The sequence below is a fragment of the Nicotiana tabacum genome, chromosome 11, assembly GCF_000715075.1.
Source record: "Nicotiana tabacum cultivar K326 chromosome 11, ASM71507v2, whole genome shotgun sequence".
Taxonomy (NCBI): Eukaryota; Viridiplantae; Streptophyta; class Magnoliopsida; order Solanales; family Solanaceae; genus Nicotiana; species Nicotiana tabacum.
This window is the reverse complement of record NC_134090.1, coordinates 114,394,524-114,466,612: the sequence shown is the minus strand read 5'-3', so window position 1 is coordinate 114,466,612 and position 72,089 is coordinate 114,394,524. Positions and strand designations below refer to the sequence as shown.

The following is a 72,089-nucleotide window of genomic DNA, read 5'->3' as shown; positions in this document are numbered from 1 at the left end:
TAAAAAATTTTTTTTTTGTATTTTTCAAATTTATGAGAAATACATAAACTAAAATTATATATATATTTTTTGTGATTTTCTTTTTGCAACGAAATAAAGTAAAAATAGTTAAAATAGCTATACTAGACCCAATTTCACATATTCACGCTAAAAATGTGAAAATTCTCGGGGAGGGTCAAAAATCACGTGCTTACAGCTGCCCCTCTTTGACTGGAAACACGAAGAGTTTTCCGACAAAGAACGACTAGCCGTGTTTTTGACCCGACCATTACTTGGACGGACTACACTTGAGGAAAGGGAGGGAATGTGACCGAGCCCTGGTATCCGAGCTGCCTACATATCCTTGGTTATACAGGAATCAGGCCACGTGTAGTTCGGAAATGAGAGAGATAGTGAAGTTGTACCGAGGTGGAGAGCCGATCGAGGTGCCGTTCCGTTGAGGTTCCGGTCCGCGGTCCTGTCATTATAACAAAAATGAAAACTGAAAAAGACTAACTAAGCCTATCAGCTACTAGTTACAAGGATTCCTATCTCTTAAGTCTTTTGAAACTTGGTCTTGAGTCTTGAATGGCGCTTCATACAGACTTTGGATCTGAACCTTGATACTTGCTAGTTGTAGGTGCTAGTTCTTGAGCAGACCACATTTGTTCTCCACTTCCGTAATTTGGGTTCTTTTCCTTTTTTCTTTTTCTCTTTTTTTTTGTTTTTTGGCGACCAGCTTCTGTTGATCATCCCAGACTGTTGACTTGCATTCTTGGGGCGAGCTTCTTGTTGCTTCTATCTTGGATTGAGTGCTGGGGATTTTTGTTGTAACCTTCTGCTTTCCAGTGGGTCACTGCTTGATCTTGAAAAATGTTTCCCCGTTCTACAGGCGGACTCCTGACTTCTTCTATCTTCGACACGCAACAACCTCCGTTCTACAGGCGGGTCCCTGACAATCAAAACAAACAAAACAAACAAAATTTCCTAACCCAGTTTGTACTGGGAAGATTTGTGAGTCGTTAGCAAAATCGTAACTCACTTACACTACTGATGCAATGATGAGAGTAAACTAAAGACTAGGCTAGGATGTGCATCTCCTATGAGTAAAACCAAAACTCTTGTTAGCAAATGTGTCTGCTAAAATAAAAACCTCAATGACTCAAACTAGAAAGTGTGTCTTCTATGGTTGAATCGGAATGAGCTAAACTGGGAAGTGCATCTCCTAAGGGTGAAAACTTCAGTGACTAGAACTAGGAAGTGCGTCTCCTATGAACTTGAAAGACCTTGATTAGGAGGTGCGTCTCCTAACGAGTAAACTTCAAAAAACTGGACTAGGAATTGTGTCTCCTATGGTCGAACTTAAAATGAATCAAACTAGGAAGTGCATCTCCTAGGGGTGAAATCTCAATTCCGGAAGTGCGTCTCCTGAAATAAAATATAACCTGAAAAAGCCAAACTAGGAAGTGCATCTCCTAAAGTAAAAGTATAACCTGAAAAAGCCAAACTAGGAAGTGCGTCTCCTAAAGTAAACTTAATTCGGGAGGTGCGTTTCCTATGCACGAAATTAAACTTAGGAAGTGCGTCTCCTAGGGGTTAAATAGTCTTAGGAAGTGCATCTCCTATGCGTGAAATCTTCATTTAGGAAGTGCGTCTCCTATGGGATAAAAGTAAACTTAGGAAGTGCGTCTCCTATGGGCAAAACTAAACTTTAAGGAAGTGCGTCTCCTATTGGGTACAATAAACTTAGGAAGTGCGTCTCCTATGGGTACAATAAACTTAGGAAGTGTGTCTCCTATCGGTGAAATTAACTTAGGAAGTGCGTCTCCTATTGGTGAAACTAAACTTAGGATGTGCGTCTCCCCTTGGTGAATCTTATTTTAGGATGTGCGTCTCCTTAGGAAGTGCGTCTCCTGTTGGTGAAACTGACTTAGGAAGTGCGTCTCCTACTGGTGAAACTAAACTTTAGGAAGTGCGTCTCCTATTGGTGAACTATTCTTAGGAAGTGCGTCTCCCACTGGTAAAAACTTGCTTAGGAAGTGCGTCTCCTATTGGTAGAACTGAACTTAGGAAATGCGTCTCCTATGGTAAAACTGAATTTTAGGAAGTGCGTCTCCTATTGGTAGAACTGAACTTAGGAAGTGCGTCTCCTATGGTAAAATGGATCTAGGAAGTGCGTCTCCTGTGGTAAAACTGAACTTAGGAAGTGCGTCTCCTGTGGTAAAACTGAACTTAGGAAGTGCGTCTCCTATTGGTAAAACTGAACTTAGGAAGTGCGTCTCCTACTGGTACAATGGATCTAGGAAGTGCGTTTCCTATTGGTGAAAATAAACTTTAGGAGGAAATACATCTCCTATGGGTAAAGACGTGGAATGTATGCCTCTGTTATCTGGGCGGGCTCCCAACTTCAACACTTAAAATAAAAGGACTGAATGTATGCCTCTGTTATCTGGGCGGGCTCCCAACTTCAACACTTATAATAAAAGACTGAATGTATGCCTCTATTATCTGGGCGGGCTCCCAACTTCAACACTTAAAAGTAAAGACTGAATGTATGCCTCTATTATCTGGGCGGGCTCCCAACTTCAACACTTAAAATAAAAAGACTGAATGTATACCTCTACTATCTGGGCGGGCTCCCAACTTCAACACTTAAAAGTAAAGACTGAATGTATGCCTCTGTTATCTGGGCGGGCTCCCAACTTCAACACTTAAAATAAAAAGACTGAATGTAAGCCTCTGTTATCTGGGCGGGCTCCCAACTTCAACACTTAAAAATAAAAAGACTGAATGTATGCCTCTATTATCTGGGCGGGCTCCCAACATCAACACTTAAAGTAAAGACTGAAACCAACATATCCTATTTGAGGGCGGATGATCCCAACATATCCTATTTGAGGGCGGATGAACCCAACATATCCTATTTGAGGGCGGATGAACCCAACATATCCTATTTGAGGGCGGATGAACCCGACATATCCTATTTGAGGGTGGATGAACCCGACATATCCTATTTGAGGGCGGATGAACCAAACATATCCTATTTGAGGGCGGATGAACCCAACAGATCCTATTTGAGGGCGGATGAACCCGACATATCCTATTTGAGGGCGGATGAACCCGAAATATCCTATTTGAGGGCGGATGAACCCAACATATCCTATTTGAGGGCGGATGAACCCGACATATCCTATTTGAGGGCGGATGAACCCAACAGATCCTATTTGAGGGCGGATGAACCCGATATATCCTATTTGAGGGCGGATGAACCCGACATATCCTATTTGAGGGCGGATGAACCCGACATATCCTATTTGAGGGCGGATGAACCCCACAGATCCTATTTGAGGGCGGATGAACCCGACATATCCTATTTGAGGGCGGATGAACCCAACATATCCTATTTGAGGGCGGATGAACCCAACAGATCCTATTTGAAGGCTGATTAACCCGACATATGCTATTTGAGGGCGGATGAACCCGACATATCTTATTTGAGGGCGGATGAACCCAACAAATCCTATTTGAGGGCGGATGAACCCGACAGATCCTATTTGAGGGCGGATAAACCCGACATATCCTATTTGAGGGCGGATGAACCCAACATATCCTATTTGAGGGCGGATGAACCCAACATATCCTATTTGAGGGCGGATGAACCCAACAGATCCTATTTGAGGGCGGATGAACCCGACAGATCCTATTTGAAGGCGGATTAACCCGACATATCCTATTTGAGGGCGGATGAACCCAACATATCCTATTTGAGGGCGGATGAACCCAACACATCCTATTTGAGGGCGGATGAACCCAACATATCCTATTTGAGGGCGGATGAACCCAACAGATCCTATTTGAGGGCAGATGAACCCGACAGATCCTATTTGAGGGCGGATGAACCCGACATATCCTATTTGAGGGCGGATGAACCCCACATATCCTATTTGAGGGCGGATGAACCCAACATATCCTATTTGAGGGCGGATGAACCCAACATATCCTATTTGAGGGCGGATGAACCCGACATATCCTATTTGAGGGCGGATGAACCCAACAGATCCTATTTGAGGGCGGATGAACCCGATATATCCTATTTGAGGGCGGATGATCCCAACATATCCTATTTGAGGGCGGATGAACCCAACATATCCTATTTGAGGGCGGATGAACCCAACATATCCTATTTGAGGGCGGATGAACCCGATAGATCCTATTTGAGGGCGGATGAACCCGACATATCCTATTTGAGGGCGGATGAACCCAACATATCCTATTTGAGGGCGGATGAACCCAACAGATCCTATTTGAGGGCGGATGAACCCGACATATCCTATTTGAGGGCGGATGAACCCGAAATATCCTATTTGAGGGCGGATGAACCCAACATATCCTATTTGAGGGCGGATGAACCCGACATATCCTATTTGAGGGCGGATGAACCCAACAGATCCTATTTGAGGGCGGATGAACCCGATATATCCTATTTGAGGGCGGATGAACCCAACATATCCTATTTGAGGGCGGATGAACCCGACATATCCTATTTGAGGGCGGATGAACCCGACATATCCTATTTGAGGGCGGATGAACCCAACAGATCCTATTTGAGGGCGGATGAACCCGACATATCCTATTTGAGGGCGGATGAACCCAACATATCCTATTTGAGGGCGGATGAACCCAACATATCCAATTTGAAGGCTGATTAACCCGACATATGCTATTTGAGGGCGGATGAACCCGACATATCCTATTTGAGGGCGGATGAACCCAACAAATCCTATTTGAGGGCGGATAAACCCAACAGATCCTATTTGAGGGCGGATAAACCCAACATATCCTATTTGAGGGCGGATGAACCCAACATATCCTATTTGAGGGCGGATGAACCCAACATATCCTATTTGAGGGCGGATGAACCCAACAGATCCTATTTGAGGGCGGATGAACCCGACAGATCCTATTTGAGGGCGGATGAACCCGACATATCCTATTTGAGGGCGGATGAACCCAACATATCCTATTTAAGGGAGGAAGAACCCGTCAGATCCTATTTGAGGGCGGATGAACCCGACAGATCCTATTTGAGGGCGGATTAACCCAACAGATCCTATTTGAGGGCAGATGAATCCGACAGATCCTATTTGAGGGCGGATGAACCCGACATATCCTATTTGAGGGCGGATGAACCCCACATTTCCTATTTGAGGGCGGATGAACCCAACATATCCTATTTGAGGGCGGATGAACCCGACATATCCTATTTAAGGGCGGATGAACCCAACAGATCCTATTTGAGGGCGGATGAACCCGATATATCCTATTTGAGGGCGGATGAACCCAACATATCCCATTTGAGGGCGGATGAACCCGACATATCCTATTTGAGGCCGGATGAACCCGACATATCCTATTTGAGGGCGGATGAACCCGACATATCCTATTTGAGGGTGGATGAACCCGACATATCCTATTTGAGGGCGGATGAACCCGACATATCCTATTTGAGGGCGGATGAACCCGACATATCCTATTTGAGGGCGGATGAACCCGACATATCCTATTTGAGGGCGGATGAACCCGAAATATCCTATTTGAGGGCGGATGAACCCAACATATCCTATTTGAGGGCGGATGAACCCGACATATCCTATTTGAGGGCGGATGAACCCAACAGATCCTATTTGAGGGCGGATGAACCCGATATATCCTATTTGAGGGCGGATGAACCCGACATATCCTATTTGAGGGCGGATGAACCCGACATATCCTATTTGAGGGCGGATGAACCCAACAGATCCTATTTGAGGGCGGATGAACCCGACATATCCTATTTGAGGGCGGATGAACCCAACATATCCTATTTGAGGGCGGATGAACCCAACATATCCAATTTGAAGGCTGATTAACCCGACATATGCTATTTGAGGGCGGATGAACCCGACATATCCTATTTGAGGGCGGATGAACCCAACAAATCCTATTTGAGGGCGGATAAACCCAACAGATCCTATTTGAGGGCGGATAAACCCAACATATCCTATTTGAGGGCGGATGAACCCAACATATCCTATTTGAGGGCGGATGAACCCAACATATCCTATTTGAGGGCGGATGAACCCAACAGATCCTATTTGAGGGCGGATGAACCCGACATATCCTATTTGAGGGCGGATGAACCCAACATATCCTATTTGAGGGCGGATGAACCCAACATATCCTATTTGAGGGCGGATGAACCCAACATATCCTATTTGAGGGCGGATGAACCCAACATATCCTATTTGAGGGCGGATGAACCCAACAGATCCTATTTGAGGGCGGATGAAACCCAACATATCCTATTTGAGGGCGGATGAACCCAACAGATCCTATTTGAGGGCGGATGAACCCGACAGATCCTATTTGAGGGCGGATGAACCCGACAGATCCTATTTGAGGGCGGATGAACCCAACATATCCTATTTGAGGGCGGATGAACCCAACACATCCTATTTGAGGGCGGATGAACCCAACACATCCTATTTGAGGGCGGATGAACCCAACAGATCCTATTTGAGGGCAGATGAATCCGACAGATCCTATTTGAGGGCGGATGAACCCGACATATCCTATTTGAGGGCGGATGAACCCCACATATCCTATTTGAGGGCGTATGAACCCAACATATCCTATTTGAGGGCGGATGAACCCGACAGATCCTATTTGAGGGCGGATGAACCCAACAGATCCTATTTGAGGGCGGATGAACCCGACAGATCCTATTTGAGGGCGGATGAACCCGACATATCCTATTTGAGGGCGGATGAACCCAACATATCCTATTTGAGGGCGGATGAACCCGACATATCCTATTTGAGGGCGGATGAACCCAACATATCCTATTTGAGGGCGGATGAACCCAACATATCCTATTTGAGGGCGGATGAACCCAACATATCCTATTTGAGGGCGGATGAACCCGACAGATCCTATTTGAGGGCGGATGAACCCGACAGATCCTATTTGAGGGCGGATGAACCCAACATATCCTATTTGAGGGCGGATGAACCCAACATATCCTATTTGAGGGCGGATGAACCCGACAGATCCTATTTGAGGGCGGATGAACCCGACATATCCTATTTGAGGGCGGATGAACCCGACATATCCTATTTGAGGGCGGATGAACCCAACAGATCCTATTTGAGGGCGGATGAACCCGATATATCCTATTTGAGGGCGGATGAACCCGATATATCCTATTTGAGGGCGGATGAACCCAACATATCCTATTTGAGGGCGGATGAACCCGACATATCCTATTTGAGGGCGGATGAACCCGACATATCCTATTTGAGGGCGGATGAACCCAACAGATCCTATTTGAGGGCGGATGAACCCGACATATCCTATTTGAGGGCGGATGAACCCAACATATCCTATTTGAGGGCGAATGAACCCGACATATCCTATTTGAGGGCGGATGAACCCGACATATCCTATTTGAGGGCGGATGAACCCGACATATCCTATTTGAGGGCGGATGAACCCAACAAATCCTATTTGAGGGCGGATGAACCCGACAGATCCTATTTGAGGGCGGATAAACCCGACATATCCTATTTGAGGGCGGATGAACCCAACATATCCTATTTGAGGGCGGATGAACCCAACATATCCTATTTGAGGGCGGATGAACCCAACAGATCCTATTTGAGGGTGGATGAACCCGACATATCCTATTTGAGGGCGGATGAACCAAACATATCCTATTTGAGGGCGGATGAACCCAACAGATCCTATTTGAGGGCGGATGAACCCGACATATCCTATTTGAGGGCGGATGAACCCGACATATCCTATTTGAGGGTGGATGAACCCGACATATCCTATTTGAGGGCGGATGAACCAAACATATCCTATTTGAGGGCGGATGAACCCAACAGATCCTATTTGAGGGCGGATGAACCCGACATATCCTATTTGAGGGCGGATGAACCCGAAATATCCTATTTGAGGGCGGATGAACCCAACATATCCTATTTGAGGGCGGATGAACCCGACATATCCTATTTGAGGGCGGATGAACCCAACAGATCCTATTTGAGGGCGGATGAACCCGACATATCCTATTTGAGGGCGGATGAACCAAACATATCCTATTTGAGGGCGGATGAACCCAACAGATCCTATTTGAGGGCGGATGAACCCGAAATATCCTATTTGAGGGCGGATGAACCCGAAATATCCTATTTGAGGGCGGATGAACCCAACATATCCTATTTGAGGGCGGATGAACCCGACATATCCTATTTGAGGGCGGATGAACCCAACAGATCCTATTTGAGGGCGGATGAACCCGATATATCCTATTTGAGGGCGGATGAACCCAACATATCCTATTTGAGGGCGGATGAACCCGACATATCCTATTTGAGGGCGGATGAACCCGACATATCCTATTTGAGGGCGGATGAACCCAACAGATCCTATTTGAGGGCGGATGAACCCGACATATCCTATTTGAGGGCGGATGAACCCAACATATCCTATTTGAGGGCGGATGAACCCAACAGATCCTATTTGAAGGCTGATTAACCCGACATATGCTATTTGAGGGCGGATGAACCCGACATATCTTATTTGAGGGCGGATGAACCCAACAAATCCTATTTGAGGGCGGATGAACCCGACAGATCCTATTTGAGGGCGGATAAACCCGACATATCCTATTTGAGGGCGGATGAACCCAACATATCCTATTTGAGGGCGGATGAACCCAACATATCCTATTTGAGGGCGGATGAACCCAACAGATCCTATTTGAGGGCGGATGAACCCGACAGATCCTATTTGAAGGCGGATTAACCCGACATATCCTATTTGAGGGCGGATGAACCCAACATATCCTATTTGAGGGCGGATGAACCCAACACATCCTATTTGAGGGCGGATGAACCCAACACATCCTATTTGAGGGCGGATGAACCCAACAGATCCTATTTGAGGGCAGATGAACCCGACAGATCCTATTTGAGGGCGGATGAACCCGACATATCCTATTTGAGGGCGGATGAACCCCACATATCCTATTTGAGGGCGGATGAACCCAACATATCCTATTTGAGGGCGGATGAACCCAACATATCCTATTTGAGGGCGGATGAACCCGACATATCCTATTTGAGGGCGGATGAACCCGAAATATCCTATTTGAGGGCGGATGAACCCAACATATCCTATTTGAGGGCGGATGAACCCGACATATCCTATTTGAGGGCGGATGAACCCGACATATCCTATTTGAGGGCGGATGAACCCGACATATCCTATTTGAGGGCGGATGAACCCGACATATCCTATTTGAGGGCGGATGAACCCGACATATCCTATTTGAGGGCGGATGAACCCAACATATCCTATTTGAGGGCGGATGAACCCAACATATCCTATTTGAGGGCGGATGAACCCAACATATCCTATTTGAGGGCGGATGAACCCGACATATCCTATTTGAGGGCGGATGAACCCAACATATCCTATTTGAGGGCGGATGAACCCGACATATCCTATTTGAGGGCGGATGAACCCAACAGATCCTATTTGAGGGCGGATGAACCCGATATATCCTATTTGAGGGCGGATGAACCCCACATATCCCATTTGAGGGCGGATGAACCCAACAGATCCTATTTGAGGGCGGATGAACCCGACATATCCTATTTGAGGGCGGATGAACCCGAAATATCCTATTTGAGGGCGGATGAACCCAACATATCCTATTTGAGGGCGGATGAACCCGAAATATCCTATTTGAGGGCGGATGAACCCAACATATCCTATTTGAGGGCGGATGAACCCGACAGATCCTATTTGAGGGCGGATGAACCCAACAGATCCTATTTGAGGGCGGATGAACCCGACAGATCCTATTTGAGGGCGGATGAACCCGAAATATCCTATTTGAGGGCGGATGAACCCCACATATGCTATTTGAGGGCGGATGAGCCCGACATATCCTATTTGAGGGCGGATGAACCCAACATATCCTATTTGAGGGCGGATGAACCCGATATATCCTATTTGAGGGCGGATGAACCCAACATATCCCATTTGAGGGCAGATGAACCCGACATATCCTATTTGAGGGCGGATGAACCCAACAGATCCTATTTGAGGGCGGATGAACCCGACAGATCCTATTTGAAGGCGGATGAACCCGACATATCCTATTTGAGGGCGGATGAACCCAACAGATCCTATTTGAAGGCTGATTAACCCGACATATGCTATTTGAGGGCGGATGAACCCGACATATCTTATTTGAGGGCGGATGAACCCAACAAATCCTATTTGAGGGCGGATGAACCCGACAGATCCTATTTGAGGGCGGATAAACCCGACATATCCTATTTGAGGGCGGATGAACCCAACATATCCTATTTGAGGGCGGATGAACCCAACATATCCTATTTGAGGGCGGATGAACCCAACATATCCTATTTGAGGGCGGATGAACCCGACAGATCCTATTTGAGGGCGGATGAACCCGACATATCCTATTTGAGGGCGGATGAACCCAACATATCCTATTTGAGGGCGGATGAACCCGACATATCCTATTTGAGGGCGGATGAACCCGACAGATCCTATTTGAGGGCGGATGAACCCGACAGATCCTATTTGAGGGCGGATGAACCCGACATATCCTATTTGAGGGCGGATGAACCCGACATATCCTATTTGAGGGCGGATGAACCCGACAGATCCTATTTGAGGGCGGATGAACCCAAACATATCCTATTTGAGGGCGGATGAACCCAACATATCCTATTTGAGGGCGGATGAACCCGACATATCCTATTTGAGGGCGGATAAACCCAACATATCCTATTTGAGGGCGGATGAACCCAACAAATCCTATTTGAGGGCGGATGAACCCGACAGATCCTATTTGAGGGCGGATAAACCCGACATATCCTATTTGAGGGCGGATGAACCCAACATATCCTATTTGAGGGCGGATGAACCCAACATATCCTATTTGAGGGCGGATGAACCCAACAGATCCTATTTGAGGGCGGATAAACCCGACAGATCCTATTTGAGGGCGGATGAACCCGACATATCCTATTTGAGGGCGGATGAACCCAACAGATCCTATTTGAGGGCGGATGAACCTGACAGATCCTATTTGAGGGCGGATGAACCCAACATATCCTATTTGAGGGCGGATGAACCCAACATATCCTATTTGAGGGCAGATGAACCCAACATATCCTATTTGAGGGCGGATGAACCCGACATATCCTATTTGAGGGCGGATGAACCCAACAGATCCTATTTGAGGGCGGATGAACCCGACATATCCTATTTGAGGGCGGATGAACCCGAAATATCCTATTTGAGGGCGGATGAACCCAACATATCCTATTTGAGGGCGGATGAACCCGACATATCCTATTTGAGGGCGGATGAACCCAACAGATCCTATTTGAGGGCGGATGAACCCGATATATCCTATTTGAGGGCGGATGAACCCAACATATCCCATTTGAGGGCGGATGAACCCGACATATCCTATTTGAGGGCGGATTAACCCAACAGATCCTATTTGAGGGCGGATGAACCCGACAGATCCTATTTGAAGGCGGATGAACCCGACATATCCTATTTGAGGGCGGATGAACCCAACATATCCTATTTGAGGGCGGATGAACCCAACAGATCCTATTTGAAGGCTGATTAACCCGACATATGCTATTTGAGGGCGGATGAACCCGACATATCTTATTTGAGGGCGGATGAACCCAACAAATCCTATTTGAGGGCGGATGAACCCGACAGATCCTATTTGAGGGCGGATAAACCCGACATATCCTATTTGAGGGCGGATGAACCCAACGTATCCTATTTGAGGGCGGATGAACCCAACATATCCTATTTGAGGGCGGATGAACCCAACAGATCCTATTTGAGGGCGGATGAACCCGACAGATCCTATTTGAAGGCGGATTAACCCGACATATCCTATTTGAGGGCGGATGAACCCAACATATCCTATTTGAGGGCGGATGAACCCAACACATCCTATTTGAGGGCGGATGAACCCGACAGATCCTATTTGAGGGCGGATGAACCCGACAGATCCTATTTGAGGGCGGATGAACCCGACATATCCTATTTGAGGGCGGATGAACCCGACATATCCTATTTGAGGGCGGATGAACCCGACAGATCCTATTTGAGGGCGGATGAACCCGACATATCCTATTTGAGGGCGGATGAACCCGACATATCCTATTTGAGGGCGGATGAACCCGACATATCCTATTTGAGGGCGGATGAACCCGACAGATCCTATTTGAGGGCGGATGAACCTGATATATCCTATTTGAGGGCGGATGATCCCAACATATCCTATTTGAGGGCGGATGAACCCAACATATCCTATTTGAGGGCGGATGCACCCAACATATCCTATTTGAGGGCGGATGAACCCGACATATCCTATTTGAGGGTGGATGAACCCGACATATCCTATTTGAGGGCGGATGAACCAAACATATCCTATTTGAGGGCGGATGAACCCAACAGATCCTATTTGAGGGCGGATGAACCCGACATATCCTATTTGAGGGCGGATGAACCCGACATATCCTATTTGAGGGCGGATGAACCCGACATATCCTATTTGAGGGCGGATGAACCCAAAATATCCTATTTGAGGGCGGATGAACCCAACATATCCTATTTGAGGGCGGATGAACCCGACATATCCTATTTGAGGGCGGATGAACCCGACATATCCTATTTGAGGGCGGATGAACCCAACAGATCCTATTTGAGGGCGGATGAACCCGACATATCCTATTTGAGGGCGGATGAACCCAACATATCCTATTTGAGGGCGGATGAACCCAACAGATCCTATTTGAGGGCGGATGAACCCGACATATCCTATTTGAGGGCGGATGAACCCGAAATATCCTATTTGAGGGCGGATGAACCCAACATATCCTATTTGAGGGCGGATGAACCCGACATATCCTATTTGAGGGCGGATGAACCCAACAGATCCTATTTGAGGGCGGATGAACCCGATATATCCTATTTGAGGGCAGATGAACCCAACATATCCCATTTGAGGGCGGATGAACCCGACATATCCTATTTGAGGGCGGATGAACCCGACATATCCTATTTGAGGGCGGATGAACCCAACATATCCTATTTGAGGGCGGATGAACCCAACAGATCCTATTTGAGGGTGGATGAACCCGACATATCCTATTTGAGGGCGGATGAACCCAACAGATCCTATTTGAAGGCTGATTAACCCGACATATGCTATTTGAGGGCGGATGAACCCGACATATCCTATTTGAGGGCGGATGAACCCAACAAATCCTATTTGAGGGCGGATGAACCCGACAGATCCTATTTGAGGGCGGATAAACCCGACATATCCTATTTGAGGGCGGATGAACCCAACATATCCTATTTGAGGGCGGATGAACCCAACAGATCCTATTTGAGGGCGGATGAACCCGACATATCCTATTTGAGGGCGGATGAACCAAACATATCCTATTTGAGGGCGGATGAACCCAACAGATCCTATTTGAGGACGGATGAACCCGACATATCCTATTTGAGGGCGGATGAACCCGACATATCCTATTTGAGGGTAGATGAACCCGACATATCCTATTTGAGGGCGGATGAACCAAACATATCCTATTTGAGGGCGGATGAACCCAACAGATCCTATTTGAGGGCGGATGAACCCGACATATCCTATTTGAGGGCGGATGAACCCGAAATATCCTATTTGAGGGCGGATGAACCCAACATATCCTATTTGAGGGCGGATGAACCCGACATATCCTATTTGAGGGCGGATGAACCCAACATATCCTATTTGAGGGCGGATGAACCCAACATATCCTATTTGAGGGCGGATGAACCCAACAGATCCTATTTGAGGGCGGATGAACCCAACATATCCTATTTGAGGGCGGATGAACCCGACATATCCTATTTGAGGGCGGATGAACCCGACATATCCTATTTGAGGGCGGATGAACCCGACAGATCCTATTTGAGGGCGGATGAACCCAACATATCCTATTTGAGGGCGGATGAACCCAACAGATCCTATTTGAGGGCGGATGAACCCGACAGATCCTATTTGAGGGCGGATGAACCCGACAGATCCTATTTGAGGGCGGATGAACCCGACATATCCTATTTGAGGGCGGATGAACCCAACATATCCTATTTAAGGGAGGAAGAACCCGTCAGATCCTATTTGAGGGCGGATGAACCCGACAGATCCTATTTGAGGGCGGATTAACCCGACATATCCTTAAGACTTGAAAATGTCTTACCTCGAATACTTGCTGGGGATTGGGATGAATTTTCATTTTCTACCTTCCCCATTTTTTATTATTATTCTTTTTTTTATTTTATTTATTTATTTATTTATTATTATTATTATTATTAGCTTCCTCCTTTGAAGTCTAACCGCTGAGGATACCGACTTTCCAACCTTGTGTTGGACCCCTCGCAACTGCTAGGGATAACACTGTTGAGGATTTATTTACTTACCTGTTGGGGGTAAAATGTTATCAGCTGGGGGTACCTGACTTCCAGAAAATTTTCTAAATGGAAGGAAAATTTTCTGCCCCAGTTTGATAATATCCCTTGTGGCATGCGTTTCTGCCTCAATGCCATTTCCCTTACCTGTTTCAAATCAAACAAAATTGTTAGTTTAAAACATGGTGGTTGGTTGTGATACTCCTGCTGGGATGGTTTTCCCTTTCTCCCTCCTTGCTCTGTGTTCCACAACTTGTTGGGGATGATATTATGTGCTGGGGATAATCCCTTCCTGCTGGGGATATCCATCTTCTTTTGTGGCATAGCTCGGAAACTGGCATTTTCCCGACCTTTTAGTCTAGTATGGATTTCGCCAAATCATGCTCACTGCTCTCCTTGCTCTGTTCATGGGCCTTGGCCTTTGAGGTTTATAACCTTGTTTTGGCAAGGATATCTCTCTTGACGCTCGTCAATCCTTTTGTCAATTCCCTTTGCTGGGGATATCTTTTTGACACTGGCCTCGCGCTTGTTCCTCGCTGACTATACCATTTGGATATACTAGTCAGATCTCATTTTTGGAAAGCTGATGGCCTATTTGAAGTCATTTCATACTTGTTCTGACCAGACAGACTCTATTGGGGATTTTTCTATGAAAGGAGAAAGATAAAAGGGAACAGAATAAAAAGACAAAGGGAAAAAAACATGACTCTTTAACAAAAGAAACTATAAATAAAAACCTTATCAAATGCAGACTCCGACTCTAATGGCCATGACATGCGCATGTGGCCTATCCTTTACCGTCAATCATCTTTCAAGATCTTCAATTGGCGATTCCCCTCTGATTCTCAATCTTATTCGACTTGTAGTGCCCGAAGGGTTTTCACTATCAAGTCCCTCTCATTTTGGGTTCTTCTCTCAGCTTTCATCGCCTTATGGTGCCTGTGAAGGTTTTCACCAATAAGACTCTCTCGTTTTATATCTCTCTCCAGCTGGGGGGATTTGGAGTGTTGCCGGTATGACTCTTTCTGTTGGAGATTAGAGCCCTTTCTGCTGTGGAACAGAATGTTATGTTCGCCGATAAGACTCTTCATTTGTCTGACTTGGCATCTTTTGAAGACTGATCGGAAGGTCTTTCTTTGGACCGTAATGTGGGTTTTGGATAGGGCTAGAAAGAAAGGGTATTAAAGGCTCAAAAATGCATTAATTTTTGGGTTATTAATTACAACCTTCGGAATTAGATTTATTTACAACAAACGCAACTTTTGCCCCAGTTTCTTGCTTGGGGATATTTTAATTAATTTTTTTTATTTTTCAAAACTATGACCGAGCCGTGAAGCGCCTACGTATCCTCCTTGAGGAATCAGGTCAAACGTAGTTCCCAATTCCTCTTTTTCATTTGACTTTTTTCTTTGTTATCATTTTCTTTTCTTTTCTTTTTCGTTTTTTTTTCTCTCTTTTTTCGTTTTGTTGTTTTCTTTCTTTCTCTTTTTTTTTCTTCTTTTTCGTTGCTATTGATTCCGAACGAGGGGTATGAAAGAGAATAAATAAGGCTCAAAAGGGGTTAACGAAGGATAAAGTGTTTGGGTAGCAGAACAAAATGCCTTCGTCATTCCAATCTTCAAAACATGCCAAGTGCAAACAACACAATCAAACAATAGATTTATAGTCTCTTCCGATGGTGCTGGACTTGACAATTATATTCAATCATATGTTTGTTCATTTGTCACTTCTAAAGCACCGTTGGGCGACACTCTCATTCTCATTATTATGAACGACCCTCATGCCAATTTAGGCGAATCTTTATTTAACGGTTTTCTTTGTGTTCAACTTGCCCCAGTTCCACATGACTCGAGCTCTGAATAATCTCAACCGTCCTTATTTCCTTTAAATGGTCTGAATCGCCTTTCCAGGGTTTTATGATTAACTTTTAAGACTAGGCCCAAACTGGGTGCGCATGTCATGTCCCTAGAATCGGCATTGAACAAAATGGTAAAAAGGACTAAACAAAAGATGACTGGAAATAATAAAAGACCGGACTTTGTATTAGACTACCGGCGAAATGGTTTAAATAACAAAGCAAACAAAACAATCCAGAACAAAATCCTAAAAACAAACTGGATAAGACAACATCCGACTCATAACCCTAATAATCCGAACAACAGAAATGACAACAAAATGAGCCACCACAAGCTTCTCTCTTGCTGACCAAGGAACAAAACGTCCTCCCACTTTATCAAAATTGGCAATTTAGCCACTGAGCTTTGCATCAATATTACCAGCTTCCACCTCATCAACCTCCGTAGGCAAGTTCTCGCGGAGGTTCGAGTGCTCCATGTCACTGTTATTAATCGCAACCCGCCCTTCTCGGATCATTTTCTCTAATTCCTTTCTCCAGCTATGACAGCTCTCAATGTTGTGCCCTACGACATTGGAGTGGTAGGCGCATCGTGCTGCCGGATCAAAGCTCCTTGCAAGCGGATTTATAGTACATGCGGGGAGTGGCTCAATCGAACCAGCATGCCTTAGCCTTTCAAACAGACTGGCATAAGATACCCCGATGGGGGTGAGAGCCTTTCCTCGTTTCAGCAACCTCTTCATTCTTGCATGTTGACAGGGCCGGAAACCTGATCCAGGTGGCTTTTGGTAGGCTTGTGTAGGTGGGTAGGCGTTTTGTGGAGCCGGGTGCCTGGAAAGTGAAGTATGGCGGGGAAAGAAGTGGTGTTGGGGAGCGGAGAAGCATTGAGGAGTGATGGAGCTACTCGGGTAGCTGGGAAAGCTGCCATAAGTGGGTTGGGATGGAGAGTATGGGGGATCTTCCATTATGGTGTTGGGTGCTTGGGAAATGACCGAGCTCAAGAGACTTGGCGGTGGAGGGGGTGGTGCTTTTCCCGTTATCCATGCCTGATACATGTCTGCCACATGCTGTCTCAGCATTCTCACTTCTTCTACCAACCCGCTGTTCCGTTCGATCAATTGTTGTCGGTCATCAGTACCGACCCACTCGGTTCTGCGGTTCTGAGCCATTGTCCTTTGATTTTGCTTTGCAGGGAGGAGTTACCACAACCAACCACTTTCTTTATATGGACACATCAAAGGGAAGCCATCACGTTAGTGTTAGGGCATGGGACAGACAATCATATATCAGAGATACAATGTACCTAAGCAGTTAGACAATTGTGCCCCCTGAAAATCTTCCACACTCTCTTTTATTTATTTATTATTATATTTTTTTTATTTTATTTGTGGTCGAATCTTATGGAGATTGCCTACGTATCACGACCCTGCATGAATCAGACCTTGCGTAGTTCGTGCCAATAAAAGCTAAACAATACTAAACACATTTTTTTTTTTAAATTTAAAACAATCTGGGTTTCAAGGATTTAAAGATTACCCACCAACTTGAAAATCAAACAACCCGCATATTCTAGTCAAAAGGTTTATAAACATCAAAACAAATGGCCAACTTCCTTCCTACGTTTGCTAAATTTAACCAAATGGTTATTCTTGCAACTATGGCTCCTTCCAATTTTCACATGAATTTTGAGGCCGGGGAGGATTATTTTGACACTTTACAAACTTGTCCATTCTTTTACAAAAATAACCTTTCGACAACTGAAAGGCACCCTAAGGCTATTTCGGCAAGAACGGTTTAAGACGCGGCCGAAGCTGGCTCGGCTTATTTTATTTTTTCCATTTTTTTTTGACTAAACATCCAAACGGCATTCACCTGACCGTTTACTCTTTATTTTTTTTTCAAATTACGATAAAAACCTTGTGTTGCAAACACGGCCTTTCGACGTCTCGGGGACGAAGCCTTTTAAGGCTATGTGGGTCAATTGGACCAAACTCCTAGACATGACCCAAAAGGTGGCTGTTTACGCAAAGTCAGCCTTCCGGCGTCCCTTTCGGGAACATTCGGCTATTTATGACAAACAACATCTCCTGACTTAGTTATGACTCTTTTATTGTTTTTCAAAAATAGGAAACTCAATATTGCAAACACGGCCTGTCAACGTCTCGGGGACGAAGATTTTTAAGGCTGTGTGGGTCAACTGGACCAAATCTTAAAATGACCCAAAGGTGGCTGTTTATGCAAAGTCAGCCTTCCGGCGTCCCTTTCGGGAACATTCGGCTATGTCTTGATAAAACAGCGTCACCCGACTTCTTTATGACAAAATTAAAATTTGACATGTTTATTTTTATTATTATTTATTTGTTTTTGGCTTTTTTAGCAAAAGGTGGGTTGGACCCGATGAGGGTTGCCTACGTATCTCACATCCGGTGAGAATCAAACCCGCGTAGTTCGGGCAAATAAGCTATTTTTGAGAAGACCCTTTTCCATTTCTATTTTTTTTATTTTTTTATTATTATTTTCACAACAATCAAATAGACTATTATTCTATTATTTTTCATTTATAACAAACAAACGAATTAACGAAAAACATAAAGCATTCCTTCTTTTTTTGAGAAGGTGGGGTTGGACCCGATGAGGGTTGCCTACGTATCTCACATCCGGTGAGAATCAAACCCGCGTAGTTCGGTCAAATAAGTAGATGAACTAACTTTTTTTTTTTTGAATTTGAAAGAACTACTTTAAAAGAAGAAAGGAAGTATATTTTTTGATTTTTGATTGATTTTCTTTTTAAAAGAAACACTTCTAAGATATATTTTTGAATTTCATTTGCTTTTTTTTATTCTAAAGAAGAAGAAGAAAATATTTTTTGGGAAGTTTACCTTTAATAAAAGAAATGCTTCTAAAATGTTTTTTTTCTGAATTTTCTAAAGAAGAATCAAAATATTTTCGGATTTTTATTTATCTATTTTATCTTTTTTGAATTTTGAACTTTCTTTTGAATTTTTTTTGGATTATATATATACTTAGTTTTGGAACAAATAATAAAATCACATTCAACGCCGGACTCTTTTTATTTTTATTTCTGGCATTTTCATAGACAAACAAAATAAAATAAAATAAAACATTTTTTTTTAAAAAAAACAAACTCTTTTTCATTTTCATTTAATGGCAAAACAAACTATTTTCTTTAATATTTTTTAAATAAAAAAAACAGACAGCGCAATGATGATTTTTTTTTATTTTTCCTTTGCTTTTAATATAACAAACTAACAAGACATTTTTTCATTTTCAAAATTTCGGCAGAGTTTCGACTCTACTCGGACTTCTATGCTGTTATTTTCTCCTTTTTCACGATTTTCTCATATGTGGAAAATGATGACAACATACAAAATCTTTTTGAATTTTCATGCTTTATTTTTATTTGTATTTTAATTTTTTATATTTATTATTTCTTTCAAAAATGTGGCATGGGAGACATAACGATTTCCAAGACTTCTTGGATTCCGCAAATGCTCCCCATGCGCTTTTCCCAACATATGAAGCGTGGGGGACATATGGGAATTCCAAGACTTCTTGGATTCCACAAATGTTCCCCATGTGCTTTCCCCAAAAATGAAGCGTGGGGGACATAGGGAATTCCAAGGCTCCTTGGATTCCACAAATGTTCCCCATGCTTTGATTAAAATAACACCATGCTGGAAATGACCAAATGACCCATTCGCCCTTGACTAAATACAACTTGTAGCACATAGGATGCCATAAGATGGTCTATTATTTTCAGGTTGCTTGTCCTAGACGGACCCAACCCCTGTGTTGAGTCCCCTAAGTCAAATGCACATGATGCAAATAAACGTTCCTACTAGGGATCCGGCATGTGGCTTTGTTATACTAGGTTCAGAACCTGGGTGTTTGTTCTAGACCTGGTTTACCCGAGCGGACAGCTCGAGCCGAGGGGGCAGCGTACCGGGAATACAGAAGCTTCACCGGCTTAGCAACTTGTCCGAACCTCGTTCTAAATTGGGATTTGACACTATACAGAAAAGAAGTCGTACGAAGTACACCCTTCTTCATGATTCAGAAGACTCAGAAAGGATATGGGTTTCGGCACAGTTTATATACAGTTCAAATAATATCAAAGCGGTAAAAGCAGCATTTAACACATTAGGCTCAAACATGTAAAAATCAGATAATAGATAAAGCCAAATAATAACAATTATTTTAAGCTCGAATTCTTAACCCTGAACCAGTGGTTCTGGGTCAGTCCCCAGCAGAGTCGCCAGAGCTGTCACACCTCCTTTTTCCGCGCCCGAGGGGCGCGAGGGAGTTTTTTCCAATTAAAGGACAATCGAAACGAGATTTGTTTATTTATTTCAGAGTCGCCACTTGGGAGATTCAGGGTGTCCCAAGTCACCAATTTTAATCCCGAATCGAGGAAATGAATGACTCTATATTACAGTCTGCGTACCAGAAATCTAGATAAGGAATTCTGTTAACCCGGGAGAAGGTGTTAGGCATTCCCGGGTTCCATGGTTCTAGCACGGTCGCTCAACTGTTATATTTGGCTTGATTATCTGATTTTAAATACAATATGAACTTATGTGCAAATTTTATCTTTTAACCGCTTTATTATTATTGTTTTTACAAGAATGTGAACGTCGCTTAAAACATATGTCTTTGGACTGCGTCACATGAAATGCGCCCACAATCCGGAACATATTTTATTTGACGTTTTGGGCTTTGGATTTGGGTCGCATGAAATGCGCACCCAGGTTTAAGAAAGTAAATTATTAAACACGCGCCTAAAGAGACTATCGCATTATTATTTTGCGGAGGCCGTGAAATTCGCTAAACGACCCTCCTGAATTCTAAGTAATTTTAAACAAGTATTTACTGAGGGCCCCGCAATTTGGGTTTTTATTCGGCGAGGCTCATCTCATTCTTATTTTAAAAAAAAAAAGGAATTTGCAACGTCATGGACATGCATCTCGTGCCACGTCACAATCAATGTGCCCGTGACTAGAGACATATTTCGACTCCGTTGAGATTTGGATTTGGGTCACATAAATGTGCACCCGAGTTTAGGGAGATGACATTATTAAAGGCGCGCCTAAAGCGACTAGCGCATTGTTATTTTGGGGAAGGCCGTAAAATTCGCTAAACGGCATGTCCCGAATTCTAATTATTTAATATATACCTTTAGAGGGCCTCGCAGCTTGTGCATTTTTCGAGCTCGTCTCATTTTTATTTATTTATTTATTTTTATATATATATTTTCTTTAAAAGAAGAGGTAAACTTAAGGTTACTGCATTTTTACTTTATCTATTTAAAGAGTTAATTCAAAGTTATTAAAATATATTGCAAGCCATGTTGTGCGCAACGCACTAGTGGTTCACGACAAGTTCCATTTAACTATGTTCCGAATTGGAGCCGGGTCACATGAGATGCACCCCCGGTTCCTTTAATCTAATTACATGCAAACCAACAATATTGCCACAAATTACTAATTTGACGCTATTTATAAACTATCATTCTTTTCCCTCTAAATCTAGTTTAATGAAATATAAGCTACTAATCTAACAATAAATGGCAAACGTCTAACAATTAGTGATAAACAAAAATATAAAACTAACAACAGAACATAACATTAACAAACGACGATAAACTAACATGACGAGATAAACTTCACAATACGGCAAATGTACTACTACTAACTCAAATTCATCGAAACAAGACATGGAAGCAAAGAACACACCGAGACAAAAATAACATGAATACTCACATTTAACAACAACGTCGAGTTTCAACATCTCGACCTCGCCAAAATGGACAGCAACAACCTCGGCGTACCGGGCCTCGACGAACCAAAGTCGACCTCGACGGAACTCATCCCGGACAGAACTTCTGGGCTGTTTTGTTGAACGTTTTCGTTAGGTTTCAGCTTGTGCGTATGTGTGTTTTCTTGGTCAGTCATGGCGAGGGGAAAGGTCATTCATGGCTAGGCGTTGCAGGCAGCCATTTGGACGTGGGGGTGCGACTGGATGGTCACCTTGGGCAGTGACGACGGGGGGGTGCGATGACGAGGGGTCAGCTGTTGGTGGACTGCTTGGTCGACAAGGCTGGATGACGGGACTGGGGCGTGATGGTTTCCGGCGTTGGTTTGGACAATGACGACGCAAGAGCTCGCTGGCCGGTGATAGGGTGGTGCGACTGTGGTTTTGGGGTTGTTGGTTATGGCGTTTGGACGGTGGGGTTGCGGGCAGTGGTTGACGGGGAGGGCTCCTAGGTTTTTGCTAGGGTTTTGTGGTGAGGAAGAAGGCGATGGGGCTGGTGGTTTTGCTAGACGTGAGGAGGAGGGGGTTCGACTGCTGGGTAGTGACGACGAGGTGATGGTTGTTTGACGATGGTTTAGGGTGATCGGAGGTTTTTGTGGACTGGTTTCTGTCACCTGCTCCTTTTAACGTGGGGTGGCGTTCGGACAGTGGGGGTGAGCGATGGAGCTTGGGAGGAGACGGGGTGGTCGCTGATGGTAGTTCCGGCGAGGGGGAAGTGGGGAATGGAGTTTGGGAGGAGGAGGGTGATGGTTTGTTGGTGGTCGTCCTCGCTGCGACAGTAGGGGTCGTTAATGGTGGTTTTGGGGTGTTGATGGTGGTGGAACGATGGTTATGGCGTTGGAGTTTTGGAGGGGACGGGTGGTCGTTTGGCTGGGTTGTTGTCGTTGAAGGTGGTGTTTGAGAAGGTGGTTTTTGGAGTGGAGGTGACGGGGTCAAGGTCCTGCAGTAGGGTTCTTTGCTTCTTCTTTCAAAGAGAAAGAAGAAGATGCACAGTATTTTTCAAAACCAAATTTTCAAAAGTCCTCCTTTTCTTTGTGTTTGTCCGTGTATTTAGCATGAGCTTGTCAAGAAAAATGAGCCCCACGTGTGGTGGGGTTCGAGACTTATGTCCCCCACGCGTGGTGGGGTTCCCCATGTGTCCTGGACACGGTTTATTATGGGTTAGGTCCGAAATTAGGCCTAAAACCGGGTAGTTTGAACCCGAATATTATTCTTTTGCCCGGACCCGAGAAATAGAAAAACGTTGCTTAACTAATCCTATGTAAGCAAAATAACTACCAAAAATAAGACTAGTATTTAACAAAACTATATCTTTTTTTTAAAAATATTTTTAAGGATTTAAAATAGCTACAAAATATTAATAAAACTATTTTTTGTAATTTTCGTAAATATTAAGATAAAATATTAAGTAATATTTTTGTATTTTTTCAAAGTTAAAATAACTATAAAATATTAATAAAACTATTTTTTTGTAATTTTCGTTTTTTTTAATAAAGACAAAAATATGAAATAATATTTTTTGTATTAAAACGACTTCAAAACATTAATAGAATTATATATATGTTTTTTGTAATTTTAGAATTTATATAAAGTATCAAAATAAAGTAAATTTTTTTTTTTGTATTTTTCAAATTTATGAGAAATACATAAACTAAAATTATATATATATTTTTTGTGATTTTCTTTTTGCAACGAAATAAAGTAAAAATAGTAAAAATAGCTATACTAGACCCAATTTCACATATTCACGCTAAAAATGTGAAAATTCTCGGGGAGGGTCAAAAATCACGTGCTTACACAAAGGATCACTTGGATCAATTCCCGTGCTCGGAGGTATTGCGACACTCGTATTAGCAGAATTCGCATCTTGTTGATCAGTGACAGCCATTAGAGTACTGAATTAGTTGAATTTGATAGGGCAAAAATGATCGGAACCAAAAATCTTTGATCTCTATGCTGTAGGTTATCCAAAATAGAAAAATTGATCAAATTTAGGGCAAATTGATCATATTAGGTAAAAAACAGAAAAGAGAAAGGGAAGAGAGAATTAGTAAATGAAAGAGAAGATGTGAGAAGGATTAACCTCGCGATGTGAGGAGGATTAACCTCCCTCTGATACCATGATAACACTGCGATTACAATGAGCTCAGTGAAGCTCAGCTTTAGCTCCAATGGCTGAATCTCGAAGCTTTTGAAAAGAGGAGAAAGATGAGAGCAAAAGAAGAGCTCTTTCGTTTGAAGAATGAAGCTTAAATGAAAATGAGAACTGTACAACACTATGTGTACACGTGATTGACAGCTGGAAGCTTAACCACTAACTACTGCCAGCTGTATTAACTAATCAACTAACTAACTATCTCCTAACTAACATACAAAATGAATACAAAGAAGGATAAATACAATCTCATCTCAATATACTCTAACATAAGATATCCTATCTTCTTTGGCACTAAGCTCGTCAGTGCAAATTGGCTTGCCCAAACAACTGCCAATCTTCCTAAATTTTTCTCTATCAAATATAATAGTGTAAGGCTTCATACCTTGGCATAGCGATCTATTGTCCTTAACAATTTCCGTCATGGTAGGTTTGGAATCTCGTGATTAAGTAGAGAAAGTTACTATTTTTGCCGTTGTCTCTAACATCTCTCCTTGGTTAGTTTTGATCTCTGTTTTTTCTAGTAATGGCTTCAATGAGCTCTTTACCTCTACAGGGCCGAAAAATTACACTGTATATATAAGACAAAATCTGTTTTTTACTTGTGTATATTATGTTTTGAATCCCCTTGATACAACCCAAAAGCAAAGCTTAGTGGTCAAGGGGTTCAAAACCATTGTAAGGTCATTGATTTAATTCCAACTAGCTACAACCTTTTTTAACTTTTTCCTTTTTCGAACCCCTTAGCAAAAATTCTGTCTACGCCACTGCACCTCTTATGTCCAGTTAGCCACCTTTTAGGAAGTGCATAATTGGGATTGAATAATTGATAATTTCCATCCATTGTCTCAAATGGTGTCGGATTTGGGAGAGCTGGAGGAGCCCCCGACCGTTTCTGGCGACGTATGGTGCACGTTAGCAATATGCGCTTTATGTGTGCCAGCAGAGTTGAACATCATACTCAAGAGAGTCATGAATAGGTCTTAAAGATAATAATTGTCTAAAACTTGAATTCTGTTGTAAACATTGATATCTCTAACAACTGAACCCACTTATGAGCCTCTAACTGCAAGTCCGAATACATATCTATGGGGCATTCTCTAGGGATAACTAATAGTGTGATTAAAAATAATAAATGTGTGAAAAAGTAAAGCTAATTGTGTATTAGGTTGGGCGGGTAATTAGTTGTAATAGAATAGGTATTTTATGTAAAAACTTTTAAAATAGATATATATGTGTAATATTTTTGATTATGTAGGTACATAGGGTAGTTTTCCCAAAAGAATTTGTATGAGAATTGGAAGCTTGAGCATGAAATATACGCAAGAAAATATGAGTGTTTGGGTGAGGAAGTGAAAGCTTAAGCGTGAAAAGAGAAGAATTTGAGTGGAATTGAAGTGTTAAGCTCGATTATAGGAATTACAGCATTTTTGTTATGGAATGTTTGCTGCCAGCGGATGTAAATATCGTTATACCACCTGTAGAATGAAGAATTCCAGACATTTTAAAAAAAGGAGATTACTATTACATCACTCCTACCACGTGTAAGTATAAATTAAAAGAAACAAAAAAAGCTGAAACAACCTTTGTCGTCTCTTTGAGGATATGTAGTCATATAATATAAAACAATCAAGTAGCTGAAAATAAGTGAGAACTTAGGAGATATCGAAAGCAAGAATCAGAAAAATAATAAATGACTTTTTGGACTCTTGCTAATCTGCATTCAAATTAACAAGCCTTTAGCACTAAATATTCTATTTCTTTTTTGGTGCATTCCAAAAAAATTATTCCTTTCTAAATTTGGTAATAATTTAGCTTAAACTTACAATTTTATCCTTAATGAGAAACTTTTATAACCACACAAATACTCTGGGCCCTTGTTTAGGACTACAAATTTCAAAAATCTTAATTTGTTTAAACTCCGTACGCAATCAAACATGTTCACATAAATTGGAACGGAGGGAATACTATTCTTATTCTTTCTTTTGCGGCTTCTATCTACTTTTGTGAAAGCTAGCTTTCAAAAAGTTAAGAAAAGTGTTACAATTCCCATTCTCTGTGAACTGTGATAGTAAATTCACAGTGAAAGAAATGGTGTCGCCCTCCAAGGGACTGTTGCAGAGTAGAGAATTGTATGAGGTACTTATCCTTCTTCTTCTCTGTTTGTTTTATTTTTTCCTTTTGCTAACTTACGTCCATTGTTAATTATGTGACTATGCTAAGTATGTTCTGGAGACTACCGTGTACCCACGTGAAGCAGAGCTTCTCAAAGAGATCAGAGTTATAACTGCAAATCATCCACAGTAATTTTCCTTTTTCCCTTCATATTTCTACTTTGTTTCAAGAGTGCAAGACAACAAATTAATTAGATTTAGCTGACTGATGTACATGAAGTCATTAATCCAACAAAAAATGGCAGAAGGATTAGTTGTTCTCAAGTAATAACGGTTGTCAACTTGTTTTTTGTTTCGTCAGGAGTCTAATGGCAACTGCACCAGATGCTGGCCAACTGATAGCCATGCTCTTGAAACTGGTAAATGCTAACAAGACCATTGAAATTGGAGTCTTCACTGGATACTCTTTGCTCCTTACAGCGCTTACAATTCCTGAAGATGGCAATGCAAGTATATATAAGTGTTAACAATTGGTTTATAGGACTAAAATAACTACGTCTAAATTCTAAAGGAATGCGTAAATGCAGATTATAGCTATAGACCTGAATCGAGATACATAGGAGATGGGGCTGCCAGTTATCAAAAAGGCTGGAGTTGAGCACAAAATCAATTTCATGCAGTCGTTGGCTTTATCCGCACTTGATCAACTCTTGGAAGATGTGAGAAAACTAACTTTAAATTATTTTGCCGTTGCAAGCTTTTAGCTCATAGCCTAACCCACGTCCCATTTCAGCAGGTGAAGATGTTAGTTTAGTACATCACTTGATGAATAGTGTATTGATCTATTAAAACTTTATACCAGAAATTTTCACATTATACCCAGAACAAGGTTTTGCAACTGGTTCTTGCAATTTCTGTGACAAATAAGTGCGGAAAATAAAGAAGACGTGAATTTTTACATAAAGACCTCCTTGCTAAAGGGAGTAAAAACCACGACCTAATTGTGAGATTTTTCTCACAAACTTCTCTAAAACCAACTTGCAATTTCAGGATACAAAACTCTTTTGTAATCTAAGGGGTCGTTTGGTCGGAATACGGTTTATACCGGTATAAGCTAAGTCGGTATAAGTTATATTGGGATAAGTTATGCTGGGATTAGTTATGATGGGATTGTCGTTTATTCATTGTTTGGTATGTTGTATTAAGAATGACAATTGCATAATTTCTAAGAAGAAGGTATAAGTTATACCGGTGCTAATTACCCCACCTTCTATAAGGTATAAGTTATCCCAGTATTAAAATTAACACCGGAATAACTTATTGCTAACCAAACAAAATATTAAAGTGTTATTACATTTTTATACCAATCTTATATCTTTTTATACCTCATACCAAACGACCCCTGAGAGACTAACCCTCACTCTGCAACATAGATGATTGCAACTACTTTCTCTTAACTAATTTCTTTAACTAGATCTGAAAAGAAAATCTCTCAGAAATAATCTTTACAAAAATGCTTCTAGAATAATCAGAGTAAGGTTACAACTCAAAATACCTACTACAAAATCAAGACAACTGAAACTAGACTGACTCAATTGCTGGAACTTGATTTTTCAATTTATCTTTCTCTTACTCCTACAATTTTCTGCTTCCTTGTATGTGCTCTCAAAGCTCTCTGTCTAGGTGCGCAAAATTGCAATAAGTAAAATGCTACACATATATATAGCACAGTTAGCAGTAGGATTAATTAAGGGAAAATCTCAAAAAATCTTCTAACACCTTAAAGAATAAAAGAATTAAAGATTTTCTTTATATTATTTTTCCCATAAGTTACTTCTTTATAACACATGGCCTTTGATTGAGTATGTAAGATCTGTCAAGATTCTCCAAAAATATATGTGGCTGGCAGTTCATTATGATTGAAAAATAATCCCAACTAGCATAAAAGTGAATCCTAACATCACTAGGATTTCATGCTAGACGCAACACAAAAACCAACTAGTAGAACTAGAGTCTCAGACTTACTAGACCTACTCAATAAGTTACATACTTGTTAATCATTAAATCTCAATTCCAACAAATTTCTTCTTTTTGATGATGACAAACAATTACCACGAAATCCCATGAAATCGCACGAACCCTTAGGCTATCATTTTTTCAACTCCAACTTCCTCATTTGGTGAATCCTTAAGTTTCCAACCAGTACATCTAGTGCGATTTTACTCAACACCTTTGCTTCTTGAATTGCAGTGACTTTGATTTCCTAGGAGGCAGGGAGTACCCAAGGAACTTTTTGACCATGTCTTCATATATAAAGGTCTTCTTCCCAATAGATTTCAATTTATTTATGATGATTGTGAACCTAGAGTTATATCCTAGATAGATTTAGAGTCTTTCATGGTAAACAATTTATAATTCCTCAAAAGCATCTAAATTCTGGACTGCTTCACTTGAATTGTCCCCTCATAAGCAATTTGCAGTGTGTTTCAAATCTCCTTTGCATCAAAGCATGCAGAAATCCTATTGTATTTATCAAGACTAAAGCCACAAAATAAGTATCTTCTTAGCCTTAGTATTTTTTCCTCCATGTGACCAATATTGCTAAATTCACTTCCCTTCTTCGGGATCGAATTACCCTTAGCGTCTGGTTTGATAGGAGCATCTGTTCCATCTAGAATAATGTTCACAACTAGTAGTTTTCAACAGTTAGGAAGTCTTTGCTCCTCGCTTTCCACCAACTATAGTACTGACCATTGAACAAGGGTGGACATGTGGTAGATTGTCCCTCATTCATATAAACTCGTGCACGCATCTTATGAATCTCTCAAAGGTGTTAGGCTAGTGATTGAGAGCCTGCTCGAATACCAATTGTTAGTTTAGTATACCACATATTCACTAGAGAAGGGAGGGGGTTTAATAATGTATCGATCTATTAAAATTTTATACCAAAACTTGTCATGCTATAACCAAAAGCAGGCTCTTCCAACTTGTTCTCACAAGTACTCCTTTAACAAATAAGTACGAAGAATAAAGAAGAAAAGAAATTTTCTGTGGAAAATCTCCTAGATAAAGGGAGTAAAAATTATGACCCAACTCTAAAATTTTTCTCACAAACTTTACTAAAATCGAGCAGTTTCAGGTTACAAAAATCTATTATAATCAAAAAGACTAACCAAAGTCACTCAACAACCTGTAACCTAGATGATCGCATCTATTCTCTCTAAACTAATTCCGTAGTGTAGATCTGAAAAGAAACTCTCTCTAAAACAATCCTTATAAAAGTGCTTCAAGAATAAGTAGCGGAAGGTTACAATTTAAAGTGCCTACAACAAGATCAATTCATTTGAAACTGGACTAACTAAATTGCTGGAACATAGTTCTTCGGTTTATCTTTCTCTTGCTCCTACAATTGTCCGCTTGCATGCATGTTCTCTCAAAGCTCTCTGCGTAGGTGCGCAAAGCTGCATTAAATCAAACACTACACAAATATAGCACATGTTTAGTAGTAGGGTTAATGTTTACCTCGAAAATACGAGTAACAATTAAATTTGATTTGTGGTTTTAAAGATATGTGCTTTAGTTCAATACTAATTAATAATACAGAAGTATAGCGTGTAAATGAAAGAAATGAGTAAACCAAACCAGTTTTGCTAGGTAGTATCGACCTCGAGCCAAAGTGACCTCGAGATTGATCAAGAACAATAAAGCAAGAATAGTAAAGCTAAAGGACAGTTCTGGTGAACAATGAGCGAAAAAGTAAGAGAGTATATTCTTTTCCAATGATCGATGATGTTTACAAATGATTGGGGTCCCCTTTATATAACAAGGTAACCCTAAATAAGGTACATTTCTATTTACAGTACGGAATCTTATTGGGACAACTGTATAACTGCTTAGTACTTATTTGACTAATTCGTACAAATCAATTCCGGAATTTACGCCATGATCTTAGGTTTGTGGTGGGAATCTTGTCCTTCTGTAACAAACTCATAACGGCACTGTCTCGGAGTCGATCGTACTTGGCTCCGATGTTCCTCGAGCACTTAAGTCTTCGAGCCTCTTATTCTACCTTCGAGCACGAGCTTGGTCTATATCGAACTTTTGTCCTTGATGCGACCTTTTGAGCCTACAAAATCGAAGGCATATGATTTTAACCGTACACAGATAGTCCCCTCGTTTCTTAGAATAAAATGATAAGAAATGATTTGATTCTCAACCCTTCGATGCCTCGATCGTGATGCCAATCTCGTGACGTCAACAATTGAAGTGACTCAAAAGGTCGCGTCTGCAAAGTTTTCCAAGGCCATCAATTGGAGGTGGATGATGGTCGGCTATTTGTCTTCCCCAAAATGCTTAAGTGGCCTCTATACATAGGCCAACTTCATAATTTTTGCAAATTTTACTTCTCAAATCACTCTTAAAATCTCTTTGGCTCCTTTAACTTCGTTGAGTTCACCCTTTTCTCAATTTGCTCTTACTACAGCATCTACTCTTTCTCCTCTTTTGAATTTCTCAACAACAATGCCTAAAACATCTAAGACCATTCCCTAGAAAGAGAAAGCTTCTTCATCATCGCGGCTGGCCAGGGGTAGAACAGTGGTGCCACCTTGTATCGAGGAGTGCACTCCCAAACCATGTGAGATAACTTTAGATTTTAAAATCGATAAACCTGCATCGACATCAGGCTAGTATGAGCCCATGGCTCTTATATCTTCTTGATCACTAAAGATGAACTTGAGTAGGTGAAAAAGGATTGCAATTGGGAGAATAAGGATGTGGAGGTCCCCTCCCCCGAAGAGGACATCACCACCCACAAGGTAGGATACTTAAGCGAGTATACCTACCCTTTTACATTGGGCCCCGTAGATCTATCCATGGGTCCCAGAGACCTAGTCATTCTCGATTTTTGCCAACAATATCAGGTGACGCTTGGCCAGATCTATCCTTCTTTCTGGCGCATTGTCAATTTGATCAGGTATTTCTCGGGCCAGGTCGAAGGGATGCCTTTTACCCTCAACCATTTGATCAGGTTATATAACCATCTCCTTTATCGAGGTGGTCTGATAAAGCTACAACGCCGATCTTCGAAATTTCTTTTCTCCAGCATCGATGAGGACAAGGACCGGGGATGGATGAGCCGGCTTATCCGAATCAGGACCTCCGATCTGATCCCCACTGAGAGGAAGCCATTCCCCGAGGACTGGAACATGAAACGTAAGTACAGATTTATCGATGATGACTTAATATTCTGCTTTACCTGCTCTTTCTCGATCTCATCCTTTACTCGATCTAATCCCTTTTCGATGGTACAACTATTCCTTGGTTTCCTGGCCCGATCCCGGACCTTGCAGGTTGGATCCAGCAACTAGCCTTCACTCCTTCATATGCGGAACGTTGTTGGTGTGACTTGGGCAAGGGTCGATGGGAAGCTAAAAACCATGGTGAGCTCTTTTATTTACATGTTTATGTTTCTTAGTAAAGTACTCACTTTATCATTATGCAGTCCTTAGAGACGTTATTGCTATGCGGTCGCCCCTTCCCGGTGAAGAAGAAATCCCAAAGCCTGCGAAGGAGAAGAAAAGAAAAAGGGGGTCACATGTGAGTTCCCCGAAGCCAAAGAAAAGCAAAGCTCGAAAGCCTAAGGTATATACCGTGGCCCTATCGCCAGAAACGGACCAACGCCTTGGGGATGAGGACAAATAGGGAGAATATGATGGCTTCCTGTTGGTAGTTCGGAAAAGACGAAGCACCGACGCTTCGAAGACCGCTGAACCGATGGTGGCTGATGCAATTCAATCTCGAATCGAAGAAATTTCGGAGGAGATCTCGAGCAAAGTCCCTGAGCCATTAGGTGGAAAAAGTGTGTCTCGTCCCGGGGAACATTTGGTGGGCAAGCTCGAAGAGCCTAATTATGATGCCCTCCAAAGAGAGGATAATATCCCAAGTGGATCACTTGGGATAATCAATGTAGATAACTTGCCGCAGGGCCCGGTGTTCTCCGAGGGGCAATTACGAGATGCCCAGGCCATGAGGACTCCTGATATGGGAACGACCCATGAAGGGAGTGATATTTTTCGGGAGTACCTTGCAGGGATCGAATATGGTCCCGATCCTGACGCCTCGTTTATTTTTGATGAGGCCGAAAAGCTTCTCAAACAAGTAAGTTTTTGTCTTCATAACTACGCTTCGAATTTAATGTTCATCTTTCTAAGCCTAACTCATTTTCTTTGTGAGAAGGTTGTGTCGCTTCACCGACAAGAATTTACCAAATCTTGGGCTGAGCTTGCCTGATGCGAAGCCGAACTCAAGAAGCTCGTGGAAGAGAGGGACAACCTTAAGATCCTCTACGTTAAAAAAGAGGGGGAGATCAGCGATCTCTAAGTCGAATTTTGCGAAGGCTCGTCAAGAACAGACCGATCTTATTAAGAAGGTAATATGGACTTTGAGGATTTGTTATGCATTTATCCGATTGGGTGACTAACACTTCAACTTTGCAAGCCTAGCAGAAGACGGAGCTGGTGGAGCAGCTTCGAGAAGAGCTCAAGATGAAAGTGTCCGAGACCCTAGGGTGGAACAACACATGGATAGTCTCGCCTCAGAGAAAGATACGCTTCGGGAACAACTAACTTCAATTGAACGCCAGCTTCAAAATGCAAAGGAGGAAAGCTTGGCTCGGAGCTGCAAAGTTGAGGAGCTCAAAGCTAAATTAGCCGCTGAGCTTGCGAAGGCCAAATTTGAGGCAGAGGCATTTGTGTACTCGTACTGAGATGACGTCGAAGATACTAACACTCGGGCACAAGAGATCTCCATTGCAAATGAAGTTAAGTTATCATGTGCTCTCGACCATGCCAGGTGACGGTCCCGGAAATAAACTCTCGAGGAGGTGCACACTCGTGTCTTTGACCTCTCAGCTGATATTGAAAAAGCAAGATCTTTGGAGGAATAGGTTGTCGCTTTGCTCTCCGATGATGAGGGTTCCGCTGGTGGCTCCGAGAGAGAATAAGATGAGGACGAAGTCCCCGAGGGGGAGGTTCCCAAAATACGGCTCCTGATGATATAACTCCTGAGGATGCAACCCACGAGGATGTGGTTTCCGGGGATGTGGTTCCCGGGGATGTGGCCCTGAAGTAGATTAGGTCCCTTTTGTTCTTGTTTTTGTATAAGGCCCTTTGCGAGCATTTGTAAATATTTTCCATGAATATAAGAAGTTCCCTTTCTTTTCACTTTATCTTCGATTTGTATTGATTTCTGCTTCATCTTTATTTGTGAAAAGTTTTGGTGTTACAACTTCAACGATCAAGTGAGCACTGGCCCGGACTCAGAATAAACCCTTAGGTATTTTAGTGATCAGTGGGCGATCTTTGAACTTATAATAACACTATACCTCTTAAGGTTTTTTGGTAACCTTCGAGCGATGCTCAATTCAATTTGATGCGAGCCAAGGATGGTGGGACTCTTGACTCCGAGTTGAGTGAGAGCAAGGTCTCGAACTCTACATGTTTCGGCCCTTAGGCTCTTTTTATATTGGCCCTTAGGCTCCTTTAGGTCAGCCCTTAGGCTCTTTAAATTGGGCCAATTCGGCCTCTAAGATGGCTATACTTTTTCCCTCTTTTCGGCTAAAAGACTCAGTGAAATTTTCTTATGCCTTAGCATGTATTTTTGTACCCGTTGTGTTTTTCGAAGGTTCAATTGAACTAAACCTCATTCGTAATCTATTCGTGTTACGATAATTAAATACTTCTTGAGGCTTTTGTCAAAGGCTGATGTTATTGTAGCCTTTCAATTATTCGAGGGCTGATGTTATCGAAGCCCTTTTTTTATTTGCTTTTGCCGAGGGTAGCCTGATTTAACTGGGTTTTTTAAAAGTATTGGAAGGACTTTAATTTTATGGAGGAAGTCAGATGTCTCCGAGCCGTATTATTTTGGCCGTAGCTTTTTTTATATGACCGTAGTCTTTAATGTGGCCGTAGCTTTTGATATGGCCGTAGCTTTTGGGTATGTCTCTTGGACTTGTTTCCCGATAACCCTTCGAACTTGTTCGAAAGGTTAGTCCCTGAGTATGATGGCCTTGGCCTTTATTTCGAGGGGAGGCCTATTTGAGGTCTTATGAATTCGAGTTTAGATGACTCGATTGCGTTGACTGTCGATGGCAGTCCCCGAGTATTCTAGGTGTGTTTTTGTTTTGGCCCTTGAGCCGTTTCTCATAGAATTACAAGTATGTAGCTCGTATAATAGTATACCTTTTTGAGACACGAAGTGTTTTGATATAGAAAGAGTACTTCTTTGAGTAATTGATACATGCATACATGTTTTGCCGTCGGGGAACTCCGATGACCGTTTGGCCCATATGAAAAGGTACCCTCGATGTCTTCGATCAAACACCTGCAATGAGTTAGTTTTAAATTCAAATGGACAAAAGGAGAAAACCATACCTTAGTAGTAGTATCATTTGAGTAATGATACATTCCAATTGTTCGACAGTTGTTTGCCTTCCATCGTGCCAAGTTTGTAAAATCCTTTACCGACGACTCTGATGACTCCCAATTTGGTCCTAGTTTCCCTTCATTCGGATCTCGAGTATTGAGGGTGACTTTCCATAGAACTAAGTCCCTGATTCCAAAGCGTCGAAGGTTGGTCCTTCTATTATAGTATCTCTTGACTCTTTTCTTTTGTGCGGCCATCCGAACTAGTATGGGTTCTCATTTTTCATCTGATAGCTCAAGGCTGGTATTCATGGCCTCGTGATTTGACTCCTCTGATGCATGTCGAATCCTGGCGCTAGGTTCTCCAACCTCGACCGGGATTAATGCCTCAGAGCCATATACTAAAGAGAACGGAGTAGCCCTCGTGCTGGACTTCGATGTTGTTCGATATGCCCAAAGGACCTCGGGTAGAACTTCTCTCCATTTTCCTTTTGCATCGTTTAACCTCTTCTTTAAGTTTTGAATGATGGTTTTATTTGTTGACTCGAATTTCCCATTCCCGTTCGGATGATATGGCATTGATAGAATCCTCTTTATTTTGTGTGCTTCGAGGAACTCCGATACCTTGCTGCCGATGAATTGCTTGCTGTTGTCGCATACGATTTTGACAGGTATCCCAAATCAACACACGATATGGTCCCAAATGAAGTCAATAACTTCTTTTTCTATGACCTTCTCGAAGGCATGTGCTTCTACCCATTTCAAAAAGTAGTCAGTCATAAACAAAATGAATTTAGCTTTACCTGGGGCCATTGGTAGAGGGCCGACTATGTCCATTCCCCATTTCATGAAAGCCACGGGGACAGGACTAAGTGTAGTTGCTCAACTGGCTGATGAATCATTGGTGTGAACCTTTGACATTTATCAAATTTTTTAACAAACTCCTTAGTGTCCTTTTCCATGCTATCCCAGTAATATCCTGCTCTAATAATTTTGCGGACCAAAAACTCGGCACCGGAGTAATTCCCATAAGTACCTTCGTGGATTTCTTGCAGAACATATGGTATTCCCCAGCCCTAAACATACTGCTAATGGTCCATCGAACGTCCTCCTGTACAATATTCCATCTTCATCTAATGTGAACCTAGCAGCCTTGGTTCGTAGAGCTCTTGACTCTTTATGATCCAATGGGAGCTTTCCATTTTTTCAAATAATCGATATACTTATTTCTCCAGTCCTATGTCAAGCTAGTAGAATTTATTTCGGCATGACCCTCCTCGATCACGGATCTCGACAACTAGACGACAGTCCCCGGGACTATGTCATCTTTTTCAACCGATGATCCCAGATTTGCGAGCACATCGGCCTCACTATTTTGCTCTCGAGGCACGTGATATAGTGTCCATTCCTTGAAGTGGTGCAATGTCGCCTGCAATTTGTCCAAGTACCTCTGAATTCTATCCTCTCGAACTTTGAATTGTTCACTTGGTTTACCATTGTGAGCACGTGATTTTTGCCCTATATGAAATACTCCAACTAATTCAAAACAAAATAATTTCTTTCAGTGTTTGCAATTTTGTTGGATTTCGTGGTATTTTTTGTTAATTATTTGCATTTGTCTGTGCACGTTTATTTTATTTAATTCATGAAAAAATACAAAAAATATGTTGCATCTGCATTTAGGATTTAATTTTATATTTTTATATTTATTAGTAAATTAGTTTGTTTATAAAAAATGAAAATCACAAAAAATAGTTCATTTTGCATTTTTACTTTTTAATTTTGAATTGTATAATTTTTCTTTAAATTTAGGATTTAATTAATTATTATAAATACCATGGTGAGTGATTAATCTAATTGGGTAGGTTAATTTAGTTTAAAAAATTATTATTAATTAATTTAGGTTTTATCTTAATTTTTTGAAAAAGAAAAGAATTTTGAAATTGAAAAAAGGGAAAAAGAAAGAAATTAAAGAAGGTCCAAATCTGGGCTAAAACCCATTTAATTGTCCCTAGCCCAAACAAAATAACCCAATACCCGGCCCAAAATCCTTTGTCTTACCCGGTCCAAGTAGTCCATCACCCAAGCCGTCGAAACGACATTGTAAGGGAGTGGAACGACGTCGTTTCAAGTTCAGTTTTGCCTTAACAAATCCTGGCCCTTCATCTTGCTTCATCCGACGGTCCATAGCATATATCTCAATCCTATAAGAGTGTCTGAAACTTCAGAAGACACTCAGTTCATCCAAACACTCCTGTACTTCGTCTCCCCAAGACAAAACCCTAATTCCCCATTGTTACCGGCGATACAGCTCCAAATCGCCACCAAATCTCGACCACATAATCCCCACAGTCCCTTAAACACTAAACTACATCCACTTTTCCCCAAATCCTCTCCAATTGTCTTTAATTCCAGATCGTAAAAATCGGAACCCTGATTCTTCCCTTACCTCTGTTCCGGCATGCAAGGTCGATGTTATTCACCAAGCATCAAGATTGTTTCGAGCCGAAATGAGTGTTAGACGGTTGTTCTCACGAGAACAACCCGACTAACACTCGTTTTTTATCCAAATCAAACTGGCCGGAGTTTATCAAAGGTGTAGGGTAAGGTATTTCTTCTTCCGGTTTCTCTCCCCTCACTTATGTCTGTGTTTCTTCTTTATTTCCTACATCCTCTTCCCTTATGTTAGTTTTCTCTGATATTAGCATCTTCTTTGTTTCCTTTCCATCTATTTTCCTTGATTTGTCGATTCTGTTATTGGTTCTCAATTTCTAGCTACAAGCAATTTTAGTTTTGTTTTCGATAAAAGGGAGATAAGAGTCATTGGGTTTCTGTTTGCTTCCGGACGCCGATTACTGAGTTTAGTCATGGCTTAGCTCAAAAGTCAAGCCCAATCTGTTGGTTTGTGTTTGATAAATTGATAACAAGTTCACAAAGATTGTTTTAAAATGCCTACGCCTTGTTTCCTTTTCATTTGATTTGGGCTTGACTGTATTGGGCTGTTTAAACCAGGCCTCACTTGGCGTCTAGATTTACCAGGTCACCTTGACTCACATCTGTTTTGGGTCTGCCAGTAGTTTAAAGGGTAAATAACAGTGGTCTTAAAGGGTAATGTAGGGAAATTAGTAGAGGGAATCTCATTGTAACAGAAAAGGAAGCTTCTAGGAAGTTGGGGGAGGGCTGTTTTGAAACTCTGATATTTGAACTAAGGGTAGTTAAGCAAAAACAAAAATTGGCTAAGGATCTCTAAGCTAAAATGAAAATATTGAGAGGTGCAAGGGGCAAAATCTGAGATTTGTATTTGTTGCCCTAACACCCCTCTATAAAAGGATCATTTGCTGAAATTTTAAATGAGGAGATCTTTTTTTTAAAAAAAAATCAGATACAACTAGAAATACTGAAAAATTATTGTTCCATCAAGATCTTCTACAATTCTTGAAGTTTATCTTAGTTTCTGAAGTATATTCTGATCCATCTGGGTTTGAAAGTGGTTTGAATTAGGGGCTGTTGCTTGTTTCTGCTGCTATTGGTCTATTACTGCTGTTTCCTCTTAGTTGCAAGCTAACTGTTGGTCTATTTTGCTGTTATTCAGGTACACATTTATACATTCCACCTAATGTAAAGCTTGATTTGGAATCGAACTGGAAATCTGGAGCTCTGAGTTGTATTCACAGTTAGCTGTGTTCATATTTTAGTTTACTTGTCTACTTTTTTATTTGGAAAATTTCGCTTATTGCCTTTCAAACTATGAATATGTGATCAGAGACTGAGCTTATGGATATCATATGACCTGGTAGTTTAGTTTGATGTCCATCTTAGTCTAATTCTTCAAATGTAGTCATTTGCATTACTTCGTTTTAAGGTCAGGATTTAGACTTGTTTAAGTGCAGTCAATTCGATTTTTTTAGACTTTAAATGTGTACTAAGTAAGGTTTTTAAGGCTACTATAGTATGGATTTGAATCTTGTATACAAGTCGAATTGATGGTTCAATGCCATAGCTTTTGAGTCTGATTTGTGCGATAAGCCTCGATGTTAGGAAATATCTTGTTTTCCTATAGTAGGGGTCTAAGTTTGCTTCGTTATTTTTCTTTAGATCTAGTTTAAATTGGTTTCATGTTTAGCTTAGTTTTTTTTTCTTTATCTTTCAGAATCAGAGTGTTGTATTATAATCTTTTATTGCATTGTCTTTTAAAATTCAAGTGAGGCATTTTTGTTCAGTTATACCTTGGTTCATATGCATACCAGTCAGTCATGTGCTGGCCAGGGCCAATAGGCCCAGCTGACTTTTGGGCCTGGTCTTGGAGGCCCCTTTGGAAATGAGGAGTGGTCTAGCTGTTCTCGTTTGTCCTGGGCCTCCTCGTCTAAAAGTTTTATTGTTTCTGACGTTAACTAATGAGGAAGGTCCAGCTTCTGAACATCTAACGCCCCTTCCCTTCTCCCTAATAGTTGCAGACCTCGGCCTTAAATCGTGTTAGTTCAATTGTTTGTGGTAGTTAATCTGAGGCAAACCATAATTAGACACTTAGTAACAAATGGCTCTTGTGTTAATTTCTTAATATAGATATAAAATAACAAATGTTCGTAGAGAAACCTTTAGGACCGTTTAAAATACCATCGTGATTGTGGACACGTTTGCGTGACACAGTTACGATTTCTTTAAAAATAAATCGGAGTATACGTTCGCGTAACTTCAGCTAAACTTTCTTAATAATACAAAGCGTTATTAATTATGGACATGTTCGCGTGACATGATTTTTGACGCGCCAAAGGAAAAGAGTATACGTACGCGTAACTCAATTCTTTAACTATGAATAATCAAGTGATTTAAAGGCGGTAAAGGGTAAACGCACATAGGATCTAAAATCAGTAATTTTAATAAGCCAAGTATGATCAGAGTGACCGTGCTAGAACCACGGAACTCGAGAATGCCTAATACCTTCTCCCGAGTTAACAGAATTCCTTACTCGGATTTCTGGTTCGCAGACTGTAATACAGAGTCAGTCTTTTCCTCGACTCGGGATTTGAACCGGTGACTTGGGACACCATAAATCTCCCAAGTGGCGACTCTGATTTTTTTAATGAATAAACAATCCCGTTTCGATTGTCCTTTAATTGGAAAAACTCCCTTATATATATACCCTTTATGCGGTGTAGTAAAAAGGAGGTGTGACAGCTCTGGTGTTTCTACTGGGGATCGAACCCAGAATCTCTGGTTCAGGGTTCAAGAATTCAAGCTTGTTAACATGATTTTTACTTGGCTATATTTATTTTTAATATTACTGTATTCTGTGAATCTTTTATGCTAAATACTATCTATTTACCGCTTTAATATTATTTGAATTGTATATAAGTGTCTTCTTACGCCATCCATCTGAGTCTTCTGGAAATGGTGCATACGTTCGCGTAGATCGCTTTTTCTGTAGAAATTATACCAAATAGAACTAGGCTGGGCAAGCGACAAGACCGGGTAGACTTCAGTTCTCCCGGTACGTCGCCCCCTCCTTGGCCCCAGTTGTCCGCTCGGGTACCCCAAGTCTAGACCAAAACCCCAGGATTTAAACCTAGAAAAACACAGCCCAATGCTGGATCCCTAGTAGGAACGTTTGTTTGCATCATGTGCATTTGACTTAGGGGACTCAACACAGGGGTTGGGTCCGTCTAGGACAGGTATGCCCGAAAGAACAGACCATCCTGATGCATTCCACGTGCTATGTGAACATTTATTTTGGCTTGCATGCTGACCGACCAGGGAAAATAAAGCAAAAAAGAGAGGGAAAACCAAGAGTGATATAGGGAAGGAAATAAAACCCGGTTCTAAACATCCCGATATTTGAAAAGCGTACTGAAACTTTGCCCAAAATTTTTCAAAAAAGGAGTTATTCCGAAGGAGTCAAACACGGTGTTCTTTCAAATGTGTCAAAATTGACCGAACTATGCAGGTCTGATTCTCACCGGATGTGGGATACGTAGGCAACCTACATAAGGTTCAGCCTTATTTTTGAAAAAAAAGAAAAGAAAAACAATAAAAGAGAGTCGGTGGTCGAGGGAATGCAATCTTGATTTTTGGTCAAAATATGCCAATCCAGCTTCGGCTATGTCTTAATCCGTTCTTGCCGAGGTAGTCTCAGAGTATTTTTTAGTTGTCGAAAGGCTATTTTCGTAAAATAATGGACAAGTTTGTGAAGGGTCATAAAATAATCCCCCCCCTCCGACCTCAAAATTCGCGTGAAATTGGAAAGGGGCCGCATTTGCAAAAACAGCCATTTGGCTAAAGTTGCCATATAGGGGAAGAGATTATGATTCTTTTCTTCTTTTATTTTCTTTTTTTTCTTCTTTTCTTCTTCAAAAAATTGTTTACAAAAGGGTCAACTTGAGTCAACCCTAACCTTAATTTTCCATAGGAACAAATGAATACCATCCAAGAACCGCCAGAAGAGGTCAGGGAACAGGGTCGGCTACACTTGCATATGTGGTGGAATGATCTAGACGAAGATGGTTGGAAATGGGTGAAAAAGCACTTGGGTGTTCTTATTGACATCTTTGAGATCAAACCACGGAAATATTTGATCAACCCTTTGGTAAACTTTTGGGATCCTGTCCACAATGTCTTTCGTTTCTCGGATTTTGAGATCACCCCTACTTTGGAGGAGATAGCCGGGTACATTGAATTCAGACGGAATTTGAGGAAGCAACAACTTATATTTCCAAGGGCTCCATCGGTGTACATGTTCTTTGACCTCCTGAATATTAGTAAACAGACAAATAAGGAACGTGTGAACAACGTGTGTTGTGCTTTCCATTTCTTATACTTCAGGTTCGGGTATTCTGCTGGTTTTGAAACGCATGAAAAGGGTATGAGAAACAAACAAGACAAGGGCCTTGGGCAAATTCATCGCCGGTTCACATTTATTGTGGCATTCTTGGGGATCATGGTTTTTCCAAATGAGAAAGAGACTGTGGATATTCGTATGGCTAGAATTGCACAAATCCTCACTACTAAGGAAGATCATACACTTGCCCCGTTGGTGCTGGTAGACATTTATCGAGCATTGACTTTATGCAAAGCAGGGGCTCAATTTTTTGAAGGTTGCAACATCCTTCTGCAAATGTGGTTGATCGAACACCTTCGCCATCATCCCAGATTCATGAGTTATGGTTCGAGCCCGAATAACTTCATCACTAGTTATGAGGAGAGGGTAAAATATTACAACGCACCAGAAGGGTTTGAAGCATGGGTCTCTCACTTGAAAGTTCTTAACGCAGGTCAAGTCGAGTGGACTATAGGATGGCTCCCGAGGACAGAAGCCATCTATATGACTGCTACCAAAGGCTACCTGAGGTTAATGGGTGTAAGGAGTATTCAACCATATGCACCGTAGATGGTCTTGAGGCAATTGGAAAGGTATCAGGTTGTGCCTGAAGATGAAGATCTAAGCACCTAGGTCATAGAGTTGCATCCAGAAGCTGCATTGCCTGAGGCTGTAGTTCAGCAGGATTGGAACAGCTGTCGGTATCTAAAAAATGGCACCCAGGTACCAGACATCGCCAAGGGGGAAGTAGATCCAAATTATGCTGCTTGGTTTGAGAAAATGTCTTATGTAAACAACGAGCCAGAGCCCGAGAGGCCCGCCAAAAGGCCTCATGTTCAAGCCTTTGATGATAAAATTCAAGAGAGTTTAGCTTGGGGGGAGAAGGAAAAGGAATATAAGGCCATCATCCATGGTCTACGAGAAGAATTGAGAAATGTCACCTTCAATAATGATTTGCAGGCACAAGAGGCCGAAGGTGAAAGGAGAAGATTGGTGCAAGAAAATGAAGCCCTCAGAGCTCAGGTTCGACAGTTGAAAGTTGAAGCCGAGAACCCAGGCCGAAGTAGGAAAGATGAAAGGCTCATCTATAACCTTACTCAAAAGGTATGTGACTATGAAGATGACCTGCAGAAAGCTGAGTCTGAACTAGCAAAAGCACGGGCAAGGTTGGCTAAAAGCGCCGAAGGGCGTGCAGCTTATGTTCAACAAATGAAAGAAAGATATGAAAGAGGGGTCACAGGTTGGGAAAAGGCAATTGGCAACCTCGAGGGTGAAATGGCTAAACAAGCCAAAAATTTTAAGGCTGAAAGAGAACATTGTTACGCCTTAATGGCACGGCTAGAAAGGGACTTGCAACAACTCCAAGAGCATAACCAGGTAGCCGAACGAACTTTGGAAGCCAGAACCGAACAAATTGGGTGTTTGTTGCAAGAGAAGGGCGTCATAAGAGAGCGAGTCAAAAGGGTCGCCAACTATATCGCAATGAAGTGCAGTAGCTGTGAGGATATGACGAGATCTATGTTCTTCGCTACTATGATGATTTTTGTTTGCCGAGTAATGGAAGATCTCTACCACCTTCAGGGGGATTTAGTGAGTCGGCCCGCAGCAAGGCCGAATGACGCCCCGCGAGTCCCGGGGACAATCGAGGCATTGATGTATTCGTGATTTCTTGAGTCTGTATTTTCTTTCCGTTAAAGTCTGCCAGTTGTTTTGAAGTCTGTATTTCTGTTATCAGAGTATGTGGGTTGTTTGTTTTTGAGTCTGTATCTCGTTCTTTCATCAGAGTCTGTTAGTTTCTTTCGAGTCTATTAGTTTCAATCCTTGTAATAGCATTTTTTTTATATATGAAAACTGAAAATCCCAAAATATTTTTACTTTATTTCACACTTATTCCCAAGAACTACGCTTGGTCTGCTTCATGCAGGGTCATGATACGTAGGCAATCTCCATAGGATTCGACCGTAACCAAATAAAAGAGAGAAAGAAAGAGTGGAAAAACAGGAAAGAAAAGAGAGGAATAAAAATCAAGAGAGAATAAAAACAAAGAGAGAACGAAAGGAAGGAAAAGGAAAAGAAAGAAAAGGGGGAAGTTTGCAATCGAAAGTAAGAAAAGGCCGGAATGACGCATGCAACCGATCAAACACATAATAGGGACGGTTAACTATTTAGGTGCATTCATGTCCAATGTGCGGTTACCAATCTGTTAAAGCCTAATCGCTGACAAGGTTGTTGTTTGATGTATTAAGCCCAGGTAGGTGGTTAGTTGACTGGCATTCTGGAAACTCACTCCTACAACACCCGATCAAAAGACAGGCTGAATATGGTCGACCAGGAACCGGAAACAAGTATTATCGACCCATCAAAAGAGGTGGAAGAAGTGGATGTTAATGCGATGAGGGAGAAATGTATAAGCTGAAGCAGCAGATGGCTGAAATGTACCAAGCCTGGGCGAAGGGGCATCCACCACCAGTTTATCCCGCCAACCTTGCTTATATCCCACCATCAGCCCAACCTACGGAGCCTTCCACTGTGAACTCATCTCCAGCCTTTCCCCTCTGCCAACAATGCCATGGCGCCACTTCCCATACTTCTCAAGCTCCACCACCCAAACAAGTCCCATACCCTCCCCCACTAATTACACCTGTTTTTGTGGCACCTCTACCTGCTACATTACACCGATTTTCCAATGAACCCATGTTACAAACTCACGACAACTAGTATTATCCACCTGAACCCACCTTCAAAGTTCCAGAACCATATCCTTACACCCCTCATCTTGATATCCCGGCAGAGACCGAGAAGTCGCCCAAAAATCCCGAGCATAAAGAGATGATCCGAAAGGTCAAAAGCTTAGAGCAATCGTTCCGAGATATGAGGGGGCTGGGTGGTCAAGTGAGTGTGGCCTATAAGAATTTATGTCTGTTCCCAGATGTTCAGTTGCCAGCAGGGTTCAAAATGCCCAAGTTTGATCTGTACGATGGGCATGGTGACCCGGTAGCACACTTAAGAGGATTCTGTAGCAAGATGAGAGGAGCAAGTGGAAGAGATGAATTGCTGATGGCATATTTCAGCCAAAGTTTTAGTGGATCGGATTTAGAATGGTATACCAGGAAAGATCACAACAGGTGGTACACATGGGACAATTTCGCCCAAGCCTTCGCTTGCCATTTTCAGTACAACCTCGAAATTATCCCAGATCGTCTGTCATTGACAAAGCTGGAAAAGAAGCCCGGTGAGAGCTTCGGGGAATATGGATTCCGTTGGAGAGAGCAAGCAGCGAGGGTTGACCCTCCGATGAAAGAAAGAGAGATGGTTGATTATTTCTTACAGGCTTTGGAACCCACTTATTTCGGTCACTTGGTGTCAGCCGTAGGTAAGTCCTTTAATGAAGTCGTGAAAATGGGAGGCATGGTTGAAGAGGGACTCAAGTCCAACAAGATCATGAGTTATTTAGCAATCAAGGCGACCACTCAGGCCATTCAAAACAGTACTGGGGGTGTGCTCAGGAAGAAGAAGAAGGATGTCGCGACAATTGAGTCGAGAGCTTGGGTTGGATCCAGGAACCTTCCCCGTTACTACAACCAGCCGCAACCCTATCTCCAAACTTACCCCCACACTCCATATAACCCACCACAACACTATTACCCATCGCCAGATCCCCATTTTTCTGTCCATCACGCACAAACCTATACCCAGCCGCCTGCTCACTCACAATGGCGTGTGCCAGCTCCACAAAACCCATACCAAGCTCCACAAAATAACTACCCACCCCCAAAAGCCCACAGAAATCCTCCTGGAATGGGTTTTCAACCCAACCAAGCCTTTAAGAATAAGAGGTTGCAGAAGCAAAAGACTTTCACTCCATTGGGAGAATCGTATGCTAGCCTATTCTACCACAGACTAAGGCTAAATTGCCAAATCCCCCTCCTAGAAGTCTTGGCCGCTCGGTGAGTTGTGAGTATTGTTCAGGGGCCCCGGGACATGACACAGAGAAATGTTGGAAATTGAAAACAACCATTCAAGAACTCTTTGACACCAATCGGATTGAGGTCCAAGCTCTGGAGGCGCCCAATATCAATCAGAATCCCTTGCCAGCCCATTATGAAACAAATATGATTGAGATAGTGCATAGGGGAGGGGAGCCTAAGAAGCATTCGCAGACCATCATGATGATTCGGGCTAGTGAAGCCAGGCCATTTGAAAAGTCAACCAGTGAGAAGTCTGTGATCAAGTTGAACAGGGCAAATAATGAACCATCTGTGAAGGTCAAGAGGGGGCCCTCGAGTGACGTTGCAGGAAAACATGAAAAAGTAAAAGTGGTTGTGCCAGGAGTGAGGAACAAGCCCGTGGTAATTGTGAACGGCGCCCCCACAGATCCTGTTGTTATCAAACCGGTAACTCAATTACCGATAGTTGACAGCAAGACAGTCCCATGGAATTATGAGCGAGTGACCGTGACTTACAAAGGGAAAGAGGTTAAAGAAGAAGTGTGTGAGACTCATGGTTTGACTCGATCGGGGAGATGCTTTGCCCCCGAAGAGTCGAGAAAAGCTAAGACCTCAAAAGATAATCTAGTGTTGGTAAAGAAAGTGGTGACTGAGGAAGAAACAAAGGAGTTCTTGAGAAAAATGAAAGTGCAGGACTATTCCATTGTGGAGCAGTTGAGGAAAACACCAGCTCAGATTTCAATATTGTCATTATTGATCCATTCCGACGAGCACCTTCGAGCTTTGATGAAGATCTTGAACGAGGCTCACGTTCCTGACAAAATCTCAGTAAACCACTTGGAAAAGATAGCTAACAAGATATTTGAGGTAAACAAAGTCACTTTTTCTGATTATGAGTTGCCTGTGGAAGGTACCGAGCACAATAGAGCCCTCTATATGACGGTGAAATGAGAAGATTTTGTGGTTACTCGGGTACTGGTTGACAATGGGTCTAGCACGAACATTTGTCCTCTCTCCACATTGAGTAAGTTGCAAGTGGAGGATGAGAGAATTCACAAGAACAGTATTTGCATTCGGGGATTCGACGGTGGAGGGAAAGATTCAGTCGGGGACATAGTGCTTGATCTCACAATAGGGCCAGTTGAATTTACTATGGAATTCCAAGTGCTCGATGTGGTTGCTTTGTACAATTTGCTGTTGGGACAACCCTGGATCCATGCTGCCAAAGCAGTCCCGTCTACCCTGCATCAAATGGTCAAGTTTGAATGGGATCGACGGGAAATTGTTGTACACGGCGAAGATAATTTGTGTATGCCCAATGGCGCCATTGTTCCATTCATAGAGGTTGACGATGGCAAGGGACCATAGGTTTATCAGGTTTTCGACACAGTATCAGTAGAGAAAATTCCGGAAGGAAAGTGCGCTCCAACTCCAAAGATGGCTGCTACATCAGTTATGGTAGCTATTGAAATGTTGAAAAATGGTTTCGTACCGGGCAAGGGTTTGGGTGCATCTCTGCAAGGTATTGTGCAGCCAGTTTCTCTTCCAAAGAATCTGGATACTTTTGGTCTGGGGTTCAAGCCTACCGTTGCAGACGTGAGAAGAGCTAGAAAGATGAAACAGAAAGCATGGGCATTGCCAAAGCCAATCCCGCGTCTGTCTAGATCATTCATCAGGCCGAGTATCAGAAAGCAACTGCTATCAAAGGTTCCTGGACCACTGATTGGTGTCGATGGAGACTTGGAGAGGGGGTTCGAAAGGTTATTCGTCGAGGTTAACATGGTTCAGGCTGGGGAAGGGTCCAGCAGGACAGATGTGCAATTCGTGAGATCACGTGCGAAAGTCAACAACTGGGAAGCTACTCCTCTTCCTATCCGGAGGGAGTCTTTGTAGTGGGTTTTGATTTTCTTTTGTTGTCTGGATTACTCCAGGGTCTATAATTCAGATATTATGTTCCGTCCAGTTGGATGTGTTAAAACCCTATTATCTTTAAATTCAATGAAATGCAATTGTTTCGTTTCCTTCATTTCTTCTAATTTTATTCTTGTTTTCTTCTTTTGTACAGTTCTTTTTATGCTGATACCAATGACATGACATGCATGAGGAATCTTTGTCCTAGTTTTAAAAGCCAATCTAACTCTGAAATAATAATACAAGAAATTGAGTGTGACGACGAGTTGGAATTTGATGATGATGAGGCCTATGAAGAAATTAGTAAGGAACTAAGTCATTTTGAGGAAAAGCCCAAACCTAATTTGAACGATACAGAAGCAGTTAACCTAGGGGACCAAGATAATGTCCGTGAAACTAAAATAAGTGCCAATCTAGAACCTCAACTCAGGGAGGAGATAATTAAAGTACTATTCGAATACAAAGATGTTTTTGCATGGTCCTATGACGACATGCCGGTCTAAGCACTGATTTAGTGGTTCACAAGTTTCCCACTGACCCGGCATTCCCTCCTGTCAAACAGAAGCTGAGAAAGTTCAAAACGAATATGAGTGTAAAGATCAAGGAAGAGGTCACCAAGCAGTTCGATGCCAACGTCATTTGGGTCACCCGGTATCCCACCTGGTTAGCCAATGTTGTGCCTGTACCGAAGAAGGATGGCAAGACCAGGGTGTGCTTGACTATCGGGATCTCAACAAGGCAAGTCCAAACGACAATTTCCCATTGTCGAACATACATATCTTGATCGATAATTGTGCCAAACATGAGATTGGTTCTTTTGTGGATTGTTACGCGGGTTATCATCAGATCTTAATGGATGAGGAAGATGCAGAAAAGATGGCATTCATCATGCCGTGGGGAACGTACTGCTATTTGGTCATGCCATTTGGCTTGAAGAATGTTGGGGCAACCTACATGAAGGAAATGACAACAATATTCCATGATATGATACACCAAGAAATCGAGGTGTACGTGGATGATGTAATCGTGAAGTCTAGAAAGCAGTCTGACCATGTCAGGGATCTGAAGAAGTTCTTCCGAAGGCTTCGCAGGTACAATCTCAAGCTTAATCCTGCAAAGTGTGCTTTTGGGGTGCCGTTTGGAAAGTTGTTGGGGTTCGTAGTTAGCCACCGGGGCATTGAACTGGATCCATCAAAGGTCAAGGCCATCCAGGAATTGCCACCTCCGAGGAACAAGACCGAGGTGATGAGTTTGTTGGGGAGATTGAATTATATCAGCAGGTTCATCGCTTAGCTCACGACAACTTGCGAGCCTATCTTCAAACTATTAAATAAAGACGCTGCGATCAAATGGACAGATGAATGTCATGAGGCATTTGATAAGATAAAGGGGTATTTGTCAAATCCACCCGTATTGGTCCCGCTAGAACCAGGGCGACCGTTGATTCTATATTTGACGGTTTTGGACAATTCATTCGGTTGTGTATTGGGTCAACATGATATCACTGGCAGGAAGGAGCAGGACATATATTATCTCAACAAGAAATTCACGCCGTACGAGGTCAAGTACACTCATCTTGAGAGGACATGTTGTGCCCTAACCTGGGTGGCGCAGAAGCTGAAACATTATTTGTCATCTTACACTACCTATCTCATATGTCGCTTGGATCCATTGAAGTATATCTTTCAGAAGCCTATGCCCACAAGGAGGCTTGCAAAGTGGCAGATCCTGCTCACAGAGTTTGACATTGCCTACGTGACTGGAACTACAATGAAAGCACAGGCCTTGGCAGACCATTTGGTCGAGAACCCGATTGATGAAGATTATAAACCTTTGAAAACTTATTTCCCTGATGAAGAGGTGATGCACATTGATGATTTGAAACAAGTCGAGAAGCCGGGGTGGAAACTTTTCTTTGACGGGGCCACAAACATGAAATGCGTAGGGATAGGAGCAGTTCTTATTTCTGAAATAGGGCAGCACTATCCTGTTACGGCTCAGCTTCATTTTTACTGCACCAACAACATGGCTGAGTACGAGGCATGCATTCTGGCTTTGAGGTTAGCTGTGGATATGGGTGTCTAGGAATTCTTGGTCTTGGGTGACTCGGACCTCCTGGTGCACCAAATTCAGGGAGAATGGGAAACACGATATTTGAAACTCATACCACACAGACAATGTTTGCATGATCTTTGTCAACGGTTTTAGTCAATAGAATTCAGGCATATCCCAAGGATCCATAATGAAGTCGCCGATGCTTTGGCTACTCTAGCATCAATGTTGCATCATCCAGATAAGGCTTATGTGGACCCTTTGTAGATTCAGGTCCGTGATCAGCATGCTTACTGTAATATGGTAGAAGAAGAACTTGATGGGGAGCCATGGTTCCACGATATCAAAGAATTCCTTCGGATGGGGGTATATCCGGTACAGGCCACAGGTGACCAGAAAAGAACAATTCAACGATTGGCGAGCGGATTTTTCTTCAGTGGAGGGGTGTTATACAAAAGAACCCCAGATCTCGGATTGCTAAGATGCATAGATGCCAGACAGGCCACAGTTATCATGACTAAGGTACACTCCAGAGTTTGTGGACCGCATATGAGTGGGTACATTCTGGCAAAGAAGATTCTCCGAGCAAGTTATTACTGGCTCACTATAGAGTGAGATTGCATCAGTTTTGTGTGCAAGTGTCATCAATGCCAGGTGCACGGAGAATTGATTCATTCCCCACCATCTGAATTGCATACAATGTCGGCACCATGGCCCTTTGTTGCTTGGGGCATGGATGTCATTGGGCCAATCGAGCCAGCAGCATCAAACGGGCACAAGTTTATTCTGGTAGCCATTGATTATTTCACCAAGTGGGTCGAAGCAAAAACTTTTAAATTTGTGACCAAGAAAGTAGTGGTCGATTTTGTGCATTCAAATATCATCTATTAGTTTGGGATTCCGAAGGTAATCATCACAGATAATGGCGCTAATCTCAACAGTCATCTGATGATAGAGACATGTCAGCAGTTTAAGATTATACATCGCAATTCCACCCCATATCACCCTAAGGCGAATGGAGCAGTCGAGGCAGCCAATAAGAACATAAAGAAGATACTTCGGAAAATAGTGGAAGGGTCCTGACAATGGCATGAGAAGTTGCCTTTCGCATTGTTGGGTTATCGTACTACTGCTCGCACTTCAGTAGGGGCCACTCCTTATTTGTTGGTGTATGGCACGGAGGTAGTAATACCCGCAGAAGTCGAAATCCCATCCTTTCGGATTGTTGCTGAGGCAGAAATTGATGACGTGGTATGGGTCAAAACTCGCCTGGAGCAATTAAGTCTAATTAATGAAAAGAGATTGGCAGCAGTATGTCACGGCCAATTGTACCAACAGAGAATGGCGAGAGCATATAACAAAAAGGTACGTCCACAGAAGTTCGAAGTAGGTCAGTTAGTGTTGAGACGTATCTTGCCTCATCAGGCTGAAGCAAAAGGAAAGTTCGCCCCAAACTGGCAGGGGCCATTTATCGTAACTAGAGTATTGTCCAATGGTGCGTTATATTTGACAGATGTGGAAGGGAAATATGTGAAAATGGCTATCAATTCCGATGCAGTCAAGAGATACTACGTATGATTTCTTTGTTTGTTTGTACTTGTTTGTATTTGGCATATTCTGAAGATTGAAATGACGAAGGCATTTTGTTCTGCTATCTAAAACACTTTATCCCTCGTCACCCCTTTTGAGACTTATTTTTTTTTTACCCCTCCTTCGGAATTAGTAGTGAATATCAGAAACACAAGAGCGAAAGATGAGAAAAGGAAGAAAAGGAAAAAGAAAGAAAAGAATGAAAAAAGAAAAAAGAAGAAAAAAGAAGAGAAAGGAAATAATGAAAAGAAAAAGAGAAGAAAATAAAAAAACAAAGAGAAAAAGAAAGCAAAAGAGAAAGAAAAGAAAGAGAAAAGAGAAAATCATAATAACAAAGTAATTCCTATGTCATGAACTACATCCGACCTGATTCCTTTTAAGGATACGTAGGCAGCTTCACGGTTCGGTCCCATCAAACAAAATTCCAAAAGCCCCCAAGCAAGGAACTGGGGCAGAAGTTGTGATTGTTGTGAGAAACCTGATTCCGAAAGTTGTAACTTTAACCCATTTGAATTGTTTTGAGCCTGTTATACCCTTTCTTTCTAACCCTGTCCAAAAGCCCACATTACGGTCCAAAGAAAGACCTTCTGATCAGTCTTTGAGAAATGCCAAGTCGAGCAGATAAAGGTAATTCATGTCAGGGGAAACACTCTGGTGCAAGTAGGAAAAATAAAAATGAGAGTCTTATTGGTGAAATCCTTCACAGGCACCGTAAGGCGACGAGAGTTGAGGGAAATAAAATGAGAGAGTCTTATTGGTGAAAACATTCACAGGCACCATAAGGCGACGGGAGTTGAGAGAAATAAAATGAGAGAGTCTTATTGGTGAAAACCCTCACGGGCACCTTGAGGAGAAAGTGAGTTGAAAAGTTAACAAGAAAGAAAGGTCCGTTGGTGGAAAACTATTTTAAGGCACCGCAGGATGAACAAGGTCAAGGTTTGGGTAAAGTACTCATGTCATGGAAATGTTGAGGCGACGAAGTACGGCTACTGAAAGTGGATCGGTTGGACAGATTGGGCCGATTAATCTGAAATGCATGTCATGATCATCGGTACCAGCTGTTCCACTCAGATAAGTTTATTTTCTTTTCCCTTTGTAGCAATCATCCGATTTTGGATTCTTCTTATCCTTAACCCGCAAAATCATTGCATTTCATTTTCTTTTGGGTTTATTTGTCTAAGATGTTTTAATGTCAGTCTTGTCCCAAGTAAGTGGAAAAGAATTTCAAAACACACTACCAACTTCCAAAATTGCAAATTACAACGTGATCAGAGCATACTAAAGGCAACATGATGTAAGGTGGGATACGGGGGATCACCAGAAGTTTCACCGGTGGAATGATTTGGTATATCATAAGAGATGCAAAGGTTCAGATAAAGGGGTCAGAGGTGTGAAATAACAACATGGGTATAGAACACTGGGTTCGTCAAAGGGGATGGGATTTGAAAGTCAGTCAGAAAGTCAAAGCAGTTCAGGGCCAGTTCGGGGAAGCCATTTAGAACAAAACAATGAAGCGGAAAGATCTCCAATAAGAATGCCATCAGCTAACCACCACTTTAAACTGACAAAATTTTCTTTGATTGAAACAGGGGCAGAAAATTTGTTTGTTTTAGAGAAACTCTCCGCAGAAGGAAGAGCAAGCATCAAAACAGGTTTGACCGTAAGCTTTCAGGACCCTCCTGGAAAATGGGACCTAGTTTAAAGTTCAAAAATAGCATAATCTAGCATAAATGTATCCCAATAGAATATAAGTTAGCATAGAAGTTTGCATGTCCGAGATAGGATTCAATTAGGAGTTTCCAGGACCCTCCTGAATAATGGGACTTAGCTTTAAGATTCGATTAGATAACAACATTTAGCGTAAACTCTACTGTAGGGTAGTATAATTCGGACATGAAAGTTGTCACCCTTAAGATAAAATTTGACCTTTGATTTTCAGGACCCTCCTGGATAATGGGGAGTAGTTTAAATATTCTCTTAGATAGCAAGATTTAGCAGAAGTCACACCTATAGAAGATATAACTTAGATTTAAAATTGTCGTTTAGTTAAGAGTTGTCAGGACCCCCCTGCATAATGGGACCTAGCATTCAAATTCTTAGTAATATTTGGTAATATGATTTAGTTTAACACTCACATATGTTCCTAGTTACCAAACTGGGGCAAGAAAATTTTCTTTGTTTTTGTCTATTTTGTTGAAATCAGGTACCCGCTTAGAGAACAGGGAGAAGACTTTCAAGCGCAACAGTTAGGAGACCGCCTGGAGAACAAGGGAGTACAACTTAAGTTTTAGCTTTCAAATTCTTTGTTTTGTCTATGTTGAAGTCAGGAGCCCACCTGGAAAGCAGGGAATATATTTCAAGTTGAAGTTAGGAGCCCGCCTGGAGAGTAGAGAATACTTTCAAATGTTGAAGTCAGGAGCCCGCCTGGAAAGTAGGGAATGCATTTCAAGCCAGCAGTCAGGAGCCCACCTGGAAAGCATGGAATACTTTCAAGTTTAGTAGTCAGGAGCCCGCCTGGAGAGCAGGGAATACTTTCAAGCGTAGCAATCAGGAGCCCGCCTGGAGAACAAGGGAGTACAATTTAAATTTTAGCTGTCGAATTCTTTGTTGAAGTCAGGAGCCCGCCTGGAAAGCAGGGAATACTTTCAAATTAGTAGTCAGGAGCCCGCCTGGAGAGCAGGGAATACATTTCAAGTTGAAGTCAGGAGCCCGCCTGGAGAGCAGAGAATAGTTTCAAGCGTAGCAATCAGGAGCCCGCCTGGAGAACAAGGGAGTAAAATTTAAATTTTAGCTGTCAAATTCTTTGTTGAAGTCAGGAGCCTGCCTGGAAAGCAGGGAGTACTTTCAAGTAAGCAGTCAGGAGCCCGCTTGGAGAGCAGGGAATACATTTCAAGTTGAAGTCAGGAGCCCGCCTGGAGAGCAGGGAATACTTTCAAGCGTAGCAATCAGGAGCCCGCCTGGATAGCATGGGAATACATCCACGTTTTGAAGTAAGGAACCCGCCTGGATAGCATGGGAATACATAGCAAGTTCAGCAATCAGGCATCCGCCTGGAGAAAGGGAAGCATCTCAGTTTACAATTCAAGACGACAACAAAGGAATTTTACCGAGAGAATACAAGGCAACAAGAGACACAAGATCAAGTTTGAAGATTTGGATAAGATTTTGTAAAGCATAGATCATAGTCTAGTCTAGCTTCTTTTATTTTTGACACGGTGTAATAAGGGGTTCAGTGAGCAGCAGCAGCAATGAAATCACAGCTCCATGGTAGTCCCAGCTACTAGACATTCCCGAACTACACTGACCTGATTCCCTTTTAGCCAAGGATATGCAGGCAACCTCGGAAGCAGGGTGCGGTCAAATCTTTCAAAAATGCTTCCCACGGAGTATTCAAACGGGCAAAAATCACTCGTATCCGCTCACTTATATTTGCACGAAAATTCTTCGTGTTTCCGGGCAAAGAGGGGCAGCTGTGAGCAAGTTATTTTTTCCCTATATGAATTACTCTAACAAATTCAAAACAAAATAATTTCTTTCAGTGTTTGATATTTTGTTGGATTTCGTGGCATTTTCTGTTAATTATTTGCATTTGTCTATGCACGTTTATTTTATTTAATTCATGAAAAATACAAAATATGTTACATCTGAATTTAGGATTTAATTATATATTTTTAGATTAATTAGTAAATTAGTTTGTTTATAAAAAATGAAAATCACAAAAAATAGTTCATTTTGCATTTTTACTTTTTAATTTTGAATTTATAATTTTGCTTTAAATTTAGGATTTAATTAATTATTGTAAATACCATGGTGAGTGATTAATCTAATTGGGTAGGTTAATTTAGTTTAAAAAATTATTATTAATTAATTTAGGTTTTATCTTAATTTTTGAAAAAGAAAATAATTTTGAAATTGAAAAAAGGGAAAAAGAAAGAAATTAAAGAAGGTCTAAATCTGGGCTAAACCCCATTTAATTGTCCCTAGCCCAAACAAAATTACCCAATACTCGACAAAATCCTTTGTCTTACCCGGTCCAAGTAGTCCATCACCCAAGCCATCGAAACGAAGTCGTAAGGGAGTGGAACGACATCGTTTCAAGTTCAGTTTTGCCTTAACAAATCCTGTCCCTTCATCTTGCTTCATCCGATGGTCCATATCATATATCTCAATCCCATAAGAGTGTATGAAACTTCAGAAGACACTCAGTTCATCCAAATACTCATGTACTTCGTCTCCTCCATGACAAAACCCTAATTCCCCATTGTTACCGGCGATACAGCTCCAAATCGCCAACAAATCTCGACCACATAATCCCCACAGTCCCTTAAACACTAAACTACAACCACTTTTCCCCAAATCCTCTCCAGTGGTCTTTAATTCCAGATCGTAAAAAACGGAACCCTGATTCTTCTCTTACCTCTATTCCGGCATGCAAGGTCGATGTTATTCACCAAGCATCGAGATCGTTTCAACACAAAATGAGTGTTAGATGGTTGTTCTCATGAGAACAACCCGACTAACACTCGTTTTTGATCCAAATCAAACTGGCCGGAGTTTATCAAAGGCGTAGGGTGAGGTATTTCTTCTTCCGGTTTCTCTCCCCTCACTTATCTCTGTGTTTCTTCTTTATTTCCTACATCCTCTTCCCTTCTGTTAGTTTTCTCTGATATTAGCATCTTCTTTGTTTCCTTTCCATCTATTTTCCTTGATTTGTCGATTCTGTTATTGGTTCTCAATTTCTAGTTACAAGCAATTTTAGTTTTGTTTTCCATAAAAAGGAGATAAGAGTCATTGGGTTTCTATTTGGTTCCGGGCGCCGATTATTGATTTTAGTCATGGCTTAGCTCAAAAGTCAAGCCCAATCTATTGGTTTGTGTTTGATAAATTGATAACAAGTTCACAAAGATTGTTTTAAAATGCCCACAGCCTTGTTTCCTTTTCATTCGATTTGGGCTTGACTGTATTGGGCTGTTTAAGCCAGGCCTCGCTTGGCATCTAGATTTACCAGGTCACCTTGACTCACATCTGTTTTGGTTCTGCCAGTAGTTTAAAGGGTAAATAACAGGGGTCTTAAAGGGTAATGTAGGGAAATTAGTATAGGGAATCTCATTGTAATTGAAAAGGAAGCTTCTAGGAAGTTGGGGAGGGGGCTGTTTTGAAACTCTGATATTTGAACTAAGGGTAGTTAAGAAAAAACAAAAATTGGCTAAAGATCTCTAAGCTAAAATAAAAATGTTAAGAGGTGCAAGGGGCAAAATCTGAGATTTGTATTTGTTGCCCTAACACCCCTCTATAAAAGGATCATTTGCTGAAATTTTAAAGGAGGAGATTTTTAAAAAAAAAAAACCCAGATACAGTTAGAAATACTGAAAAATTACTTTTCCATCGAGATCTTCCACAATTCTTGAACTTTATCTTAGTTTCTGAAGTATATTCTGATTCATCTGGGTTTGAAAGTGGTTTGAATTAGGGGCTGTTGCGTGTTTCTGCTGCTATTGGTCTATTACTGCTGTTTCCTCTTAGTTGCAAGCTAACTGTTGGTCTATTTTGCTGTTATTCAGGTACACATTTATACATTCCACCTAATGTAAAGCTTGATTTGGAATCGAACTGGAAATCTGGAGCTCTGAGTTGTATTCACAGTTAGCTGTGTTCATATTTTTGTTTACTTGTCTACTTTTTTATTTGGAAAATTTCGCTTATTGCCTTTCAAACTATGAATATGTGATCAGAGACTGAGCTTCTGGATATCATATGACCTGGTAGTTTAGTTTGATGTCTATCTTAGTCTAATTCTTCAAATGTAGTCATTTGCATTACTTCGTTTTAAGGTCAGGATTTAGACTTGTTTAAGTGCAGTCAATTCGATTTTTTTAGACTTTAAATGTGTACTAAGTAAGGTTTTTAAGGCTACTATAGTATGGATTTGAATCTTGTATGCAAGTCGAATTGATGGTTCAATGCCATAGCTTTTGAGTATGATTTGTCCGATAAGCCTCGATGTTAGGAAATATCTGCTTTCCTATAGCAGGGGTCTAAGTTTGCTTCGTTATTTTTCTTTAGATCTAGTTTAAATTGGTTTCATGTTTAGCTTAGTTTTTTTTCTTCTCTTTCAGAATCAGAGTGTTGTATTATAATCTTCTATTGCATTGTCTTTTAAAATTCAAGTGAGGCATTTTTGTTCAATTATACCTTGGTTTATATGCATACTAGTCAGTCATGTGCTGGCCAGGGCCAGTAGGCCCAGCTGACTTTTGGGCCTGGTCTTGGAGGCCCCTTTGGAAATGAGGAGTGGTCTCGCTGTTCTCGTTTGTCCTAGGCCTCCTCGTCTAAAAGTTTTATTGTTGTTGACGTTAACTAATGAGGATGGTCCAGCTTCTGAACATCTAACGCCCCTTCTCCTCTCCCTAATAGTTGCATACCTCGGCCTTAAATCGTGTTAGTTCAATTGTTTGTGGTAGTTAATCTGAGGCAAGCCATAATTAGACACTTAGTAACAAATGGCTCTTGTGTTAATTTCATAATATAGAGGTAAAATAACAAATGTTCGTAGAGAAACCTTTAGGACCGTTTAAAATACCATCGTGATTGTGGACACGTTCGCGTGACACGGTTACGATTTTTTTAAAAATAAATTGGAGTATACGTTCGCGTAACTTCGGCTAAACTTTCTTAATAATACAAAGTGTTATTAATTATGGACACGTTCGCGTGACATGATTTTTGACGCGCCAAAAGGAAAAGAGTATACATACGCGTAAGTCAATTCTTTAACTTCGAATAATCAAGTGATTTAAAGGCGGTAAAGGGTAAACGCACATAGGATCTAAAATCAGTAATTTTAATAAGCCAAGTATGATCAGAGTGGCCGTGCTAGAACCACAGAACTCGGGAATGCCTAACACCTTCTCCCGGGTTAACAGAATTCCTTACTCGGATTTCTGGTTTGCAGACTGTAATACAGAGTCAGTCTTTTCCTCGACTCGGGAATTGAACCGGTGACTTGGGACACCATAAATATCCCAAGTGGCGACTCTGATTTTTTTAATAAATAAACAATCCCGTTTCGATTGTCCTTTAATTGGAAAAACTCCCTTATATATATACCCTTTACGGGGTATAGTAAAAAAGGAGGTGTGACAACCACCAATAGGGAGTCACATTTGGCTTCGATGACTTCTGCCCCCAAGATCTTAGCTAGCTCGAGACCTGCAATCATAGCCTCATACCCGGCCTCATTGTTAGTTAACCTAGAAGTTTTGATAGATTGTCTGATAGTATTTCGTGTTGGTAGCTTCAAAACAATGCCGAGCTCGGACCCTTTAACATTCGAGGCACCGTTTGTGAAAAAGGTCCATACCTCCGATGATGTAACCGATCCTAGCATAAGTTCTTTTTCTACTTCGGGTACGAGGGTCAGCGTAAAATCGGCCACGAAGTCAGCCAAGATTTTGGACTTGATAGCCTTTTGGGGTTGATATTCGATATCGTACCCGCCAAGTTTGACTGCCCACTTGGCCAATCGGCTTGATAATTCGGGCTTATGCAAAATATTTCGGAGAGTATAAATGGTTAATACACATATGGGATGATATTGAAAATATGGCTTTAACTTTCTAGATGCACTTATTAATACAAGTTCTAATTTTTCTAAGTGAGGGTATCTAGTTTCAGCATCTCCCAGAGTTCGGCTTACATAATAAACAGGGAATTGCATACCTTGATCTTCTCGAACTAGTACTCCACTTACCACTATCTCGGATACTGCCAAATATAAGTAAAGCTTTTCATCTACCTTCGGGGTGTGAAGCAAAGGTGGGCTCGATAAGTATCGCTTTAATTCTTTTAAGGCTTGCTAGCATTCTGGGGTCCATGCGAAATTCTTTTTCTTTTTGAGTAAGGAAAAGAACCTATGACTTCGATCTGATGACCTCGAAAATAATCGACCCAAGGCGTCTATTCGTCCTGTTAGCCTTTGCACGGCTTTCACACTATCCACGATGGTGCTATCTTCGATGGCCTTGATCTTATCAGTATTGATCTCGATTCTCCGATTAGATACCATAAAGCCGAGGAACTTGCCTGAGCCGACTCCGAAGGCACATTTTTTCGGGTTGAGCTTCATGTTGTATTTCCTCAAGATTTTGAATGTTTCCTACAAATGAGTTAAATGGTCCTCTACGGGCAGGGACTTAACCAACATATTGTCAATGTAAACTTCCATCGATTTACCTATTTGTTCCTCGAACATCTTGTTAACTAGGCGTTGATATGTGGATCTAGCATTTTTTAGCCCGAAGGGCATTACATTGTAACATGTTCCAAACTTAGTGATAAACGAGGTCTTCTCCTGGTCCTCTAGGTTCATCTGAATTTGATTATACCCGGAGTAGGCGTCCAGAAAGGTTAGGATCTCGCTGCCGGCCATAACATCTATCATGCGATCGATGTTAGGCAATGGAAAAGAGTCTTTAGGGCATGCCTTGTTTAAATCTTTATAATCTACGCACATTCTAAGTTTGTTTCCATTTTTAGGAACTACGACCACATTGGCTAACCACTCGGGGTATTTTACTTCCCAAATAGACCCTATTTTAAGAAGTTTGGTTACCTCATCCTTTATGAATGCATGCTTCACCTCGGACTAGGACCTTCTCTTTTGCTTCACCAGTTTGAACCTGGGGTCGATGCTTAGTCTCTATGTTGTTATTTTCGGTGTGATCCCTCTCATATCTAAATGGGACCAAGCAAAACAATACATATTATTGATAAGAAATTGAATGAGTTTTTTCTTGAGTTCGAGGGTTAACCCCGTTCCCAGGTATACCTTTTTCTCGGGCATGTACTCGATCAGTATGACCTGTTCCAGTTCCTCGACCATTGAATTGGTTGCATCTAACTCTTCGGGAACAACAAAGGTTCGAGGAGTAAGGAAATCCTCCTCTTCTTTTTCTTCGATTACCTATTCTTTCGATTCGGTCGAGGCTGGGGTCGGTGATTGCTATTTGGCCGTCTTCTTATCTTTGGTGCTCGATTTCTCCGAGGCTGAAAGCACTGGTGCCGGAGTCACCTCCTCGACGGTAAACATCTCTTTTGCAGCATGTTGTTCTCCATGAACCGTTTTCACTCCATCCACTGTTGGAAATTTCATCATTTGATGAAGGGTCGAAGGTACGACCCTCATGTTGGGAATCCATGGCCTCCCGAGTAAGGCATTGTATCTCATGTCACCTTCGATGACATGGAATTTCATATCTTGAATGGTTCCGGCCACGTTCACTGGTAGGATTACCTCCCCTTCGTTGTTTCGCTTACCACGTTGAAACCATTTAGGACTCGGGATGTTGGTAAAATTTGGTCTTGTAGGCCGAGCTGTTCTACGACCCTTGATCTAATTATGTTTACTAAGCTACCTGGATCCACTAGAACACGTTTAACTTGAAATTTGTTTAACAAAATAGAAATTACCAGGGCGTCATTATGCGGCTGAGATATGCCTTCCGCTTCTTCGTCATTGAATGATAGGACGCCTTCTGACATGTAGCTCCGAGTTTGATTTTATCTGGTGATCGACCCATTGGTGAGTTTGAATATGGGCCCTTGCGGAAAATCAAAGCCGCCAACAATCATATGGATTTCATGTTGTAGTTCTCCCTGCTCATTCTTTCTATTTGCATCTCTTTCCCTGAAGTTGTTCTTAGCTCGATCACCGAGAAACTCCCGAAGATCCCCCTCGTTGAATAGTCGAGCAACTTACTCCTTCATCTGCCTGTAGTCTTCAGTCTTATGGAGATGTGTGCCATGATACTTACACATCAAGTTTAGATTCCTTTGAGAAGGATAGGTTTGTATGGGCCTAGGCCACCTGGTGTCTTTGATTCTTCCAATAGCTGATACGATCCCTGATGCGTATACATTGAAATTATACTCCGACAATCAAGGTGCTTCCGCGGGGTCGGTATGTTTATCAAATCCATTCTTACTCATTAGTCCCTAAGAGTTTTGACCTCAGTTATTTCTTCGATCGTTCCGAGGAGCGTTACGCCCCGAACTGCTATTTCTACAATTGACATACGGCTGATACCATTCCTTGTTTGATCTTGATTCCCTGTCTGTGTCCCTCGGGGCTTAGCTACTAATCTATTAGGATGAACTGAACTCGAGGGGGCTCCCAACTAGTCATCCTCGACCCTGATCTTTGATTGTTAATGATTATGTACGTCCGACCACATCACAGCTGGATACTCGATCAGGTTTTGCTTCAATTGTCGAGACGCGATCGAACTCTGCTCGTTCAAACCCTACATAAAAGCTTGCACTGCCCAATCATCTAAGACTGGTGGTAATTCCATTCACTCCATCTAAAACCAGGATACGAACTCTCTTAGCATCTCATCGTTCCTCTGCCTTATCTTAAAAACATCTGATTTCCTTGTCGCCGCCTTTATGGCCCCGGCGTGTGCTTTTACGAAGGCGGCTACTAACATAGAAAACGAATCGATAGAGTTTGGGGGCAAGTTGTGATACCAAATCATGGCTCCCTTAGACAAGGTTTCTCCAAAAAAATTCAATAAAACTGATTCGATCTCATCATCATTCAAGTCATTTTCTTTAATCTCGCAAGTATACGAGGTAATATATTCGTTAGGATCGGTTGTTTCGTTGTATTTATGTATATCGGGCATACGAAACTTCTTGGGGATGGGTATCAGAGCCTCGCTTGGGGGAAATGGCTTTTGTATGAATTTTTTGGCATCCAATCCTTTTAAGATCGGGGTTGCCCCAGGTATTTGATCAACGCGGTAGTTATAAGTCTAAACCTTTTTTTCATTATCCTCAATCTTCTTTTCCACGGACTCGATCCTCTTGGTGAGTTCCTCGAGCATCCTCATAATTGTGGGGTCAGTTCCCGAGCTGTTACCGTTTGATCTCTCTGGCATCGGCTCAGTACGTCGAGTGTTTTCTAGCTCGACTATACTTGGAGTTTTGTTCTGACTTTGAAGTTGAGCGATGACAATCTGTTGAGCTTGCAGCATCTCGAATATTACATGGAGGCTGATTCCACCATCTCCTACACCCCGTGTTATTTGGCCACTAGATATTACTTCCATGTGTACACTTGCTTCGGGTCTGCGCCTAGATCCACATTCAAAGCAATGTGTGAACTAGCATCCATTGGTTCCACATTTGGCACTTCCCCAAGGTTTATCGGTGGCGCATCGACCCCTGGAGAAATTATGTTGTCATTTTCTCCGAGGAACCCAAGACCATCGTCATCGTGTACGGGCGCATTCTGTGAGTTTGACATGTTTTATCCTGAAATCAAGGAATCTTTGGCAAGAACAAGTGTGAAAAAACGTCTGTTAAAATAAACACTCTTATCTTTAGCCCCACGGTGGGCGCCAAACTGTTTACCTCGAAAATACGAGTAACAATTAAATTTGATTTGTGGTTTTAAAGATATGTGCTTTAGTTCAATACTAATTAATAATCCAGAAGTATAGCATGTAAATGAAAGAAATGAGTAAATCAAACCAGTGTTGCTAGGCAGCATCGACCTCGAGCCAAAGTGACCTCGAGATGGATCAAGAACAATAAAACAAGAATAGTAAAGCTAAAGGATAGTTCTGATGAACAATGAGCGAAAAAGTAAGAGAGTATATTCTTTGCCAATGATCGATGATGTTTATAAATGATTGAGGTCCCCTTTATATAATAGGTGAACCCTAAATAAGGTACATTTCTATTTACAATAAGGAATCTTATCGAGACAACTATATAACCGCCTAGTACGGATTTGTACTAATTTGTACAAATCAATTCCGGAATTTACGCCATGACCTTGGGGACGTGGCGGGAATCTTGTCCTTCTGTAACAAACTCATAACGGCACTGTCTCGGAGTCGGTCGTACTTGGCTCCGATGTTCCTCAAGCACTTAGGTCTTCGAGCCTCTTATTCTGCCTTCGAACCCGAGCTTGGTCTATATCGAACTTTTGTCCTCGATGCGACCTCTCGAGCCTACAAAATTGGAGGCATATGATAAGCTCAAGAAAAATCTTCTATCCCTAGAGAATAAAAACAAAAATAGATCTTCTATATATTATTGTTTCCCATAAGGGCTTTACTTCCTTATAAACTTGCCCTTTGATTGAGTAATTAAGATCTTCCAAGATTCTCTAAAAATATACACAGCCAGTTTGATGTTGTGTATATTCCCATTGCGACGATTTGGTATATTGAAAAACGATCCCAACTAGCATGAAAGTGAATCTTACAATCACTAGGATTTGATGCTGGATACAGTATAAGAATCAACTTGTAGTAACCAGGGTCTCAGACTCACCAGACCTCATCCAAGTTACATGTTTGTTAGTCATCAAAAATCAATTCCAGCACATGAAAAATAATATAAGTACATAAATAGAAAGTTACATGTTTGTTAGTCATCAAAAATCAATTCCAGCACATGAAAAATAATATAAGTACATAAATAGAATCATGTTAACTTTTTTCTTTTGTTATATAATGGTCGTATACGATCCCCTTATGTGCACCTTTACTAATATTCTATCGGATACATGTTACCGTACCGGATAGGTCTGTTGACTAAGACTTAGGGAAATAAAAAGAAATTACCTAACATTTTTTGGATTATGTTGAAATTTATGTAAACTTATAATCTGTTATCTATTTTGTTTCAGCATAACAATCTAGGAAGTTTTGACTTTGCTTTTGTTGACACGGACAAAGTTAACTATCAAAAGTACCATGAGAAACTATTGCAGCTGGTGAAGGCTGGCGGTATAATAGTGTATGATAACACACTTTGGTTTGGAACAGTTGCTATGCCAGAAGAGTCTGTTGAGGAAGCTTGAAAACCAAACAGGCATTACGTTATTGAATTTAACAAGTTTCTAGCGGCTGATACTCGCATTCAAATTTCTCAAGTCCCGTTAGGTGATGGAATCACCATTTGCAGGCAACTGTGAAGTTTCTATACTTCATATGAATATTTTGTTGAACGATGAAACAAAACAGTGTATTATGTACGTAGATCCAGAGAGACTCTCATTTCTTCTTTGCTTCTTTGTCGAGTGTCCTAAGTCTGAAGTTAAAAGGTGCTACTATAATAAGAATTGATGAACAATCCTTTCTTTATTAGTTGTTGTTGCACTAATTATTAAAAAGTTCCCTTCCACTTAGAGTTTGTTTGGAAAGCCATGTATAATTACATGGCTGTGTAATTATAAGAATAGTAATTATATAATATAATAGTTACAATGGCTTGTTTGTTGTCATAATTATAACAGGTTAAATTAATGTAAATATTATTTATGCAAATAATTTTATTGTCGGGTGTGTTATTATATATATATATATATATATATATATATATGTCGCGATCCAAAATTCACTAGTCGTGATAACACCTAACCCCGTTGCCAGTTAAGCCAAACATAGAATAATGTAACTCAAGTGAAAGATCATTAATAACAAGGAATAAAAATAACTGAATTCTATAAAACATCCCAAGGATTGATAGTACTAATCATGAACCACTAAGATTCAGAGTTGCAAAACTGGTACAAAAATAAATACAACATCTGTTTGACGATACCTAAACAGAAGTATAATCCTAAACAACCAAGAACAAGTAGTAGCTTATATGCCAAATGCAGGTACATCTTCAATGCAAGGCATCATCCTCCACAGCTACTCAGCTCCCAGATCCGCACGCAAGGTGCATAAGTATAATATGTGTACAATCGATCCCATGAACTCAGTAAGTATCTTGACTAACCACGGTGAAATAGTACGACAATTTAAGTCAAAAGATACTCACTTATTATTTATCTATGTGGATAAGAAGCAGGAAAACAAGGCAAGGGATATGATGAGTAATAGCAAGAGCATCAACTGGAGAACTAAGGAGCAAATTAACAGACATAGCAAATATGACATAACCTTATGAACCATTTCTACGGAGGAAACAAAAATCATGAAGCACGTGAAAGGGTCATAACTAAACATCACTAACAAATACCGTTTTAGCGTGCAACCCGTTTCCAATATTAATAAATACTGTTGCGGCATACAATCCGATCCCAACATTAATAAATACTGTTGCAGTGTGAAAATTGATTCCAATATCAATATATGTCTATCATCGCAGTGTGCAACCCGGTCCATATATCAATGTATATATCGTTGTGGCGTGCAACCCGATTCATATATATAAATATAAATATTATTGTTCTCGCAAGCCGACTATATAAATCATATATATATATATATATATATATATATATATATATATATATATCAGTTCATATGAAATTATTTAACAACAACCAAGCACGAAAAAATTCATAACGTAACACCAAGAAAACTAACACACAGAATTCAACTAGGAAATACAAACTCTAACAAAGTAAGATGGACAACCCAGTACCCAAGATCTAGTCTCCCATATATAATGACAAGCCTTCCACAAAGCATAAACACACAACTAATCTAATAGTCACCCAATTCGACTAAGCATAGAAGAATAGGACATGAAATAAGTAAAGGAGTATGACAAGTAAAAATAGTTATCAATTAGAGGCATTTAATAAATGAGATCATGTAGTAAGTGAAAGCATGTAGCAAGCAAGGGCATATAGTCAGTGAAGGCATGTAGTAAGTCAAGGCATGTGGTTAGTAAAGTTATGTGATATGTAAAGTCTAGTAACATGTAAAGGCAAGTAAAAATACGTAACAAGTAAATGCATGAAGTAGGTAAGTCCATATAACAGTAATAAATCAAGTATAAAGCATAGATATAACTGTAATAAACATGGTAGGGACATACATCTATAGTAACAGGACAAAGAGGAAACATAGAGGTAAACTAAGTAAGGAAACATAGATATGAAAGTAACAGAGAACATACAACAATAACAAACCCAGAGCATTCCCATAAGTGGGGTCTGGGGAGGGTAGTTTGTAGGCAGACCTTACCCCTACCTTTAAAATGCACGGAGGCTATTTCCGGTTGACCCTCGGCTAAGGAAAGATAAAGGGAAGGGCCAATGATATGAAAACCAATCGGAAAACAGGTGGAAACACACAACTATCACTAACTAGTACAGTTATAATCGAAGCGAAGGCAACTACAAGTAATAACAGAAGTCCAAAAGGCGAAAATACATAAGAACACTAAGTGGTGAACTAAAGCTACTGTAACAAAACAAAGACAAAGCTCGACTACCTAATCCTCTAACCCAATTCTCAACCTCCACACCTTCCTATCCATGGTCATGTCCTCAGTAAGCTGGAGCAACACTATATCTTTCCTAATCACCTCTCCCCAATACTTCTTCGGCCTGCCTCTACCCCTCCATTGGCCCTCCAAGACCAACCTCTCACGCCTTCTCTCTAGTTCATCTGTGCCTCTCCTCTTCACATGTCCGAACCATCTTAGTCTTGCGTCCCACATCTTGTCCTCCACAGAAGCCACAACCACCTTGTCCCGGATAACTTTATTTCTAACCATGTCTAGCCTAGTATTCCCACACATCCATCTTTGCATTCTCATCTCAGCAACCTTCATCTTCTGGATATAAGAGTTCTTGGCTGGCCAGCACTCCACCCTATACAACATAGTGAGTCTGACCACCGCTTTATAGAACTTCCCTTTAAGTCTTGGTGGCACATTCTTATCACATAAGACACCAGAAGTAAACCTCCATTTCATCCATCCCGCCCCAATGCGATGTGTGACAACCTCATAAATCTCCCTATTCCCTTGAATAACGAAACCAATATACTTGAAACTCTCTCTCTTAGGGATGACTTGTGAATCTAGCCTCACGTCTTCGTCCACCACCAGAGTCGTACCACTGAACTTGCATTCCAAGTACTCCATTTGGGTCCTACTCAACTTGAAATCTTTAGACTCTAGGGTCTGCCTCCAAACCTTTAACCTCCTCTTAACACCGCCGCATATCTCACAAATCATCACAATGTCGTCTATAATTAACATGCACCACGTCATTTCCCCCTGAATATGGCACGTCGGTGCATTGATTTCCAGGGCAAATAGGAAAGGGCTATTACATGTATGTGTCTAAGGAACGAGTAAGCATAACGTAAGGTCCAACTTCCATCCTCTTCGCACAGAAATAGCCCACGTGCCAATCTTATTTCAAACCGCACAGAAATACCCACCGTGCGAACATGATATCAATCGTGTGGAAATACCTATCGTGCAAAACATTCCCCTAAGGCCCCAATAATAGTCTCTTTATGAATAAAGAACCTCAAGTAACATGAAATGACATGTACAAATGTGTGTTTATAATATATGAATTTCTATGGCCAAGTTAAGTATGCCGATAATCTCAAATGCTAGATGATCTTGAAACTCACATTCTATAAGCCCAACATGATACTTGCGAGATTACACTCATGATAGCCTTTTGAATCACCCAATTTGGCCTTAAAATGAGGGAGATATGATATTTTGAATTTTTAAATGAAGTCTGAAAATTTCAGGGACATAACTGGTATTTTTGTAATTATTTACACTAAAAAATCAGCAAATAAAGAAAACTTGTTTTAGCGCCCAAAACTCATTCGGAACCTTCTGGATACAAACCACGTATGCATTTTAATCGTAAAAACGCTACGAACCTGCTTGCGCACTCAAAATACCAAATAGAGATCGTCTTGACTCGATATTGACTATGGTCAAACTCCAAATCCTTAACTTAACTAGTCTCTCAACCAGTGATCTTAAACACACCTAAGCCCCTAGGGACCCCATCAAATCATACTAATAAGTAAAAATACAATATCCAAACTTTTCCAATGCCTCTAAACACCCACGGAAACCTCACAACAAAGAATCGAGGCTCAAACCGAATAGAATTTCTCTTAAGTTGTTAAATTTTGTTTCCTTCAAAAGAGTGTACGAATCACACTTACTGTCACGGCCCCAATTTGTAGGATATCGTCAGTGTATCTAGTCTCTACGACTATGTAAGCCTAACATTTGATAATAACTTGACCGAAATAATCAACAAAATAGTAAAACAAGTCTGATAAACTGATATAAACTCCTAAATAAGAATCTCAACAATACACTCCCCAAGACCGGTGGTACTAAGTCATAAGCTCTATAGAGTAAGCCAAAATGTCTACTACATCACTGTCTAAATGTCACGACCCCAAACTCTTTCTGTAGGATGTCGTGATTGCACCTAGTCTCTAAGACTAGGTAAGCCGATTACTATAACAATTAAGCTAATTTTTAACAATGATAATTTGAAATAGAGTTTAATATGAATACCGAAACAAGGGCAAAATGAGCCTACTACAATAATCATAATAACCTCCCAAGACTGGCAATAAAGGGTCACAAACTCTAGCTAAGTACATGGAAAGATCTCAAAGAACAAAATACAAGATTGTTAAAATAACAAGTTGACAGTACAGTGAAAGGAAAGAACTCCAAGGGACTACGACGGCCAAGCAGCTCTACCTTGAATCCTCACAACCAATATGCTAACTATGTCCGAGTCCGATATCTCCAATAGATGTCTCTGCACAAAAATATGGAGAAGTGTAGTATGAGTACACCACGGTTGGTACCCAGTAAGTATCAAGACTAACCTCGGTGGAGTAGTGACAATGTACAAGCAAGACACTCACTAGACAAAATAACTTGTGAAGTATAGAAGTATAAAGCTAATAATGGAAAGAAGAAATCAGTAAATGGAAACAAGAATCAACAAGTGATATAAACACTAAAGCAATAAGAACATCGTGAAGTACCGTTGAAACCAAATAAGGAACATAAAGGACAAAAAATTAATCAAGCCATTCTAACAAAAGTTTCATAACGAAATCACTCTGTAATAACTCATCTCATAGTCACAAGTCAGGGGTATCAAACCACCATCCTATGCTCATGACACCTTGTGCCGACATTTCAAATCACGACCGCACGGATAACTCACTTGCCAATATCTCAATCCGCCCGGCATAATCACATGTTCACATTCACAATCCGCCCGACATGGTCACAGGTTTATAATCACAATCCGCCGGGCGTGGTCACAGGCTCACAAATCACAATCCGCCCGGTATTGTCACAGGCTCAATATCAACGTGAAAACAAATAATACAAGAACACATGGGCATAATCAATAAATGTCAAGTTTCCTACTCCTGAGCTAGTATAGGTGGCATGCTATAGTGTATGCTTGTGCGAGTGTACTACTGTAGCCCAAGTTAACAAGTAATATCAAGACATCGAGTAGCTCATCGAAGCAACACAACAAATCACATAAGGTGTATCACATACACAAGGAAAAACACACCATCACATGAATATCACCAACAAAATGTCCCCAAGCCATATCACATCATCCCTGACATTGCCACCCTTATCTCTCCGATAGCTACTCATATCACTCCGTCCTGACATTAGTCATTAGCCACCATATCACTCTGATAGCCACCCGTATCACTCCGAATAATAGCCATCCTTATCTCTCTGCCTGCACAATAAAACAATAGCCACCTGCATCACTCTGTACATTCAACAACAGTGAGATGCCATCCTTATGCCCAGCATAACAGCAACGGTGAAATGTCTCCTTTATACTGTGCATAACAACAACCAAACCACACAACCATTCACATGTCCTAACATCACAACAACACGACATATCAACTCGTATCACAAGTGCCCATAGGTCACAACCTTTCCAAAGATCCAACAATATCAATATTTCTACAACAAATAGCCCACGACTCAACACAATGTGCATAGAATCTTAATAACAACAAAATAAACGGGAAAGTAACTCAACAAGTAACAATACCCCCTTTAAACATAACTTCAATTAAAATAGATTAATGACTTTCGATAACCTGAATTTCAATTAATTGTTTAAGGATAAACTCAATAGTGAAAGTATTTCTATGAAATGACAAATTTCGGATTCTAGTGTATGAATAGGCTAACATGAAAGAGATGGAAAGAACTAGTACTACGTCTAAATGCATGAGAACAACCCGACAACAAAAAGATATCATGTAACAACAATTTCAACTAAGAGTAACTCCACAAGAAAAAGAAATCACATAAGGATAAAAGTGATAACAACTTCAAATAAAGCATGTGATAGTAGACATGAGGAATAAGAGATATAACATGACAATTCCAAATAAGTACATGAAAGAAGCCTAAGTCTAAACCGGTCAATTTCCACATATAAGCCCGAGTACTACTCGGCACCTTGCATACACGGCCTTCACATGACAAAAATAGCACAAACGACTCAAATCTTAAGGGGTAGTTTCCCCACACAAAGTTAGGCAAGATACTTACCTCAAAAAAGCTAAACTAATACTCTAAAATGACCTTCTTATGTGAAACAACCTCCGGATGGCTCAAATCTAGATAAAATAACTTACTATCATAAATAAAACCCATAGGAGATAATTTCGGATAATAAAGCTTCCATCTTTAATGAAAACTAAAATATCAACCCCAAGCCCACCTCGGAACCCGACAAAATTCACAAAATCCGAACATCCATTCCGATACGAGTCCAATAATACCAAAATTATCCAATTCCGATTTCAAGTAGGCCTACAAATCCTTATTTTACATTTTTTGAAAGTTCATGCCAAAAATTCTCATTTTCTCCCACTCAAATCACTAATTTAATGTTAAAAACAAAAGTCGGAATCATGAAATATAATCAAATCCGGATAAAGAAAACTTACCCCAATCTAGCACATGAAAATCCCCTCCAAAATCCCTCAAATCCGAGCTCTCTAACTTAAAAAGTGATAAAATATTAAAAGCCCTCGGAATAGAGTTCTTATATTCTGCCCATGTATTTCTCTTACGCAATCGTGGAACTTGTTTCGCGATCACGATGCACAAAAAAATACAAGATGCCAAAAATCCCTTCGCGAATACATAATCACTATCGCGAACGCGACTCACACATCTGCATTACACTTCGCGAACGCGGTTTAACCCACGCGAACGCAGACCACAGCGAGCTGGACCTTCGCGATTGCGTGCACATAGTTGCGACCGCACTGAACAAAAATGTTGGGCTCCCAGAATCACTTCACGAAGAAATGGTGGACCTGCTTGAGGCCTCTAATCACACCAGAATCCAGCAACTCTAAAGCATGAAGAAATGGCCCGTAGCCCATCCGAAATAGACCCGAGGCTCCGGAAACCCATCCAATCATACCAACTAGCTCCAAAACATAACGTGGACCTGCTCGAGGCCTCTAATCACATCAAACAACATCAAATCTATCAATCTCACCTCAAATCAAACTTAATGAACTTATGAACTTTCAATTTCTACAACTCGCGCCGAATCATATCAAATCAATCCGAAATGATGTCAAATTTTGCATGCAAATTACAAATGATACAACGGATCTATAATAACTCCCAAAATCAAAATTCGAACCTAATATCAACAAAGTTAACTCCCGAGCAACCCTCTCAACTTTCCAAACCTTCAACTTTCCAATTTTTGCCAAAATGCATCAAATCAACCTACAGACCTTCAAATCCAATTCCGGGCACACGCCTAAATCCAAAATCACCATATGGACCTATTGGAATCATCAAAACACCATTTCGGAGTCTTCTACACAAAAGTCAAACTCTGGTCAACTCTTTTCACTTAAGCTTCTAAAATAACAATTATTCTTCTAAATCAATCCCGAATCATCCGAAAATCGAACTTGACCACACACACAAGTCATAGTGCTCACTATTTTCATGGCCCCAATTTCCCACCTTAG

The 72,089-nt window shown here is 41.3% G+C and overlaps 1 protein-coding gene and 1 pseudogene across 1 annotated transcript; one reads left to right on the top strand and one right to left on the bottom strand.

Annotated features, from left to right (window-relative positions):
* The first annotated feature begins 26,434 nt into the window (after positions 1 to 26,434).
* Positions 26,435 to 64,243, top strand: LOC107805184 (putative caffeoyl-CoA O-methyltransferase At4g26220; annotated as a pseudogene).
* A 2,261-nt stretch (positions 64,244 to 66,504) lies between these two features.
* On the bottom strand, positions 66,505 to 67,290 carry LOC107805185 (uncharacterized). The gene is made up of 2 exons (XM_016629178.2): positions 66,980 to 67,290; positions 66,505 to 66,886 (listed from the first exon to the last, which is right to left on the bottom strand). The coding sequence occupies exons 1-2, from the start codon at positions 67,288 to 67,290 to the stop codon at positions 66,505 to 66,507; spliced, it is 693 nt and encodes a 230-aa protein (XP_016484664.2).
* Between the last annotated feature and the right edge of the window lie 4,799 nt (positions 67,291 to 72,089).

Excerpts from the sequence above, each read along its gene's own strand:
- LOC107805185 (XM_016629178.2), bottom strand. The coding sequence starts at position 67,290 with ATGACGTGGTGCATGTTAATTATAGACGACATTGTGATGATTTGTGAG. Across the intron at positions 66,887-66,979 it reads GCGGGATGGATGAAATGGAG|GGTGGAGTGCTGGCCAGCCA; the intron begins GTTTACTTCTGG and ends TATGTTGTATAG.